Source organism: Aricia agestis, chromosome 5, assembly GCF_905147365.1.
Source record: "Aricia agestis chromosome 5, ilAriAges1.1, whole genome shotgun sequence".
NCBI classification, from domain to species: domain Eukaryota; kingdom Metazoa; phylum Arthropoda; class Insecta; order Lepidoptera; family Lycaenidae; genus Aricia; species Aricia agestis.
Window position 1 is genome coordinate 1,760,826 of NC_056410.1, and position 53,260 is coordinate 1,814,085.

The following is a 53,260-nucleotide window of genomic DNA, read 5'->3' on the forward strand; positions in this document are numbered from 1 at the left end:
AACGTGTGTTTTAAACGTAGGGCATGGAAAAAACTCTAACCGTACTTCAGTTAGAATTACTCGCGATAACATCCCCAAAATTGTTTTCATTTAACTAAGTATATGATTATTTGCGTTATTAGGGCCCTGCGGTCAATTAACCTTATTATATTACTTACTAAAATGTTTTGACTGAATATAAGATCAATAGTTATTTCCTTATTGCAAAATAAGTCGTTATTGATTAGGAATAATCTTTATAGATCTGTGGTAAATGCCATTCTATAATATTACTAGCTGTCCCGGCAAACGTTGTTTTACCATATAAAGTGATATTATTTTATTGAAGTGACTAAATAAGTATGTCACCATGGCAACGTCCATCGCTATCCCGTTACACAAACAATGGTCGCTTACAAAAGTGAAAAAAAAAATTTGGTCTTTCAGCGCTGCTACTTTCACAGTGAACTCTCTACAAGGAACACGTACACACCCTAAAGTATTATCACTTATTTTTGTTACACCCTGTATAAGAAGATAAGGCAAATAAGCTCAGAAAACACTGGATCGGTTTTGATGTGGCACACATAACATTGAGCAATATTGGACCTCAGGCTACTTTTTATCTCGGAAAATGTACCTACGCTTGTGTTAACAGACTTAGATTCTGGTGTCCGGTACGTAAAACTAATAAAACCTTTTTTACATGGGGAAATGCTTTCCGCATTTCCGGATGATAGGGGCAAGGGCCGGGGTTGCGTGCCTAACTGGGGCTCATACGCCAATTTCCTACTGATCATGATCCTACTACTGGTCCTAAACCCCATGGTGCTAAACTCCCCCCTTAAAGTAAAGTTACGGGAACGATAAACCGCTCCTCACTCAATCCTGGTCCTACTGGTCCTAACCCCCATGGTGCTCCCCTCCCCGCTTAAAGTAAAGAAACGGGAATTAACGGTAAAACCTGGGTAAAACCTGGGTAAAACCTATCGCTACTCTGTCAGAACAAATAGTTACGTTTTCTTCGATTCAAGAAAATTATTATAACAGTATACTTTAAATACTAAATCAAAAGATTCGGAGCTCTATTACGAGTGAATTAGAAGCTATTTTAAATACTTCATACAAAAGTAATTAGCCGTATTGCGTAAAACCTTAATGGAAATCCACTTATTTGGGGCATGGAAAATATTTCTTCGTGATTCATATCACATTAATATCGTAGAATATTAATTAATTTGTATATTTACATACGTAATGTAACGTTGAACTAAAAAAACATCGCCTCGTCGAGTACGACTTGGACGTCTTTGTAAATTGTAACTATCGACATTCGACTGGGTGATCACGGATTACCCATTGCGACAGCTTTGCAACAGGCATGAGGCAGCAGATATATCACAATATTGGCTGTCCATCACAATTTTTTATACGTTGATGCTGTTAAATGTCTGTTGCATGGCTTTCGCAAGACAATCATCCTGCGGTCCCATGGAGCTAATGCAAAGTGCGGTCCTATTAAAATTCGTCACCTTAAAACTCAACAAACTTTTAGCAAAACTCCTTAGGAACATCTACTTTGCCCTTTCTCTACTTACTTTTGCAAATCGGATCAGTAGTTTAGACGCTATGGTGGAAAAGACGTAAACTTTGACTACCAAAATTAAATATTATTTATGACCCTTTCCTATGCATTTCTAGGAGTCAGGTCTCAGGTAGAAATAAGAGGCATAGGCTGGCAGAAAAAGGCTTTCATGTCTATATCTCTGCGAATACTTAAGTAGTCGGAGCCTACATTCAAGAGTATAATATCTACTATATGGCGCCCGCAACTATATTGCGTCAAAATTCGTTTATAGCCTGGGAACCGTACAATTTTCGGGATAAAAAGTATGCTGTGTCCTCTCCCGGGACTCAAGGTATCTCCAAACCAAATTTCAGCAAAATCAGTTCAGCGGTTTGGGCGTGATGAGGTAACAGACATGGACACGCAGACATATTCACTTATGCATATATAATGGAAGTATGGATTCAACAGCGTCATTGATTGGTTAATGTTTTGACGCTATTCAATCAAAAGAGATCGTTTATAGTGAATCATAGACTTAATATATACTAGTGAATAGAAAAACCCAATACCTATCGACAAACCTTAGAACCCGCGCATCAAATTTGCTCAAAATGAAGACGCTTCGATTTATTGGATTCGATTAGATGGAGTGATTTTATATTAGGCATTATTCCGACCAAAATCTGACATGCGTCAGAGCCTGCGCAGGTTGTTGAGTGGGGGGGGGGGGGGGGGGGGGGGGGCGGTTGTATTGTTGTTTGTTAACATTGTACTCGCGATAAAGGGAAGCGATAAGGGATACAATGCCGTGTAAATGTTTATAAAAATAATTATTATTCATTCAAATAATTATGCGTTGTTGTCTCCTTGACTGTTGTAGTACCTCGACGAAGTTGGTTCCGTTCTCGATGGTTCTTAATTGTAGAAGATAGAGACATTTTAATAAATCGTTTAAGAACAACATATATACGCAGCAAATATAATGTTAACATACATACATATTCAGTGGCAGCGTTAGAGGGGGGCGTCGCTAGGCGATCGCCCAGGGCGCCGGACAAAAAGGGGGTGAAAGCAGACAAAAAGAAGCGTCACACACAGGCAACCCCTTTTTACCTCTACCAGCACCCTGGGTGCCCGAGAAATCTCGCACAGGGCTAAAACCAATTTAAAAAAAACAGCATTATGGCAAAGTACTGCAAATTGTTCCACAGAAATCGTCATAATCTACAGCTTGAAGTACCTACCTATATTGAAATCTATTTTTTTTTAATTATTTATTTATTTAAATCAGGCTACGTACGTCAAATTATATCATAGGATATCAGTTGTTGGTAAATAGCTGGATATCCTCTGAAAAACTGTACCTCGGTGCTTGTAATATTTTGCAGTGAATCTTTGTACAGGAACCTAGGTAATAACTATCTTAAGCTGAATAATAATTCAAATATGGTAAGTAAATATTCTCGTATGGGAAATGATCTTGGTATTACGTTTGTATGAGAATTTCTATGGCACCCGGACTCTTAAGAGTCGCCAGCCTGTTTTATGCCTTTGCATTGGCATAAAGTCTTACTAGCTGTTTGACCGAGCTTAGCTCGGTATTCGATAAAACACGAATATTACATTTTCTAAAAATGATTCCTAGCTAGATCGATTTATCGCCCCCGAAACCCCCTATATACAAAATCGTTGGAGTCGATTCCGAGATTCCAATTATATATATATATATATATATATATATATATATATATATATATATATATATATATATATATATATATATATATATGTATATATAATTGGAATCTCGGAATTATATATATATATATTATATATATATATATATATATATATATATATATATATATATACAAGAATTGCTCGTTAAGATTAGGGGTAACACATGTCTAAACGGTAAACCGCGCAAGTAGTGACAAGTGAGTGTGCTGGCTGATTGCACTTCCGTCTGCTGTTTTGGCACTCGCTTGCCTTCTGATTTTAATACAATAATTAATTTGTATTATTTTTAATGTTTTCCGCAAAAAAACAAGTTTGTTGATCGAAAATAGCACTTTTAACTGTTTAATTGTTAGATGTAGAATAAACCGACAATCGGCATGTTATAAATTATAATACTAAAGGTTTCCGTACCAAAAAAAGGAAGGAAGGAAAGGAAAACATCGGTGACTTTAGCACGCTATAAAACAAGTTCAAACGTACGTACTGAACCAACCAAAGAACGTGAGAAAAAAATATTTGGATAAAGCAAGTCTAAGCATTTTTATTTATTCTTACAGATACTTAGATAATAATGCTCGGATTGTTGCTGGAGTAAAATGCTGCTGCATTTATCACCTGAGTGGCAAGTGCAAACATATTGCTGATTTAATATATAAATGTTTTTTTTAAAAAGGCAGGTCGCTGTAGCCCTGACGTCACTGCGACCCACGAGGATCTATTGTGACTCCTTCGCACTAGAGTATCATCCCCAACAACCCAATACTGCTCATAAATTTAACGATATGGTTGGGGCTGGTGCCACGAATTTCCCCTGTGGAAGAGTATTCGTGGCGGCCAAGGTGCCTGTTCCTGCTCTGTAGTAGAGCAGGGCAGTCGAGGAGAAGGTGAATAGGTGTCTCATCCTCTTTCTCACAGAATCTGCAAGTCGTTATGCTACAAATACCCATTCTGTTTAGGTGTTTCTTGAGCTTGCAGTGCCCAGTTAGGCTTCTGGTAAGGATTCTTAATTGGTTCCTAGTTCCTACCCAAGGTGAGCACTAATTGTGATCGTTTCTTGTTGAAGTCAGGAATTAGTGCCTTGGAGTGTTCAAGGCCAGGGGTCTCAGCCCATTGCTTCCTGCATAGTCTGTGACCCCATTCCTTGAGCACTTGCTTTGTGGTACTGGCAGTTATACCAGAGACTGGTTCTTGGCCCCAAGCCTAATTAGTTCGTCAGCGATTTCATTGCCGGGGACGTTACTGTGGCCCGGGACCCATACTAGGCGGATGTTGTTGTTCTTTCCCAGCATGTTTAACGTCTCAACGCATTCCAGAACTAATTTGGACGAGACTTCTGCGGCAGTCAGTGCTTTAAGTGCAGCTTGACTGTCGGAGAAGATAAAAACGTTTTTATTAACTAGGACCATATCCAGGCTTTCTAGTGAACAAGCGAGGATAGCGAAGACTTTAGCCTCAAACACGGTTGCAAACTCCCCCAAACAGGCGTATTTGCCTTTTGGTGGCCTGCCTCCGTAGAATCCGGCTCCCGCACTGTTGTCTTTCCTTGATCTACCCGTGAACCAAACTATGTCGCTAGGGCGGACATCGTTTGGGATTTTTCTTTCCCAGTCCTCCCTGGAAGGTATAAAAACCTGGTATTACTTCGAAAAGCTATACACCTTGATCATGTCATCTGATGGCATGGCCATGACAGGTGATTCACTGAGAGACTGTTCCAGCTGTCGAAATGGGATGGAGACCCAATTCGTCCTGCCCGCCGTCCTGGCCCTGAGAGCCACCTTTTTGGCCTCCATCTGTACAAGCAGAGGAAGCGGAGTTAAGTTGATCAGGGCCTCGAGGGAAGCGGTGGGTGTTGACGAGAGTGCACCCGTGATTATTAGACATGCCAGTCTCTCTACGCTGTTTAGTCTTTTATTACAGTTTACTTGTTCAGCCTTTTTATGCCACACTACGCAGCCAATAAAGCCATATGTGGTAATCGGTCTCACTACGGCTGTATAAAGCCATAGCATTGCCTTCGGCCGAATACCCCATTTAGAGCGGACAAGCTTCATATAGGAACCCAGAGCACATCTAGCATTTTTGGTTTTTTTTTTTAATGAAATAAGGGGGCAAACGAGCAAACGGGTCACCTGATGGAAAGCAACTTCCGTCGCCCATGGACACTCGCAGCGTCAGAAGTGCTGCAGGTGCGTTGCCGGCCTTTTAAGAGGGAATAGGGTAGGTAATAGGGGAGGGTAGGGATGGGAAGGGAAGGGAAAATGGGAGAGTAGGGAAGTAATTAGGGTAGGGGATTGGGCCTCCGGTAAACTCACTCACTCGGCGAAACACAGCGCAAGCGCTGTTTCACGCCGGTTTTCTGTGAGAACGTGGTATTTCTCCGGTCGAGCCGGCCCATTCGTGCCGAAGCATGGCTCTCCCACATTCCAAGTGAGTCCTTTGTCTAGGATTACTCCTAGATATTTGACGTCACCCGCAAACTTAATAGTTTTCCCGAAGAGTGTTGGGGGTCTTAGTCCCTCCAACTTCCTCTTTTTAATCGACTTCCAAAAACGAGGAGGTTATAGTACGTTCGGCTGTGGATATTTTTTTTATGTATGTTCAACGATTACTCCGCCGTTTGTGAACCGATTTTCAAAATTTTTGTTTTGTTGTATAGGGTATTACTCCAATTTAGTACCATGTTCAGAAAAGTGGTGCCTTGATGATGGGATCCACGAGTAATCGAGGGAACTCCTCAAAATTCAAATGGAAACATATGATTTTTTTTGTTTCATATGAAGTATTCTAGGCATATGTTACTAAAAAGTAAGATTTTGCACCAGGATATACCATGGTTCGAAGGTGGTGAACAGAACTCCTTACTCCTTATAGATAATTGTTTGGGGGTTTCGGCGTTGTCTTAAGAACTGAAAGCATATATACTACTATGCAAATTTCATTAATCATCATCATCATCACCACCATTCCACCATACATCCATGAGTAATCGAGGGAACTCCTTAAAATTTATATGGAAACATATAGTGACTTCAATTTTTTAAGAAGTATCTTACTCGTAGGATACTTCTTAAAAAATTGAAGTCACTATATGTTTCCATTCCATTCCATATGCTACCAAAAAGCAAGATTTTGCAATAAGATATACCATGGTTCCGAAGGTGCTAAGAGAACTCCGGATTCCTTATAAATACAATTTTGGGGGTTTCGGAGTTGGTTTAAGAACTGAAAGCATATGCTACTATGCAAGTTACATTCATCATCATTATTATCACTACCACCAGTCACCACACCATGAATTATCTCATTATAATAACCCTTATTATTGGTACTTTTAATCGTCTCTAGGAACGAAACCCGAATTTGTCGAACGATTTACAATATTATAATGTTATTTCAATGTAAATGATTCGATCTCTGGTCACGTGTGCAAAACAGTCCCAACAGACTCCTGAATGTATTAGGACGTAGCAGGTGGGATTCCATGTTGTTGAAGCATTATTCGGTGCAGCTCCATGTTCCGATACCTCGATTCTCATATATACATAATTACAATTAAATTAATTAATAATGTCATTCCAATTTATTTTATATTTTTACTAACACTAAAATAAGAACCTATTGTTACTAACGTTATGAATGAAAATCTGAAATAATTGAATTGAATTGATGTAATCTCCTTCACATAAAATATTTATCTATAAAGACCCGTTAGGTATAAGCTCGAGTTTTAAGTACATAAAGATGTGTTAGTAGGTAAACTTAGGATCGATATTATTAATTAATAGTCCAATACTTTCGACATCCTTGGACTTTTTTTAGGATCTTATAGGGTAAAGTAGGGAATCAAAACATAGTGATACTAGTCTTATATCTTTAAACGAGCAATTCTTGTATATATATATAATTGGAATCTCGGAATCGGCTCCAACAATTTGCATGAAATTTAGTATATAAGTAGGGGGTTTCGGGGGCGACAAATCGATCTAGCTAGGAATCATTTTTAGAAAATGTCTTTTTATTCGTGTTTTATCGATAATCGATAAACTGAAAAATATGACTCTTCCTGACATCTATTGGCGAATAATAAATACTATTTTGTGAGCAACTAATTGCTTTAACGACACAACAACAGCTAAAGCTATTCCAGCAGATGGCGTTGTTAAGTAACACGAAGTCAATCAGTATTTGCTATACCGAGCAAGGTCATCCAGGTACTTACTACTTATAGGTGTATATGTGTTACATATTGTGTCCCTTAATAGAGTTCACTGTGACAGTAGCAGCGTTGAATGAGCAACATTTTTTAAGTGATTGCATATAGCTTTTATCGCGGGCTTTGAGCGTGGCGACCGAATCAAGATATTCCGTAACGAAAACCTAAACCTAACACCCCACACTCCGACCGGCACAGCGCGGCGGTGCGGCGTTGAAAGCCATCGTCTCAGTTCGGCAGACTTCGGCACGGTGTCTGTGTGCGTGCTACTAGACGTATGCGTGTAGACTTAACTAGCTGCTAACTGCATTAGCTTTACCGCGGCAGTCCCCGAGTGCCATACGTAATTGGAACGAAGTTCTTTATCACGCGTTCGGCGTAAATCTGAAGGCTAGACAGAACGATATTTGACCTCGTCACTTTTTTATCAGTACCTGCATGTTATTTTTTTTTTATTTGTATGGGCAAGCGCCCCAGCGTCATGAGTTCGTCCATACAAAAATTTAGAAAAAGTTACTATATTACGACGCTTATACTTCTTTCACAGTGACCTCATACACACCCTAAACTTTTATCACTTTGTTTTGTTATATTTCAATTTTCAATTTCAATTTCAAATTTTATTTGCAACCAAGTACTTACATATATAAATCAACATACATTGACGAAATATACAACTTATGCCTTGTTCGGGCGCTTGCAAAACAATTACAAAATTATAATTTTAATAATTATTATTCAAGTATATTCTTATTTTTATGGTATTCTAAATTATTAAACTAAATTATCTTGTACATTAGTATTATTACAGCGGTATTATATTATCATAAAATATTAATAATACCTACTTAATATATTTTATGAACTTAACTTTAAATACTCAAATCGATACTAAAATATTCTTCTAATGAGTAGAAGCAGTGTTTTATTAGATATGTGTTTAGTTTTCTTTTAAACGAGGGTAATTTATTTTCTTTTTTTAGGAAATCTGGTAATTTATTGTAAATTTTGACGGACATATAATAGGGACTTTCGTTAAGCATTTTTATTCTAGAGTAGGGTAGGTGTAATTTGTTTTTGTGTCTAGTATTGTATTGTAGTGTGCTAGTATTGATGTTGTGAGTCTCTTCTATTTTTGTGAAATGATCTTTATTTTTAAAAACAAATAAACAAATATCCTGGATGTATATTGAAGGGAGTGTTAGAAGGTTATATTTTATAAAATATGGTCTGCAACTGTCTCGTTTTTTTATTTGGGCTATTATTCGGATGCATTTTTTTTGTAATATAAATAGTTCGTTGCTATTGACACTATTGCCCCACAAAATAACTCCGTATCTCAACCAAGAATATGCGTATGCATAATATGCTGAAAGAGCTGTTTTTGTATCCGTACTGTGTTTTAGATGATATAGTGCGTAGGTAAATTTTGATAGTTTTATTTTAGTTTTTTCTATGTGAGATTTCCAGTTTATGTGTGTATCAATGTTTATTCCGAGTAAATTAAATGTTTCTACTGTTTCTAGGTTTGTATTTTGGAAGGTGGTATTTATATTGAGAGGGGGTTTTTTGTATGATCTAAATTGAATAGTTTTAGTTTTGCTATAGTTTATTTCTAAGTTGTGATCCTGAAGCCAATCATTAATTTTTTTTAGCGTATCTTGAAGTATAGTTCTCAATTTACTATTATTTTCGTATGTCATAAGTATGGATATGTCGTCTGCAAATAAGTAAAATTGGTAAAGCTATCTTTCTGTTCAAAATTTTAGGTAGGTCATTTATATATAGTAGAAATAATATGCATCCTAGCACACTGCCCTGTGGGATGGAACATTTTATTTTCTGTTTTCGCGATCTTATTATTGTGATTTCGTTAGTTTTATCGTTGTAATGCTCTATTTGTACTATTTGAACTCTATTTTCGAGGTATGATTTAAACCAGGAGTATGCCGGTCCCCTTATTCCAGAGCCTTGTAATTTTTTAAGGAGAATATCATATTGGACTTTATCGTAAGCTTTTGTCATGTCCAATAGGACACCTATGACATGTTTTTGGTCATTAACATGTTGGAGTGCCATTTGTACATATTTATATACAGCTAAAGTCGTGGACCTAGCTTTCCTGAAACCATTTTGACTGTCATCCAATATGTTATTTTTCTCTAAGAATTTATATAATCTATTGCACATAGCTTTTTCAAAGATTTTTGAGAAGGTCGGTAAAATTGCTATAGGTCTGTAGTTACTTGGAGTGTGGGTGTCGCCTTTTTTATGGATGGGTTTTATTAAAGATATTTTTAATGGATCGGGGAATTTAGCTTCTAGGAAGCTTTGGTTAATAAGGTAAGTTAATGGTATCGAGAGATTTTCAGCACAGTGTTTCAGCAGGATGGGAGGTATGTCATCCACACCGCAACTATTTTTGTTCTTAATAGAGCGAATTATGTTTGTAACTTCTTTGTGGTTTACAGGATTCAAGTACATTGAACACATCGGAGAGTCAACTACTGGTCGGCCTTCCGCAATATTTTTGTTGTTCTTGTTTAACCCGACTGTTGCGAAATAATCATTAAAAGTGTTTGCAATATTTAATGGGCAGTCTATAGTTACATCTTTGATTTTGAGTGCTATATTTTTATGTATGTTTGTTTTTGTTTTAGTTTTACCAGTTTTTTGGTTTATAATACGCCACATTGTTTTCGTTTTATTGTCGGATTTTTCCATTTGTTTTATATAGTTTAGTTTTTTTGATGTTTTTATACTTCGTTGGAGTACTTTAGTGTATTTCTTGTAATATTTCTGAATCACATCATTTTTTGACTCATTGACCATTTTTTTTAATATTCTTTTTTGTGTACAGGACTTTTTTAGACCTGTTGTTAGCCAAGTTTTAGCTGTTACATTATTTTTTTACTTAGATTTTAAATTAATTAAAAAATAAGAAAACTTTTTCGTAGATTTTAAATAAAATAAAAAAATAAGAAAAATTAAGTATATTTTCAATCACAGTAACTTAGTACAAAAATTTTAGAATAATAATGCCGGCTCCGCCACTAATCACGCCATTTTATATCATCCCCTCTCCTCTCCTCGCCTCTCCCGCCAGTCTCCTCTGTTGCACCCTTCACCCCTCCTCCGATTATCGCACCACTCCACTCCGCCCGTTACAGTCGGCCATCCTGTAACAATTGCGCCGCAATTGGCACAAAAAAACATCATTAGCTCTCCAATAAATCAATCAAATCATCTCTATCAACTATTTCTTCATCACTGCTGGTATCACTACACTGTGGGGCACTGCGATATGGTCTTATAGAGTCTGCGGCTACAACCCCTGTAAACTTTTTATATCCTCGCATGCCTTTAATACTTCGAATTTCATATCGCCCGTTAGGTAATACCTTTTGCACAATATAAGGCCCCGAATAAAGTGCTTGTAACTTTGTATTTACATTTTTTACTTCCCCACCAGTAGGCGCCTGCTTCCATAAGACCAAATCGCCCTTAGCAAACTTTCTTTCAGGCTTATGACGTTTATCAAAATTTCTTTTCATAACTTCGCTACGATGTTTTAACCTACGAGAAACAATTTCTCGTTTTTCTTGAATAGATGTACTACTACTAGCTTCATTGTGTTCGTTTGTCAAGTTTGGCATTAGTCTACTACGATAGCTAAATAAAACTTCAAAAGGATGGTAACCCAAGCTCTCATTTATCGTATTGTTTATTCCCCACACGACATCTGGTAAACATTCAGTCCACATATTTGGATCTCTAACTCGCGTACGCATAGCATCAAGTAGAGTTCTGTTGTATCTCTCCACTTGGCCATTAGCACGCGGGCACGCTATAGCGTTAACTGTGTGACGAAAGTTATATTCTACGGAGAATTCTTTAAACACTCTACTTGTGAAAGCTAAGTTCCTATCCGATATGATTCTTTTTGGGTATCCGAATAAACTAAACATGTCTTTGAGTACCCTGACAGTCTCCACAGAGTTTATGGTTCTAGTGGGGCGTGCAATCAAAAACTTTGTAAAAGAATCGACAATCATAAGTATATACTGATAACCTTTTGGTGACCTACTGAAGGGACCTAAATGGTCGATATGTACTGTGTCCATTGGTGATGACGGTTTAGGAATTGGATGTAACTCTCCGGCGGGCTTACCATAATCACCCTTCCCATACGCGCACTCTAAACATGAATTTATGTACTTTTTAATAAAACGTGTCATTTTCGGGAACCAATAATCAGCTTTAATCAACTCATCGCACCTCTTAATACCTACGTGACCTATTTGATCATGCAATTTCTGCATCAATTTCCAACGAGCAAAAGAAGGAACTACGAGTTTTTCCCCTTTAAAAGTTTTTCTATATAAACGATCATTTTTAATTTTGTAATTATTAATCACGTCATTACACGCATTACCCTCTTTTAGTTGCTTAATAATATTGTTTAATTTTTCATCTTGTAATTGTACTGTTAAATACCAATCTTCATTTGAAATTCGTAGCAAATGAAACTGATCATAATCATCAACAGGTACACTAATAGGGTTCCGACTGAGAGCATCGACATGTTTCATTCTATCGCCTGGCCTATATTCTATTTCAATATCGTATTCCTGAATTATTAACCACCATCGTGCTATTCTAGGTATTAATTCTTTTTTCTGTAACGTATATCTGACTGCAGAACAATCTGTAACAATTTTAACTGGCTTGCCTAAAACGTAAACACGAAAACGCTTTAGTGACGCCACCACGGCTAACGTCTCCAATTCATAGCTATGATACAAGGATTCTTCTCGAGTGGTTACTCGACTAAAATAAAAAACTGGCTTTAAATTCCCATCTTCCTGTTTTTGTAACAAAATTCCTGCTAACCCACTTTTACAAGCGTCCGTATGAATTTCGCACGACAATTTTTCATCGTACAAAGCTAAAACAGGACGAGAAATTAGCCTTGATTTAAGTAAATCAAAACTTTGCATCTGTTCATGACCCCATTGCCACACATTATTCTTTTTTGTCAAATCACTAAGAGGCTTAGCTAAAATAGCAAAATTTTTAACGAACTTTCTAAAATAACTACACAACCCCAAGAATTGCCTCAATTCATGTAAATTATTTGGTTGTCTAAATTTTGAAACGGCCGCAATTTTATGATCTCCTGGTTTAATTCCTTCACTACTAATTTCGTGTCCTAAAAATGAAACACTAGACTTTAAAAATGAACACTTACGCACATTCAGTTTCATGTGACTCTGTCGTAATTTACAAAATACTTTTTCTAATAACTCTAAACCCGCAGAAACGTCAACTGTTGACAATAAAATGTCATCCATGAAGCAAATAATTTCATCACTACCCACCATTCGTACTAATTTTTGAATGACACGCATAAAAACCGACGGTGCATTTGCCAAACCAAAGGGTACCCTCAAAAATTCGTATAACCCGTCCGGTGTTATGAAAGCAGTTTTATTTATAGAATCTGGATGAATTTTAATATGATGGTAACCAGAAAATAAGTCTAGATTTGTAAATATTTTCTTATTCGCTAGCTTTGACAACTGGTCATCTATATGTGGGAGAGGAAAACATTCCTTAACGGTTATAGAGTTTAATGACCTATAATCGACACACAAACGATAATCGCCATTTTTCTTGCGAACTAAAATAATTGGCGAAGCATATTCAGATGATGATTCCCTAATAATATGGCCCTCTAACATCTCGTTAATTTTTCTAGCTACTACTTCTCTCTCCATATGAGCTAAGCGGTAAGGTTTTCTTTTTATAGGGATATCACTTGTAAGTTTTATTTCCATTTGCCCTAAATCCGTAACGCCTAACTCTTTGACAGTACTAGCAAAACAATCCGAATACTTAAACAAAAGTCGATATAATTTATTTTTATCTCCGTCACACAAATTATTGCCCATGTCGATATCATCAAGTTTTACACCACCTATATTACTCTCCTCGCCACTACTCACTAAAAAAATATTTGCACTCACCTCTGGCACAATGTCGCACCTCTCCGCTCTCGTGATAGTCTCATCCTTTTTCCACATTATCGGCTGAGCCCCGATGTTACAGACTTTGATGTAGCCCTTGCCTTCCCGTAAAATTCCACGTCCAAGAGCATACACGACTCCACTTAAGCTGTATTGTCTCGGTTTTGTGCTCAAATATCCAGGAGGTGGATTGGCTACGTACACACTCACGAGGCTGCTTCCGATCGGGACTTCAGTATCTTCGGCTACTAAAACTCTAAAACATAACGCTTCTTCAATTGTGTCGATAAGATTTAAATTAGTAACCGTTACCTTTTTGAAAAATGCACCATCTTTTGATACACTCAAAACAACTTTTTCATTATTTATGACTGGCTGTCCAATTAATAATGCTATGTCTCCTAAATTTTCTCGTGTGACAACTGCAGTCGTACGTAATTGGATGTCATCAACATTCAAATCAAAATGTACTAAGCCGTCAGCTTTAACGGCCGAACCTGCAAATCCTTTTAACATGGTATTGGATGGTTCCATTTGTAAATTGATTGCATCTGCAGCAGTCTTCGTAATCACATTTAATTCACTTCCGGTGTCGATAAAAGATTTAACAAGAACTCCATTTACTTTTACCCTCTTCTTATAATTGTCGTTTAGATTCAACAAAACTTGCACCTTCTTTTCGTGACTTTTATTGCTTGCATTTGGCACAGGTTCCTGTTTACAATTCGTGGCAACATGGCCTTGCTTCCCACATCTATAACACTTACGTTTATCCGGTGCGCTACACTCAGGAGCAATGTGTCCAACTTCATTGCATCGATAGCATATAGGTTGACGAGAATTTTTACTACCAGATGCTTCCATCGGCCGAGATGTTATGTTCCTGTTACTCACTAAACTCTTGGTTACCTGCGTCATTTGGTAGTTATCGACGGCTGACAAAAATCCCTCGTACAACTCATCGGGACTCGAGCACTGGTATGCCTGAGCGTTAGCATGCAACTCGTGTGGTAGCCCTCTAATAATACACGAAACAGCAGCCTTATCACTTAGCTGGCATCTGTAACACATGGCTAACTTTTCTTGAAAATACTTCGTCATAGATTCGTTAGGTAATTTCTTACGGTTCATTAATTCCTCCAATAGAGTTGCATAATCGTGGTGACGGGGAAAAGCTCTTGTGAGTAGGTTTTTCCACTCGTCCCATGAATAGTTATAGGAATCCAAGCGGTTAAACCACACCCGTGCTTGACCTTGTAATTTAGATTGAAGGTGAAATGATTTAACTTCTTCGGACCAATCGTAAATATTTCCTAATTGATCAATTTTCTTTAACCAATTCTGCACATTCATATCACGATTTTCAGGATCAAATTCAGGAATTAATTTATCCGTATGGAGTAATTTATCTACCCTCCAATTATTGTTATTTTGAAAGTTACTGATTACTTCACTAACCTTTTGCGATATTATGGTATCAACACTTTCGGTTAAGGAGTTATTATCTTCATTGTTACTCACGTGTTCATTACTTCTTATTTTCTTGGATTTTGTATTATTACCAGAATAATGACGCCGGAAACGCTTCATCTTCTTAGCACGTGGTAAAAATGCCACTTCTGAACTTTTACTTAGATTTTAAATTAATTAAAAAATAAGAAAACTTTTTCGTAGATTTTAAATAAAATAAAAAAATAAGAAAAATTAAGTATATTTTCAATCACAGTAACTTAGTACAAAAATTTTAGAATAATAATGCCGGCTCCGCCACTAATCACGCCATTTTATATCATCCCCTCTCCTCTCCTCGCCTCTCCCGCCAGTCTCCTCTGTTGCACCCTTCACCCCTCCTCCGATTATCGCACCACTCCACTCCGCCCGTTACAGTTTACTTTTATTTTTTGTATTGGTATACATTTATCGAGGGTTACGTTTATGATAGAGCTGAAAGAATTGTAATTTTGATTTAAATCTAATGTTTCTTTAATCACTTCACTCCATTCTATTTTACTTAGTGCATTTTTAAATTCGTTCATTTTCTTTATCGTAAATATCCTTTTTTTTATATGTATTGGCTTTTTATTTTTAGATTGTAACTCAAGGTTATTTATTTTGATATCTAATGCTTTGTGGTCAGAGAGGCCATAATCTTTGACACATGACTTTTTTATAAGTGGTTCGTAGTTAGTGAACAATAAATCTATGCACGTAGAACTGTTATGTGTTACTCTTACATACCCTGTATAAGAACCTAAAAATATTGTAAAATTGTTAACTCTTGTCTTCTCGCATAATATTGTAATAGAAAATAGAACTCTTTACTACTTTCAAAGGTTTATCTTTACTACTTTCAAAAGTTTATATAGGCGCCTACCTAAAATACGAGGCAAGTCTAAAATTTGTATTGCAGATCTAAAACTGAAGGCAGTTAATGTTTTGTTTAAAAAGTTACACGCCTTTAGTTTTTATACTTGCAATTTATACTGGCTGTCCGTTCTTATTTTAAAGGCTTATTTAAATAAAAAAAAACAAAACACATCGCATCACTTCATCGCAATATGATAGATTAGTAACCTTAAGTGATTAACTGATTAGTCTATGGTCTATTGCACAGTATAGCAATATGACATAATACAATGATATTCTATGTTACTAAATAATATGTCTATTGCATTGTTTTTCAACCCGTTTTTCGAATTGAAATTGTATCATAAAACAACCGAGTAATTGATTTTTTATTACTGTACTAAAGTTTTACTGTCGCAATAGTTAATCAAGCGCCATTCAATTAAATAACTGCTCAATATTTTTTTCAACTGATAACATGATATTTGATAATATCTCGAATATAGTTCTCGACCTCTGGTGACCCTTCTACTGAAGTTTCGCGATCCCCCAGGGCATCAGGTCGAAAAACACTGGTCTATAATAATTGTGAGGACTCGAGAAATGGGTTCGGTATTTAATCAATCATTAAATACGAACCCACTTCTCGAGTCCTGATGACCTATTAAATTATAGCTTTGTGACAGTTTTCATCAGTCCCAAATTATTTTTAGGGTTCCGTACCCAAAGGGTAAAAACGGGACCCTTTAAATTACTAAGACTTCGTTGTCTGTCCGTCTGTCCGTCCGTTCCTCCGTGTGTCTGTCTCCAGGCTGTATCTCTAAAACTGCTATAGCTAAACTTCTGAAATTTTCACAGATTGTGTATATATCTGTTGCCGCTATAACAACCAATACTAAAAACAAAACAAATTTAATATTTAAGATGGGCTTGTTCGCTCGCTCGAGATACAACAAACGTGATTTTTTTGGCCTTTTTTATTCGTTATCAATAATGACAACAGGTAGGCACTTGAAATTTTCACAAAGACCGCAATTAATAAGTTTACTTTAATAATAATTAATGTATTAAAATAAAATAAAAAATTAAGGGTAATCCCATACAAAAAACACAATTTTTGGGCTATTTTTGCTCTTTAACGGTACGGAACCCTTAGTGCGCGAGTCCGACTCGCACTTGGTCGATTATTTTGAAATTCGGTTCAAAACGGTACCGGATGCCGCGACAAGTTATGAATGAATGACGATCAGATGATGAAGTAATGTGAACAATCGGCGGGTTAACAAATACACCAAACTAGGAAACACTAACGCAGGGCGGTGAAAGCGGTCTTGCTTCATTACTCGCTCGTTCCTCGGCCAGTGACGCGGCATGGCCAACTCGATAACTAATTAAAGCTATCGATAATTAAATATCGATAAAGTCAGCGGTGAGAAGGATTTTGTTGTACCGCACATTTTAACTAGAATATTTTTAAGCGAAATTAAATCAACCGACTTAGATGTTTGTTATTAACTTTCTATGGTTTCTTGGAAAGGCCATAATATTAGGATGTAGCAAATTATGTGGTTACTATGATATATGCTATAATACACAGGAATAAACTAACTCCTGACTCCTGAGTAAACGTAATTGCGACCTATATCTAGCATTAGCATCTATATATTAATACGTGAGCCAAAAACTTTGTATCCCTTTTGACGAAAAATGGGGAAACGTAGGTGAATGAAATTTTGCACAGTTATAGTTTATATGGTGAAGGAGTACATCGAGCTAATATTATTTTGAAATTATGCTTTTATCATACATTTTTTTAACAAATAAAACATTACACACACTACAACACACACACCAGGAAAAATGACAGATTTTTGAGTGACAAGCCTATACATACGAATTATACTCTTTTATTTATGGTTGAAGTCTGTTGACAACAAGGTGACAAATTGAAAATGGATTATAGTTTTTTTATTGAATCTTAGATACTATTAGACAATGCTTACACGGCCAGTCCGAGATCAGCTGAGTCCCAGAGACAAGAGTTGAAAAAAATATGATAAAGTCAATATTTTATTTACAAAATGTAGGTAGGTAGTCCTTATCCCTATTTTTTTTTTATGAAATAAGGGGGCAAGCGAGCAAACGGGTCACCTGATGGAAAGCAACTTCCGTCGCCCATGGACACTCGCAGCATCAGAAGAGCTGCAGGTGCGTTGCCGGCCTTTTAAGAGGGAATAGGGTAATAGGGGAAGGTAGGGATGGAAAGGGAACGGAATAAGGGAGGGTAGGGAAGGGAATAGGGTAGGGGATTGGGCCTCCGGTAAACTCACTCACTCGGCGAAACGCAGCGCAAGCGCTGTTTCACGCCGGTTTTCTGTGAGGACGTGGTATTTCTCCGGTCGAGCCGGCCCATTCGTGCCGAAGCATGGCTCTCCCACGTCTCCCCTAATCCTAAAGTCGTTGAAACTAAGGTCGAATTTCGACCATTGGGCGATCTCTAATTAGTATTAATTCCTTGTTACAAGCACTCAGTTGGACATTTTACAACTGACGTCTTAGCACTCAATCTCATGAGTTCATATCCTCCTACCTTTCTGAATAGGTCTTCTGCCGGGCTAGCACGGCTACCAGTAGAAATGCGAAAGTATGGACAAACTGTGGACATAAAGTTAAGGTCCGTTCCTATCTTTACCGCGGTTAATCGCAACCGACAAAAATTCAATTAAAATGCCACTTTATGACAAACTATAATATTTAAAGTATGTCATAAAGTAGGATATTATTTGAATTTTTAAGACTATATTCTGTCATAAAGTGGCATTTTAATTGAATTTTTCGGAACGAAAAAAATCGGAACTTCACCTTAAGTTTATCTCCACAGTTTGTCTATGCTTTCGCATTTATTAATTTATTTCTAATTTATGTTCATAATATAATTTATAATTGTTTTTAAATACTATTTAATGCAGCGACGACATAACCCTATGTGGTGTAATTTTGCGTGTTGTTGTTAACACTATACTAATGAATGTTGTGTTGCCTATAAAGGTGTGTGCATCAGGTATTGAAGACTCTAGTACTACACTATCAACTGTAATTTTTTAAATGCATATGCTGTTGGTAACCATAATAAATAAATAAATAAATAAATTTCTACTGGTGGTGTGCTAGCCCGGCTGGTGGTTCATATGACCCATGAATTTTCAACACGGGCCTGCGATATTATCCCATCAAGCAGTGTGCATCCTCTATTTCGGTGTATGGGCCTCCGCGACCTCCGCGCACGTACCAGTTTACTTGTCTGACTTCCTTTTTAGTTATCCACGTGCGTCAATTCTATGCCAAATATTGTTATTTACATAAGTTTTGTACCTGATTAATTACATTGTGTGTCATGAATGTTAAACAGTAAGCCGCAATATAATGCTACTTGCTTCTTATATACAGCTGATAAAATACGATACAAGATGACAATAGTAATCGAATTACGCAAAGTTTATCTTACATATTATTATTGTCATGCAAAATTATATTATTTCAGCAATAAGTCAATTTAAATCAAAAATATATCCTCGGCCCTCGCTCTCAAGGCCTTTCATTTAAATTATTTTGAAACAAAAAATATATATAAAATAAAAATATATTTATAATACCTAACTACCTTACTGGGTAGTTAGGTATTTTAAATTTAAAATTTTATATTTAATCTACCTATAGATTGCCAACTCATAAAAATCAAATTGACAACATAGTAATTAACTAATTAGATTAAATTTATCGACAAGCAGCCCATCCCTAGAGAACAGAACCGGTCGGGTGTTATAACGAATATGTAGGTAATATTACGTCAGGTGGAAACCGTGCCATCGTCGACCACTCCTGACCACCGTGGCTTCTGGGGAAACCCACCGCACAACAGGATAATCAAATATTCGCAGGTATCCCTGAAACTGGACTGAGGCTGCTGTCAAAACCTGAGTGATCCTGATCACCTTTTCGTTTTTCGTGGCAATGCACCATTTTTGTACTTATTATATTACATTCTTTTTTCCACAACACAATATGTTTTGTTTCTTTTAGAATATTTTATTTTTTATTCCTAAGTTTTTTTTTATTATTTTTTATTCTTCTGAATATTTTAATGGTGGTATTTTTGTTACGTAAAATTGAATAAATTCATATGATTCTTATTCTAAAATACCAGCTGGTGTCAAGGGCAAGGGGTGGACCGTAGAACACCTTTTCTCGGTAGAAAAAGTGGCACTACGTAAGCCGGTGCTTAACTAAGGCCAGGTTCACACGGCACAATCCTGCAAGTTTCCTGCACGTTGTTTTGCAGTATACGTCTTAACGAATAAACAGTGGCGCATACAATGTATATAGATTACGAGCTTTTGCCCGCGGCGGATTCTTAGCGGATGCCTACGTCATAATATATACCTGCATGCCAAATTTCAGCCCGATCGGTCCAGTGGTTTGGGCTGTGCGTTGATAGATCACCATGTCAGTCAGTCACCTCTGAGTCTTATATACAGGGTGTAACAGAAATAAGTATTAATACTTTAGGGTGTGTACGTGTTCCTTGTAGAGAGTTCAATGTGAAAGTAGCAGCGTTGAAAGACCAAAATTTTTTTTCACTTTTGTATGGGGAAACTCGTAACGCTCGGGCCCTTGCCCATACAAAAGTGAAAAAAAAAATTCGTAGCATAATATGCTTAGAATACTTTTCACGAAACCCAAGTCACAACATGTTTCCCTATAAATTTTGAGGAGTTCCCTCGATTACTTATGGATTCTTCATCAGATCACCACTTTTGTGAATAGAATACCAAATTGGGATGATACCCTACATACCAAAAGAAAAATTTTGAAAATCGGTTAACAAACGGCGGAGTAATCGTTGAACACAATCGTATAACAAGCCTATAGGCTTCACCTCTGAATATTCAGTGAATTGAAAGGAAGTAGGGGCTGTCCCCTTTTTTAACCCGGCCGTACATTATCCGAAATTTCGGATCAGAAAAATTCGGACAGACAATTCGGTAGCATATGATCATAATACATCCCATATAACCAAAATAACCATATTATGTTCCCATTTGATTTTCAAGAAGTCCACTGGATCCTCATGGTTCCCATCATCAGACCACCACTTTTGTGAACATGGTACCAACTCGGAACCGGATCAATCGGAATAAATACTCTATACAATAAAAGAAATTTTTTGAAAATCGGTTTACAAACGGCGGAGTAATCGTTGAACACACATAAAGAAATATTCACAGCCGAACGTTGAACCTCCTCCTTTTTAGAAGTCGGTTAAAAAAACTTAACAACGAACTTCTTTAAATTTATCTACGAACGTATAATTTACATCGGAAACCCAGATCTATTTAATATAAGTACTCATTTTTCTAACTTTGGAACCTACAAAAGGTTTGCAACATCTGAATAAAAAAATCGCTTGCCTGCCATTTTCAGGTTAATACTTAGTAAAACTACTCGAAATCAACTCAAAACTACGTAACCTTCCGTTAACATCAATGGTTTTGATTCAACTAAATAAAACAAGTTAAAAAACGCCTAAAAACCAAGAAAAACAATAAACCTTTTTGAACGTGGCGGGTGACACGGTAGCCGTGTCACCTACTTCTATGGCGTATGATACGGCTCACGTATCACGAGAAAATTGTATGCCGCCACGACTGAAAGTCTTCAAAAATGTGCGCCGCATTGAATCGGTTAAAATGAACTAGATGTGAAAAGAAAAATTAAGTAAAAACTTTAAATTGCCCAATACATCCTTACATCCATTCATTTTTACAATCTTGCGCATTTGTATTTTTTTTTTGTATACTTAACGAAATGCCACTAGATCAACCGTTATGATAAAACAATTCACCGATATGGTAAAATTATCAACCGATATGATAAAGCAATCCACCGATGTGACAAAACTGTGCGTTGGTCATGATTCCAAACACCGATATTAGATTTAAGACACCGATTCGTTTTTTCTTATCATTTCGGAGTAAATTATCATATCGGAGGTTAAAATGACCACCTACACACAAAACTACACCGATATGAGAGCAGCGATGTGAGAAAAAACGCACTTTTTAGGAAATTATAAAAAATGCATTATATCTAAGATAAATTTGGTTACAGCGAATGAAGCTTAATCACTTACTACATTCATTAGAACCAAACAACAATTTTGAAACTATTAATTACTTACATTTAAAAAATTCAATTACCGATATTAGAAAATAATTGACTGAGAGCATTTTAATGGCATACTTATGTTGTTCACGAGAATATGCAGCATTTTGACACAAATCCGTCTTGACTGCGTGGAAGCACACACTAACTACTAAGGAGTAAATTAAAATTGGGGTGGGGGGACTGTCCGACTCGTCGATGAAAAGTAATGCTTAAATTTCTTTTATCCAGCGATATGAGAAAAATTCTCAGGACAAGTACATTTGTGCCTGTAAGTAACTATAATCGTTAATTAAATAATAAAATATGGTTTATAATAATAGATAAACTAATATTTTATGAAACAATATAAGTTATACCCTTAAATTATTCATATTTGCTAGTATGTAAGCGTTTTTGTTTGTAAAAAAAAGTAGAGGGACAGCACCGATTTGATAAAAATAGATATTTTAGTTATTTATTTCTACCTTTGTAATAGTCCTAGGCATATTATATTTTTGCCACAATCCTATAGCTACCCATTGAATAGTAAAACAAATAATTTACAACAATATTCCCTTTTTTTAATAGTAATTTCAACGAAGACAAAAAAAAGCCGTTTGGGAAATTCACCCCTATCCAAGATCCTACGGCTACGGCTTCCGCTATCGACAATATCAAGAGTTTCATGACAGATCATAAGGAGCAGTCCTTACCATTATAACTGTTATAGCTACCGCTGTATGAGCCTGTACCAATTTCTTATAACAAGGCTACTAGATAACGCCCACGCAACTCAGTTACGCCAAATTTCTTTTATCGCGCGGAAACCGCATATTTTTCCGGGATAAAAAGTATCCTATGTCCTTTCCCGGGACTCAAAGTATCTGCATTCTGCATGCCAGGTTTCAGCAAGATCGGTTCCGAGGTTTGAGCGTGAAGAATTGAAGATGTAACACACTTTTTTTAATGAAATAAGGGGGCAAACGAGCAAACGGGTCACCTGATAGAAAGCATCTTCCGTCGTCCATGGACACTCGCAGCATCAGAAGAGCTGCAGGTGCGTTGCCGGCCTTTTAAGAGGGAATAGGGTAATAGGGGAGGGTAGGGAAGGAAAGGGAATAGGGGAGGGTAGGGAAGGGAAAAGGGTAGGGGATTGGGCCTCTGGTAAACTCACTCACTCGGCGAAACACAGCGCAAGCGCTGTTTCACGCCGGTTCTCTGTGAGCCCGTGGTATTTCTCCGGTCAAGCCGGCCCATTCGTGCCGAAGCATGGCTCTCCCACGTTATGAAGACATACGGACACACTTTCACATTTATAATATTAGTAACTAGTAAGTATGGATTAGTATAGATATAATAGAATTGGATATTATGGATAGGGGGCCAACAAAGTGTGTATAAAAACATCTCAGCTAAAGCGAAAACCTTAAAAACAGTAGACTACTGAAGATTTAAGTGACATAATATCAGCTGATCACTAGATCTACATAACTATCCTACATTGTGAGCCGTTGTAACTTTTGTTGATATTTGCTACTTATGTTCTCTTTATAAAAAATTACAATACACCTCGAATTTTAATCCTTATTAAGTTATTAAAGATTAATGTGCCAAATATCAACATGCAACCTTCAGCCTTCAGCTAAAGCATTTTCGCAACAGCCACGTGAAAGTAAATTTCTTTCTTCGAAACGAGAAATACGAGTATTGCATCAGTCAAGGACACAATAATACGTTCTATAAATAATATAATAATTGTGAAATTGCGAATTACAAAATACCTCGGTCCTGTTCGACTCTCACGAAAACTCATAACGGAAGCTCGAGATATGGACTCAATACATCGATATTAATATATCCCACCAAAACATGAAATGTAACCTTTTACATTTCATTACACTGACGGCACGCGTAAAGTGTTTTAATATGTAACGACGCATGTGGCCGATGCTACCCAATAAATCCAATTAGTCGCTGATTATTTATCTTGTGCTCATTGCCAAGCCACTATAATAATTATAAAATAAAGAAATCTATTGATACATTTACTGAATGTTGATTTAAATTACAAAATAAGTTGAAGGCTTGGCTTGAATGTGATCTGAAAACTTTTTACGACAGAAGTATTGAATAGCTATGCAATATTTTGCTTGGCTCCTTTTACATTTCATGTTTTGGTGGGATTTCATTTCTTTTTGAAGGTTTTTTTTCTTTTCTTTTCAGTTATAACTTTTCTATACTTAGCTTAGCATCCATTCCCTATCTCCTTTATATTTTTTCTTTGAGGCTTCGTTAGTTCTATAGGTGGACAACGTAACGTAAATATACTTCTGAGTTCTGAGTCGATTATTATGATTTATGTTCATATATAATTGACTCTGAAGCTAATACTTGAAGGTACTTAGTCATTTTTAGCATTGCCGTTGAATACATAGCAGCACTGATGTAAGCGTCTCGACGTTCCTCGCAGGAAAGGAGCACACCTTATTTCATAATAATATGATAACTTAAAACTCCCTTATATATCGAGCGAGTAAGGAGTGTATATCGCAGTACGGATCACATTTATATTTACATCGAATTTAATTATTGTTTCATTGTTAACGTTGTTATTACTATTTTTTATTTAATTAATACCATTTCATTAAGTACATAAGTACATAACTAACTTGCAGCCTTTTGTACGTCAAACAAATAATATGCAGTCGAAACTCATAAGTAGTACTGTTCTTGCAAAGTTACAAACATAAAAAAAATTTATTTTATTTAATATAGTTATTTTTCAATTTCAGTTTTTAGGTTTCCCTGCCCAAAGGATGAAAACGGGACTCTATTATTAATAAGTCTTCGCTGTCTGTCGTCGTACATCCGTATGTCACCACTCATCAAGCTGGTTCTCGAAGACCGCAATAGCTAGATAGTTGCAATTTTCACAAATTATGTATTTCTGGTGTCGTTATAAAAGCTAATAGTCCAATCAAAATAAAATAAATTTTTGCTCTATATCCATAATGGTAACACTAAGGTTTTTGAAATTTTCAGAAAATGTTCAATTGTGTTTTAAATTTAATAATTAATAATAAAAATTAAATAAACTTATTATTTAAGGGGAGCTCCCATTTACGGTACGGAACCCTATGTACGCCAGTCCGACTCGCACTTGGTCGGTTTCATAATATTTCCTTTCATTGTGAATAAAGACCTATCCGGGTACCAAATTTCAAGGTTCTAGGTCTGCTAGAAGTACCTTAGAATTTTGATGATCTGTCAGTCAGTGAGTGACAAAACGTAGTAACTTTGACCATCCGTAACTATTAAACTATTTATCGAAATTTCATATAATTTGGAGGTTAAGCTAGTTTTAATACTTGCTCCTAGTGACCGAAATTCTAAATCCCTAGCTTTGTTAACATCGAAGATAGAGGGGGTATGAAATAGCCGCGAACCGCTTCGAGAAAAGTATGGTACGGCCGTGCCTTTGCTAAAAAGCTTGGCTGGGGCACTGCCGTGCCCCCAGATGACATAATCGCCACATAAATTTACTAAAATAGCGGTCAATGAGGCTGATGAGGTTTCACTAATATTGGCTGCTCATGACTAGCCATAATATTAATGAAGGCAGCTGAGCCTATTGGAAAGTAGCCCCGCGTTCCACTTATCGTTAAAAACGATCAAAATTCAAAACGCTCAAATGCCTCCTATTTTGAGCGTTTTGATCGTTTTGACGCTAACTGGAACGCGGGGATGGAAATATAGAGGACTGCGAGGACTTACATTATAGGCACTACTGTATATTTTGTCAAAAACGTTTTAACGCCTCCGTGGTCTAGTGGTATAGAGCGCGGTTCTTGACTCGGAGGTCGTGGGTTCGATTCTCGCGTTGGAAACATGTTATTTCCAAGTTTGGTTAGGACAATGCAGGCTGATCACCTGATTGTCTACAAGTAAGATGATCCATGCGTCGCGCGTCGGATGGGCATGTAAAAAGTCGGTCCTGCGCCTGATCTCTCGCCGTGGTGTCGGTCTTCCGTCCCACTGGGTTACGAGAGTAAAGGAATAGAGAGTGCTCTTGTGTACTGCGCACACACTTGGGCGCTATAAAATTACTCCTGCGTAGCTGGCCTGGTTTCAATGAAACCGGCCACCGTCACCGAAACCGGTGTGGGGAGTATTATTATTGTTTTAACCACAGCATACATACAGCTACTTTTGTAAACACAAACTCAAGACGACATTTATATAAATGTTCCTCGTTTCATGGTATTGACCATAGTTATAAATGAACTCAGCAACATTTGAAATATAGCGATTAGCGAACGAGGGCTCCTGCGTGATTTGGCAAGAGCTCGCATGACTTAGCACTGCAATATGCTTTCATATATCTGGGTAAGTAGATCGAGTGAGGAGTTCTTACAGTTTTCCCCAATTAGTATTACTTGCCTTATTTTGTAACTGTGCTCTAACTTACGGCGAAACAAAACAAGACTAAGGAGTAAGGGCCTATTTCACCACTTCCTGATAATGTTCCGGATAGGCTATCCACAACTTATTTGACAGATTCTCCATACTTTATCTGTCAAGTTAAGTTGTAGATAGACTACCCGGCACCATAGCTGGGCACCGTTAATCAAATAGTTAACTTCGTTAATCGTTAATCCGTTAAATAAAAAGTTAGCTTCGTTAAACGTTAAAGCGTTGCATTTCGGACGAATTAACGCAAGTTAACGTTAATCGTTAATCCGTTAATATGTGTAATATGACCTTGTAATGACTTATTTTTGTATGAACACTAACACAATGATATTATCATTGTTTTAGTGTACATACAAAACCTGTTGGTTTAGGTTCTGGAAAAAAAAATTTGTTTGTTATTATTTTTAGCAATATTCCGCGAAAACAACTTCCACCTTTAAGTAAATGAGTGAGTGTACGCATAGGCATGCGTACAGCATGTTGGCAAATCCGTGCAAGGCCCCTCACCACCATGCAGGTTGAAAACCTCGACGCGCGTTTCGCCCTAACACCGGAGCATCCTCAGGATGTGGACTCTACGAACAACGTCCGTTAAGTGAACTTAACTTGACTTAACGGACGTTGTTCGTAGAGTCCACATCCTGAGGATGCTCCGGTTTTGCCAACATTATTGCTTGTGTGGTGGTGGTGTTTGCAAGTTCTTGCATGCGAGTGTACGCATAGGCAGTGTGGGAGGAGGGAGGTGCTGTACGCATGCCTATGCGTACACTCACTCATTTACTTAAAGGTGGAAGTTGTTTTCGCGGAATATTGCTAAAAATAATAACAAACTAAATTTAAACTATGGATTTCCGCAAAGTAACGCCTGATTCCATTAACTAGGTTCTGGAAGTTAACAGGTTAGGGACAACACAAAATACTTTTATAATTATTGTATTCTACCTAACTAAATTACACTACACTCTTCTTTGTCAACATGCAAATGATTTATAATAACAATAAACAAATCACTATTCATTCCATTAGCACCGGCGCTGAGTAATGAAATGATAAAACGCAAACACTGTTTTTCCATACAAACGTACTCGGTACTCCCTGGACAATGCGTCTAGAGTCTAGACAAATGATTTTTTACACAATATTGGGACCTGTTAAAGCTATGCCTCTATGTTCGATTTTTTGTAAGTTTACTAATAAATAAAAAATAATAGGTTGGGGAAAAAGTCTTTTCGCATTATAACTAGTATGTATGAACATGTCATAACATCTCTTGGGATTTTGGTATCATTAAAAAGTTTTCATTTTGCAGAAGAAAATTTCAAATTAGGTAAATGTTAGATTTTCGTTTGTTTTTCTTATCGTTAAAATTTGTGATTCTAATGAAGAAATTAGATACATTTTAAAATTTTATTACAAAAAAGAAAAATGCAACACAAACCACGAAAAAAATTTGTGATGTTTATGGACCTAATGCAATAGGTAAGTATCTGTGAGAGTAGCACAAATTTGGTTTAAACGTTTTCAACGCAGCTACATCGTTACTACTTATACTAATTACTTTTTCAAAAATAGCATCAGTTTTGTCCGTAACGTGCATCTTTGATATCAAAGATGCACGTCGTCGCTCTGGTCGCCCTGTTACGGACAAAACTGATGCCATGTTTTAAAAAGTAATTAGTAGGTAGTTACGATGTAGCTGAAGAACTGGGGATTGACCACAAAATGCTTTTGGCGCATTTGAAAAAAGCTAGGTACACAAAAAAGCTCAATATTTGGGTGCCTCATGGGCTCACTGAAAGAAACCTAATGAACCGTGTACCTACTCATTTGTAATTCTTTATTACGACGTAACGAAACCGAAGCATTTTTGAAGAAGCTGATAACTGGTGATGAAAATTGGATTACGTACGACAAGAACGTGCGAAAAAGATCGTTGTCAAAGGCCGGACAAACTTTACTGCGAACAACTGATGTTTTATAAGGCTGGTACCGCCGAGATTTTGTTGTGTGCCGTACGTGGCGACGCATTGATACTATGGCGCACACATACAAGCCGCGCGCGGTGCCTTTGTATGAAGATAACTTACTTCCCCTCCTTTTACTATGCTACCACCCTGACTAACGAGCATTCGCGTGTAATGTATCATTATAGATTCGACTTTGAGCATTACATAGCAAGTTGACTTCACTATCACCGGTCACGTAGCATTGATGTTACAAGTGTATCAAGATATTACACATTGTATCATTGGTGACACAAGGTGGTAATGCTCGGTTCTCCTCCCTCACTGATGTGATGCTCGACTCTGTACATTACATTACAAGCGAATTCTCCCGGTGCGGGAGCACCATAAGATAAATTCGTTTAATTTTCTACCATCCGATTAAAAAGCGTCTGTACCAACTGTAGGACTCAGCATCACGATGACTCGGCAGAATACAAAGAAGAAAAATATTATATAGTGTTGTAATATTGTAACATCATGTTTGTAATACACATATTATTATTAAAGCGAAATTACAACATTTCATTTACGAAATTTCAGACTTAAAATCCTTGTACTAAATCTTTGAGATTTTTGAAAACCTGATATTGTTACAATAATTTCAAGACATTTATTATATATTTTATTGTTTGCTTTTACAGATTACAGGGTGTAACAAAACTGAGCGCAGGCGAGAGACGGAGGCGATCGATCCTCGGAGAAGGCCGAGGCGGAGACCAGAGCCAGTCATTCACGACGTCCCGCCTTAGGAGGGGAGCTCGGGGCGTCGGCATGGGGTTGCCGTCGCCCTTGACATCGAGTCCCGGGTAGGCCACGATGCGCTAGGTGTTCCAGCGCATCGTCGTGGAATGGTGTCCACGAGTTGAGCCTGAAGAGGCAGAGGTGGTGGGGCTGCGGTAGTGTATCACGCATTTCCCGTAGTCCCACCTTCAGGAGCAGGAACCCGTAGTCCTGGGTGCGTCTTACGTCCGCACCGGGGAGTCCCACATACCTCGGTGGTCCTCCCCAGGCCCCGGGGATGCGTAAACGCAATCCCCCAACGAAAAAAAAAACGGTGTAACAAAACCTATACTTTAAGGTGTGTATCTGTTTCTTGTAGAGAGTTCACTTTAAAAGTATCAGCGCTGAAAGACCAATTTTTTTTCACTTTTGTACGGGCAAGGGCCCACGGGTCACGACTCACGAGTTTCCACATACAATAGTGAAAAAAAAAAAGTCTTTCAGCGCTGCTTATTTCACAGTGAACTCTCTACAAGTAGCACGTACACACCCTAAAGTATTATCACTTAGTTTTGTAACATTCTGTATAAAAGCATTTTTTATTTTATTGGTGTAAATATAATTTGCCACTTTGTATTAATAATTAAATCAAATGTTTTAAGATGCTGAAATTTATCTTTACATATTAATTAGAATCCTTTAAAATATTAAGAATACCGCAACAACGTTTATAAGGTAACCGCAACTACTATGGACGCAAGTACGTAACTGAACATAACGTATGTACACTAACGACCGCACTCAGACTCATTTAGATTAAGATTTTGACATGAAAACTCCATACTTTTTTTGGCAAACTCTTCATCGATTTTTTTTTTAATGAAATAAGGGGCAAACGGGTCACCTGATGGAAAACAACTACCGTTGCCCATGGACACTCGCAGCATCAGAAGAGCTGCAGGTGCGTTGCCGGCCTTTTAAGGGGGAATAGAATAATAGGGTAGGGGGGGTAGGGACGAGAATAAGGGAGGGTAGGGAAGAGAAAAGAGTAGGGGATTATGCCTCCGGTAAACTCACTCACTCGGCAAAACACTGCGCAAGCGCTGTTTCACGCCGGTTTTCATTGAATTAACTATAGTTCATTAAACGCTTAAATGTCTCCGAGTGTAACCGCAGTGCCGGTTTTAGCAAACCAGCGCCCCGGGCGCAATTTCTTCGGCGCCCAGGGTGCTGGTAGTGCCAAAAAAAGAGGCGCTTACGGCGCCCCTTTTCGAATACCTTCGGCGCAATCTAGTCAACCCAGTCCAGTCAGGGCGCAACCCACCCGTCATAAGTGTGTATTCTGTGCGTGCGCCCGATTCAACGGCGCTGCTGCTTTTCACCGGCAAATTCATACATCCGCTGGACATCCGGGTCGCCCATCTCGTCGGTCGTAACTGAACTTGATGTAGGCCGCGCGTCTCCGGCTGTTATGCAACGTCGCCACACCACGCTAAAGGTCAACCACCGTGGGATACTTATACATTTGTATGTATCAGATAAAGACTGAAACAAGACAACAAACTAGTCGTGAGACTTTCAGAGTAGGTCTATGTACACTTATAACTAGTTAGTATATTCAAGTGCAGGGTAAAAGTTTAAAATAAGTCTGACTTAGGGCGCGTTTAGACATGCGCTTTTATTGCGCGTACGCGGTTTGGGGAAATTTATGAAAAAAAAATTATTTAATTTTGCATAATACCCCAAACGCAATGTGCGCTGAGTACGCCCGCGCAGAAAACGAATAAAAACACGATATCTTAAAATTTTCTTAATAGAAAAAAATCACATAGATGCATCTAATTTTACGAATTTTTCATATTATATTGCCATAACCGTGCATTAAACTAAGTTAATATCTAACACATTGTATAAAATTCTATCACTAAGACACTGACCTGGCGGATTTTTAAAATGTTGTATATTTATCGAGCTAATAAGAAAAAACTAAGGGTGGGTGGGCACCACGAGGCGTGGTTAAAGTTAAAGTTATGGCCAAAGTTATGGTTATAGTTAAGGCTAATTCAACTTTAACCTTAACTTTGACCACTATTCGGGGATTATTTTCAAGTATAAAAATGAGAGGCCGGGCCCGCCTCTCATAGAAAACAAGAAATGGAACAGCAAGAAATGGAAAGGGCGTAAGCGACAAAATGGTTTTTGTCGCGTAATTTAAAAACCATAAATATATTTCATATAGCTATGGGTTTGGTGGTATGGTTATTGTGTATGCTTGAACTAATCTATGTACAAATTTTGGAAGCTTAAAAGCACTCTCCTCTGTTGGCACAATTAGAATCCCTGTTATTATAGAGGTATTTTTGATTAATTATTCTGTGTCATAAAAGTTGACCAATAGTGTTATGCTTATGGGTAATTCAAATACATGATGAATACTCACAATGAACTTTAATTTCTTAGCTTTAGTCATTGTTGAGAAAAATCGATATCGCTGCAGCCAAATTATCAAGACGACGCCTTAATTTAAGGACACATACAGGACACATCAAATTAAGGCTACTACTGACTACACGCTACTGACTGCACTATTTACTAAGGCACAAACGGCATAAAGACTTATAGAATATAGAGACACAAAACTCATGTAATCTTAAAATGACAATTTAATTGCATGAAGCTGTGCCTCATTATTTTGATTAGTCTATTTATTATGCAGTTCAAGATCATCTAGTCTAGACAATCGTCTCTTACGACCGTGTTTACAATATTACATAATGTATATTTACTTTAACTAAACGGAGATTAAGTAGTACAAGCTTATTGACTCAGTGCGAAATGTTTTGTAACTTGAAACTCACTTGGCAATGCAAAAAATTAATAAAGAAACTTAGAAACTGTTCTAATTTCAAACTGATATTTAACATTCTTCTGACCACACAATCTAACTGAGTAATTAACAGACTAACCTAACCTAATCATTAGTAAGCCTAAAGGCTGAAATATAAATCTCAGGGGTGTCAGTGGCCTTAAGAGCCTGTCCACATCTCCACTTTACGACGTCGTCAACGTGGAACGTTGCGGTAACGTGGCACGGTACGTTGACGTGATGTTATGACGTGCACGTTAACGTAACGTAAAATGAACGTCACTATAGCAACATTTATGTTTCCATAACCTTGTAAAACTGCTACATTCTTCACTACTTATCTAGATCGATATCTAGATAAGTAGTGAAGAATGTAGCAGTTATTAGATATTAAGAAAAAATGTAGAGAGAGATATTAAGAAAAAATACGTACGATGTTGCTATTTTTTCTAAGTACGTCGTAACGTGGAGATGTGGACAAGCCCTATGGGTACAGAAAAAAGGTGGTAATGTGGCCCCTGCATATATATTGCCCCCTTCAATATTTTAATGTTTTAACAACGCTATCCAGTATAATTTTGGTGGAACAGGATGCTCGTGGCATGCTATAATTTAGCACCACACAAATCCAACAGAGGCTGTCAAGTTTGACTGTCATTTGATCGAGTTTAAACTTGCGACCGGTGAAACTTTTAATTATGTGTGATTTTATTTTGTTAGTTGTAGAGCCATGGGTACAGTATCAAATTTTTGACTAATGGGCTATGTAGACTGTCGAGGCTCCAAAGGTGACTATTACATTTGTGATTTTTGCCGTTAAGTTTCACTTGTGCAATACATTTAATGTGACATCCCCGGGGGTCACGTTACCATCACTTGATCTCAAAATACCAAATTAAAACTTTCGATTATCCTGCACGAGTTTTATTTATTCCCTAATAATACATGACAGTTATTATACTCAGAAATAAATGTATTTTTTTAATTCTAGTTTTATTTCTCACTAAAAAATATAATTGAAACGTTTTAAGCTAATCTGTAATAATATATTGGGAAAGGCACCACATGCCTCTTATTAAATAAACATTAGCTGTGAATTATGTAGTGATTATCTACAGAATACCGCGTGAATTGTTAAGTTACAAACTATTTTAACTGCTTCAACAACAACTACGTAACTTGTAATTTTGAACTTGTGAAGTACAACGTTATATGTATAGCGTTTTCGGGATCGGAACTGCCCCGTGCAGGGTGGGCTGACAGGATGTACGGAAACATCCGAAGTTTAAATTATTAAGGGGGCGTCTAACTCTAAAGTGTCGATTTTATAATTCATTTTTATACTTGAAAATAAGCCCCGAATTGTTTCATATTCTAAAATTAGATACTACATAATATTTCCGACAATTCGATCTGAGCAAAAATACGATATCTTAAAATTTTCTCGATAGAAAAAAATCACGAAAATGCATCTAATATTCACGCATTTTTCATTTATTGCCATAACTATGCATTGAACTAAGTTAATATTTTAACACATTGTATAAAATTCTATCATTGAGCGATCGACCTAGCGGATTTTTTAAATGTTGTATATTTATCGAGTTATTGAGAAAAAACTGATTTGCCGAGAAATCCGCGTCGTCCTTTTTCACCTGGCATATGAAAGACGGGCGTGAGTGTGAAGAGAGAAGGATGATGTTTCATTTTTTTGGGTTAGTCGCCCTCTTAAGAACATAAACTACGTATTGCACTAGCAACCGGGGCATATTCAGATGCCGAAAACGATATTAGATATAACTGATACAGGTAGTACTGTACGCTTCATGAAAGAATCATTACTGTTAGTCTTACCTATTTTATAAATCCTATAGAAAAACGTAATGTTCCCAAAACGCTACTTCTACATTATCATAAGAGCTTTTTATTACTTACATAATATATTTACTTCTCTCAAATTTCTTACAACTTACATTTTGTATTTTGTACTCAGTTTTATGTGCTAATACCATAAACAATGATGTAAACATAATGGAGGTAATTAATAATCTAGACTCCAGCGTCTTTTAAATCCAGTTCATATGTTTAATGACATAGTTAACAGCGTGTCTGCTGCGTCTGGTCACGTGTATGACAACAAGCCGGACCCACTTATAAAACATCGCATTAGTGAAAAATTTACGTTCATATTTAGTAATATACGGTTTATCGTAACGTTATGCGTAACTTGCGTAAACACACGGACGGAGAGTGTGCGCTAAAACGCCGCGTGTTGGACAAAACTCGATTTCCTTATTAACAAATTTTAATGATTTTACCTAGGAATAATAAAAACTATATTATTCGTAGGATTTTACGTTGCTTCTATGTGTTATATTATGTTACTGTTATACAAAAATTATATTTGTGATTCCATAAACGTTGAACAAAAGTAGAGTACACTCATTTCGGACGCTTACATTCATGAACCAGAGAACTTATCATGAATTCGTGACCTTCTCAACATTTCTCGATCTTAACACCAATAATTTTTAGTAACAAAGGCCACACGTTCTCAAAAACGATGTCCAATAAAACAGTAGGTTGGGGTGTGGTCGTGTCCAGTCACCCAGTGCACCTGCGATCAGCTGCGGGTCCGCTCGTTATGTAAGCGCGTGTGTTGTCGCCGGTTACAGAGCGTTACGTGAGGCGCGCTCGCCAGTAGTGAAAGCCTGCCGTTGGTGCCCGCCGGGCTGTGCACGGAAGGAAAAGAAAAAAAATGATATAATTTTTTTATTCGTCCAACAGTTTTGTGCGACAATCGCGTTTCCCAATATTTACGGTGAGTTTTTTGTAATTTTTTGGTGTTAAAGATTATGAGGAAAAATAATTGGTTTGTTATTTTTATTAAGAAAATTGTCGTAAATAACTCATCTCAGACTCAAAAATTATTATTTTGTGTGATAAGACTAGACTCAATAAAACATCTAGACCTAAATCGTTTATTAGTGTAAAAAAAAATTAAAAATTTCCTGGTGGTATGGTTTCAACTTATTCCCGAAAAATATTTTCTAGACTTATCGATGATTGTCTTATTGTTGCTGTAATAAATCATTTTAATCTAAATATATAAAACTCAAAGGTGACTGACTGACATGGTAATCTATCAACACACAGCCCAAACCACTGGACGGATCGGGCTGAAATTTGGCATGCAGGTAGCTGTTATAACGTAGGCATCCGCTAAAAATGATTTTGATCAATTCTACCCACAACTAAAATAGGGGATGAAAGTTTGTATATGATAATACTTCTTAACGCGAGCGAAGCCGCGGGAAAAAGCTCGTTTGTTTATAAATCATCCATAAGTTAATAAAGTTAGCTACTTATATTTCCGTGCGTAAATTTTTAAATCGTGCGTGCTGAGGTAAATTCGAGTTTTCAGGACAAAGGTACTGTAATGTGTATTTTAAAAGCCTTGAAAAAAAGACCTTTCCCCTCTCCCCCACCGCCGGCTCGTGTCCCTCCCTCGGGGACTTTTAATATATTCATCTGGACACCTTTAGGAACAACTGTACCAACTTTCAAAACTACATGAATTATTTGGTCTGAATTCCTTAATTTTCCCAGGCTAGTAGGTTCTTGAATACAAGACACAAAAAATTAAAAATTCTTTTAAAACATTTTTGAACTTCAAAATAAGAACAGGTTATAAATAAAAAAATTGGGTCCGTTGTCAGCAAGTTGTCAGCGTTCAGAAGATTGTTTGACAGCTGTTCCTAGAAATTAGCGGTCGCGAACGTTATTTTTTTATTTACTTTCCGTTTAAATAAATAATTGATTATTATTTAAAGGCACTTAATATAGTTTAACTGATGGTGCTTAGATAGATGTGGGTATTGGTCAATTCTGGTAACTTTCATTTAACTTTTCTAATCGCGTATCATGTTACTCATGAAGAGCCAGCAGAAGATGTATACTGATGAAAAGCTAATAATTTGCTAATAATATAATAATAAAAAGTCTTGAAATGCTTCTATATAATAGTACGGTCTATCACGATACTGCAGCTGCTTGTGCTATTTGATTCTGAAATGAAAATAAAAATTAGTAAACTTTAACAAATGTGATCTAATATCAGAATTCTGCTTTTAGCAACATTCATATTTACATTTTAACCGACTCCAAAAAAAGAAGAGGTTCTATGTTCGGCTGTTTGATTTTATTTTGTGTATCTCACGAACTGTATACCGAGTTTGTTTCGCCAGCAAGAGTTAAACCGATGTTAGTTTTTTGTTGCCGGTGTGAGAAAAGCTAGTTAAGTTAAATTTTAAATTAGAAGAGTTTCTCTTTCTATTTTCTCACTGCTAAGGCAACAGTCCTACCCTCTATTGTAAGCTAGGCTTACTTATTAGAAATAAGTACCTATCACCACCATCCACCATGTGACCTTGTAACAAAAATTGATCACAATCTGTGCTTACATCAATAAAATTACATCGCGTTCAAACAACTTTCTGCAAACAACACTTATGCATAACGACTCAGCTGAATTTAGGTTAGATCGAGATTTAAGATAGTAAAATGACGAAATTGTTGTAAAATAATGGTATTTTATGTTAATTTCATCGTTACAAACCATTGCAATACGATCGCCGACCTGGATGATATAACAGAACATAAAGAATACCACCGAGACTACGGAGTGGAACGGTTCTCGCGTGCGCAGCGCGTTACATTGATGCTAATACAAACATTACCACCTCATCATCGCTTAATTAGACCAGCAGTAAAAGTGTTTTGTCCGAAGAAAATGGGTTATTGGTGCTCTTCTCGTGGAAAGTGAATTTAATGCTTGTTTCAGTTATCAATATTGTGGAAACCCAATTTTCGCCACAATCGAACAAGGAATGCAAGAGATCATGTCGGACAAAATGGATTTAGAGTAAGTTATTAAAAAGCATCCGTACCCAAAGGGTAAAAACGGACCCTATTACGAGGACTTCGTTGTCTGTCCATCTGTCTGTCTTTCTAACTCCAGGCTGTATCTCAAGTTATAGCTTCTGAAATTTTCTATAGTAAGAGAAGCATAATTGTCTATACCTGCATCCAAATTTAAGTGTTTTCGTGCAAAAAATGAAAATTTGGGTAATGATAAAGACGGGAACGATAAAAATGATGCCAATGATGCCTATGCTAACAACAATGACGGTCCACAGCAAAAGCATGAACGGCAACGACCCTCAGTTCGCGAACCTCAACTACTCCGACATGGAGGGCGAGAGCATCGCGGACCATTACCGCGGCGCCGTGGTGCTGGTGACCGGCGGCACCGGCTTCGTGGGCAAGGCGCTGCTGGAGAAGCTGCTGCGGAGCTGCCCCGGCATCGACACCATATACGTCCTCATGCGGCCCAAGCGCGGCCTCTCGGTAGAACAGAGGTATAAAGAGCTGCTGAAGAACCAGGTACGTACGAGATTGTCGCATCTGTGTTTTAATTTTAAGGCTTGAATATGTATGTAAGGATTATCGCGGTAACTGTACAATTTTTAGGTACGTCGTTTAAGTCGTTATATAATATAACGTAACGTAACGGTATCATGGTATGTCGTTTCTATACTCGAAGAATCTCTACAACAAATTTCGTCAAAATCGGTTCAGTAATTTAACCGTGTAGAGATAGTATATAGACGTTTATCACATTGGTGTGGATTCCTATTCCTAGCAATTTGCTCTCCAACTATTGTAACAAAATTTTTGTATTATTTTTTATATCACTACACTTTTCATCCTTCGCTACTTAGCATGATTACCTAGTTGAAGCAAATTTAAAACTACGCAAAGTTTTAACTAAGTACTACAATACTCATAATACAAATATTTATTAACACAACGTTGCAACTTGCATACCAGAGTAATTTGTAGTGTAAAATCGTTAAATATTATGTTGTCCTATAATTCTATAGATATCATATACAAAGTATCTATTAGTCTGTAATAAAGTCATAACAATTTTAAATGAAAAATGTGAAAATGCTTCGCCTGGTTTTATCTGAACCGGTCTGAGTAAGGTTAGGAAACTGGCCGAGAAAGCGCCACCAGGCAGATTTTGTCGTCACGTTTCTGCCAATATTAGTCTTACGCAATATTTTGCTACGACTATTTCGTAGTAGCTCAGCCTGAATTCTAAACTATGACTTGTATTCTTTGTCTTGTATAAACAATAATAATGGAAGGCTATTATATCCACACCTCTCAATCCTAAAAATAATTTAACGAGAAAAAGCATCTTAATAAATCTCGACTTTACTTAATTAACATTATTTAATTAATGATTATTATTTTAATGACGAACAACACTTCTTATTACGTGGTTGTAAACAACACAAGCCAATCTTTTCACGTACTTCTCCAGTCTCAAGTTTGGTTTGCTAAATTTTGGCATTTCTAGTATTAGGATTACTCTACCTATGACACTAGCATCTTAAAGTTTAGATAACTTTAATGGGTCCATCCATCCAAAACCACGCATCTCAACCACCCTTTTTTTCTGTGAAGACGGCAGACAACGTATAAGAAACTTTTGCCGTCTAGCTCTACATTAGTCAGCGTCTTCACCAACCAATATCTTTCAGGTATTCGACCGCATACGCTCGCGTTGGCCGGAACGGCTGAACAAGCTGTACCCGATCACGGGCGACGTGTCGGCCCCCAACCTCGGCGTCAGCGAGCAACAGCAGAAGTTGCTAAGGCGGGTGCACACGGTGTTCCACTCCGCCGCAACGGTGAAGTTCACTGAGCCGCTGCATGCGGCAGCACAACTCAACGTCCAGGGCACGGCGTTTATGCTCGAGCTCGCTGGGACCATGCCGCTGCTGAAGGTAAAGTTTGAGCGTCACTTAATTAATAATGTTGTCTTAAAATAGAATGTGAATTTTGTAGGCTAAATTAGAGTCTTCTTAAAGCAAATGTTGATAGACTTTTGCGCATCATTGCGATAATATAATATATTCAGTGAAATTACAAATATTTTTGAACTATGTGAGTAAATAATTTACCTTATTACACATGTTATTATAATATAAAGTTTTTCTTTTATACTTAGGCGCTGGTGCATGTGTCGACGGCGTACAGCAACGCGCCGCGCGGCAGCATCGACGAGCGTGTGTACCCGCCGGCCTACGACCCCGACAGCATCGTGCGCTGCACCAAGATGCTGCCCGCCGAGACGGTCGAGATGATCGCCGCCACGCTGCTGGTGAGTCATGTCATTACCGCCGCCGACATCCACGACGACGTTTTGACGACCACTTTGTATAGTATAAAAGAATTAAATTATATATTTCCGTTGTCTGGTACCCGTGACACAAGTCCTTCAGGTACTTAGCACGGGACCAGACTGACGTGGTGTGAAGCGGTGTCATCGTGGTTCATCGACATCGTGACTAAAATATGTATCCTCAATATCGTTGCTGTAAGCCGTAAGGTATTGTTTATATTGGGCAGATAAATCATTAATACCATAATCTTGTACGTCATCAACTCATCACTATCGCCACGGCCCATGAACCACATTAAAGCTTAAGAGATTTTATCAAGTTCAGTTTGTGACTCTAACCTTGATATTGCAGGGAGACCACCCCAACCCGTACACGCTGACGAAGTCGCTGGCTGAGTCCATCGTGTACAGCCACACCGAGCTGCCAGTCTGCATCATCAGACCCTCCATTGGTAAGTTAGATTGATTGCTTATATAGGTATTAGTTACTAAGTCTTAAGTTTATTCCACTGACCTAAGAATACAATGCTCTAGGTGCATAATGTGACTCAATGGCTTATTGACACTAGGAGGAGTCACCAACGCCAAATTTCAGAAGTAGTCACTTCTGCGCTTATAAGGTCCCTTTTCATAACATGAATAAAATTGGATATTACGTCCATGACGCTCCCAGAAGGTTTAATGATATTATCTTTGACGTCATAATATTATAGGCTACTTAGTGCCTAGCCATCGGAATATCTATTTTTAGAGATCCTTTGTCTTTAACCTCAGTGAGTCCTTGTGCGATCATTAAAAAGTCAACGTTATCGATTGCACAAGTGGTGTCGGTCGCACGACCACCCTCATCTATAATTCCGCGGCAATCAATAGCACCGTCATAACAGCCTAATTGATATCACTTGTCAGCTTTCTTTGGCTGATTAGTGATTATAGCATCGTGCTGACCGTTGGCACCGAAATGTATGATATAATATCAGCCCTAGTAGACAAGTGGCAAGCGATTATCGTAAACGCTAACAAAATGTATGCGATTTGACTTCGCTTCGCTAGCGAATACTAATGTCAAATCCCATACATTATGTGGCGTTGGCGTTTACGATAATCACTTGCCGCTTGTCTAGGCCCCTTAGTGCAGACTGCTATGCGTTATTCAAAAACGCTTCCTCAAATTTCATACATGGTCATCAGCACCGACGGCTAATTGATATCCCTTGTCAGCGGGATACGGGATTACGGAACCCTAAAATCAGCCTAAGAGAGGCTGATTTTAGGATTCCGTACCATAAGGAAAAAAACGGGACCCTATTACTAAGACTTCGATGTCAGTCCGTCTGTCCATCTGTCTATCTCCAGGCTGTATCTCAACTTGAGATTCTCAAGAAAAGCTATAGCTAGAGTTCTGAAATTTTCACAGATAGTGTATATCTGTTGCCACTATAACATAATTAGGGGGGGGCTCCCATACAAATAACACAATATTTAGCCTATTTTTGCTCTACAGTGGTACGAAACTCTACGTGCACGAGTTCAACTTGCACTTAGCATTATGCTAAGTACTCACATACGGTTTTGCTCGATAGTTTTACTCCGAATCAAAGGAAATGACTATTTGACATATTTAATTCCACTATCAGTTTTGTGGTCCACACGGTGGTTATTGCTCGATTTGGAGTAAAACTATCGAGCAAACCCGTATGTGAGTACCTACTTAGCATTACGCTAACCGTCGGCCCTGATGTATAAAATATCAGCGCGCTTATTAGAATTCTTACATCTTGGACTATCAGCGCAGACACTGCGTAAATTCGGCGTAAGATTAAGCGTCCGTATACGAAATTTTGCCGATTTCGCTGATTTAACAGACGTGATTTAACAGTTAAAATACAGTATTTCCATAAGTTTTAATGCCCAACATGTAAGATCATTTCAATTATAATCTAATGTTGGAGCTAGATTTTTGTTTAAGTATTTTTAAATAATCCAACTCAAACCCGCGACAGTTTTGTGATTTTTGCTGTAAAAGGTTTAGAATATTACCTGTTTATGGATTGTATTGACGTCTTAACGGTATGAAAAAAATACAATGTACTGTTGAGAAAGTCGTCTATACGTGGGAGAGCCATGCTTCGGCACGAATGGGCCGGCTCGACCGGAGAAATACCACGTTCTCACAGAAAACCGGCGTGAAACAGCGCTTGTGCTGTGTTTCGCCGAGTGAGTGAGTTTACCGGAGGCCCAATCCCCTACCCTATTCCCTTTCCTACCCTCCCCTATTCCCTTCCGTTCCCATCCCTACACTCCCCTATTACCCTATTCCCTCTAAAAGGCCGGCAACGCACCTGCAGCTCTTCTGGTGCTGCGAGTGTCCATGGGCAACGGAAGTTGCTTTCCATCAGGTGACCCGTTTGCTCGTTTGCCCCTTATTTCATAAAAAAAAAACAATGTTGGAATTACTTTTTACCACTTTAATATGAAATAGTTGAGTAAAAAAATATGTAACTCAGCAAAATTTTAGAGAAAATGGGCAAAGAATTGCTGTTAATTTCGGCAACTTGGAGCTGTAATTCATAAAAAGAAAACGACAGAAATAATCTATCGATAAAATTCTATCCAATTCGAGAAAAAAGAAAAAAAAACAAATTGTGCCAAAAACACGATTCATAACAACCTTAATCTCACATTATATTACTCGCCGTAAGGCAGCCCTGATCACGTCTGTTAAATCAGCGAATACGGCAAAATTTCGTATACGGACTCTTAACATCAAACTTACCGGTTTCTCATGAACAATCGAAGACATCTTTCTTGCCTTTGGGAGTGATGTCCAGTATTAGAAGTACCCAGGATACGACGGACCCCACTATCAATCTTGTTTCTTATTTATAAAACAAGAATTCAAAAAATGTTTCAACCGACTTTATGGTTATTGTTAATTAGAGTTTTCTCAATAAAATTGTAATTTGAATAATTTATTAATAAATAAATGACGCGGATGAATTTGATTTATTTTAAGTACCTCCTCGCTCAGGTACTAGATAGAGGATGATTATATTTTATTTATACTCATGTTTTGTTTATTTATTTGTTTTTTTTTTGTTCAGTGACCGCTGCTCACCAGGAGCCGTATCCTGGTTGGATAGACAACATATACGGCGTCACAGGTATATTCAGAGTTCAGCATATTATGCCCGCTGCCCCCCTACAAAATACATTTACTCATAGCCGACCAATAATTTTGTTTAGTTATGTCTTATAATTTAAGCGAGATTGGCTTGAAATAATCTGTTATCTGACCAAATAATATGAGTCCAATTTGTGCTAATCTAAATTGTTTTTTTGCACACAGATATTATACTTAACATCTGTAACTGGCATGACTATTACTTATTAGAAATTATTATCGTGAAAAAAAAGTCCTCCTTTATCCTGTTATCTCTTCTTACCGTTTTTTTATAATAATTGAACGTGAAACTCTTAGGAATCGGGAAAAATTCCCTCATATCATAATATTATTTCTTCTTGAAATTTTGGAAGGGAAGGACTAAAGCGTCTATAGTTCTATAGTCTATAGTCGATACTCTCTAACTCAGTGCCGGTTTTAACACTACCAGCCCCCTGGCCCCTGGGCGAAATTACTTCGGTACCCAGGGTGCTGCTAGTGCTTTTTTGTTTGCCTTCGGCGCCCCCTTTTCGGGCATCCTGGGCGTTCGCCTATCGTCGCTCCCCCTAACGCCTCCCCCCACTGTTCTACCTTATAAGAAACATATTTCCAGGTATAATAATGGAGATATCCCGCGGCACGTACCGATCAGGGTACTGCCGGGAGCGCTACGTGGTGGACCTGGTGCCGGTGGACCTGGTCGTCAACAGCTGCATCCTCGCCGCCTGGAGGCAGGCTTGCAAGAAGTAAGACCTGGTTCTGCATGTTTTTCAGTCTTATGTACCTATACTGTAGGTTTAAGGGCATGTTTCACCTCTTCCTGATAAGTGCTGGATATGGCTATTGGCTAACCATAACTTTTTTGACGGATAGTCCATTCTTCATATCTGTCAGATAAGTTATGAATGATAGCCTATCCGCATCCTATCAGGGAGTGGTGAAATAGTCCCTTAGAATCCTAAAAAGATACTTCAGGCGTGAATCTTGGAACGAATGTTCCCAATTTGTGAAGTGTCATTTAAAATTCATTTTTTCACATCGTATCTCGTGAATAACTTGCTTAGTTTACTTAAATTCAATATAGACGCTGAAAAATCTAAAAGCTAAGAAATTATTCTTAGGGCCTGTTTCACCATTTCCTGATAAGTGTCGGACAGACTTTCCACAACTTATCTGACAGATAAAGTATGAAGTATCTGCCAGATAAGTTGTGGATAGCCTATTCGGAACTTATCTATTGTTAGTTGTATAAGGTCACTGGTGGTTCTTCTGGTAGTTGACAATGTGACGTTGTTTCAGGCCGGGGCGGTGTCCTGTGTACAACGTGACGTCGGGGTCCATCAACCCCATACCCTGGGGACACTTCACCTCGCTCTGCGTCAAGTGGGCCCGCGAGAACCCCACCAAGTTAGTAATGAATTACTGATGGATGATAAACAGAATATAATAATTAATAATATACTACGGATCAGAAATGTGATTAACTTTAACAACCTAGTAGCTAATATTAAGGTCTTACTACATGTAACCTACAGCCAGTCCACACGGCTCGTTGCGTCGACGTAGCGGTTACGTTTGACGCATAGCCGGCCATACGGGTGCTGCGTCATCGCAGCGTTATTACGAAGCAGTCTTAACGTCAACACTCAACACCCCCTCCAGCTTTGTCTCGGAGGCTGCTGTCCATCATGTGTGCGTTGCGACGACGCAGCGCGCCGTGTGAACACCTTGGTTATTTGTATGTAAAACAACGCAACGGCAGCGCTGCGTCGACGCAACGCTGACGCAACAAACCGTGTGGACTGGCTCTTAGTTGTACATACGTATTGGTCGGGTTATATCAGGCCCAGCGGAAAGGTCATGGCTAAGACTGGGTTGCACCAACTAACTTTGACTTTAACCTTAACTATAACCGGAAAAATTGACAGATGTCGTATGAGAATATGGGGTGTTTGGACGCCATATTTAACTTTAACCATAACCTCGCCTCTGGTGCAACCCAACCTAACATTGACTGTTAATTGTCAATACCCGATCAAATAACATTGTGTAGGTACGTGATGTGGTACCCGAACTTCGGTTTCACGGAGTCTCGCCTGGTGAACACGTTCTGGGAGATGACCTGCCACTTCCTGCCCGCCTTCCTCTACGACCTGCTGCTGCGCACGCAGGGGAGGAAAGCCATGTGAGTAGCCTTCTATTCGTATACAATATACCTAGAGACTCAAATCACTTCCTCGAACCACGGTTAGTGGTGCATTTTTATTAAGCGATGACTACCTATGTTGCCCGTCAGCGTGCAACCATAAACAAACAGCCATAAACTTGAAACAGAACAGAATCGCTTTAAAATTGAACGTCATCAAACTCCTGCTATGATTAACATTCTAGACTTACTACTTACTTTAAATGAATACTTTACTTTATGCCTCTCTGATATGCATTATAGTGCAACAAAATATTCATACAAATGCTAAAGACCTATTCTGATTTTGCCATCCTCCTATAAATCTCCCCCCCACTTCCAGCATGATGAAGCTAGCGCGGCGATTCAAGATGGCGGCGGCGACGGGGGAGTACTTCGCGAACCACGAGTGGCAGTTCGGCGTGTCGGAGCTGGCGGCGCTGCGGGGGGAGGCAGAGGGCGCGCGCGACGCCGCCACCTTCCCCCACTGGCCGGACGAGTTCGACTGGGACACCTACATCGGCGCCTACATGCTCGGCATCCGACGGTATATACTGAAGGACGGCATCGAGAGCCTGCCACAAGCTAGGACTAAGTTAAAAAGGTAAGTTTTGAATTTCGAAGTACACTGCAAACCTTCAAGAAGAGAGCGCATTCCCTCCGGCAGCAGCAGCTCTCTTAATGTTGCGAGTATCCATGGACGACGGTAGTTACTTTAATCAGGTGACCCGTTTGCTTGTTTCCCCCTTATTTAATTTTATTGTATCCCTCAATAAAAAAGCAAGCCTTTCGCCTATATAAATAAGCAGTAAGACAGACAGCAATCAGCATACGAAATGTATTTCCATTACCAGCGCTAGTTCTTTTCTGAGGAGAATTCTTCCAAACCGCTTATTTAGCACCTTCTTTTTTCCAGGCTGTACTGGGTGCATCGCCTGTTCCAGGCCGCGACCGGCTACTACCTGTTCCGGTTCCTCGCCGGCCGCCTGCGGTAGACCCACCACCTCCGTACCCCTAAGTGTTAGTTCAGACAAAGCGAAAACCGCGCGTTTTCTACTGTACGTTCACACGCTCGGTTTCTGTACTCAGAAAACGAGCGAACGTGTGAACGTTAAAACGTAACGCCTTTGTTAAATAAGCTGCGAGCGGTTAAAACGCACAAGTGTAAACAGCGCGGTTCCCGCTGTGTCTGAGCCGAGTCTAAGTGATAAGCCCGCGCGTCCACCCTGTAAATATTGTACTTCAGACCATCAATACTTTGTACTCCGTTCAGATCATGCAAAGAGATAATATAATGCTCAATTTAAATGGAACTTAAGACTAGCTACAATTAATAGACAAATGGTCAAACTTCTTATTATGTCTCTATCTATCTCGATCTTCTTATTAAAAAGTGAAGGCATGGTATTATGACCGATCCGAAACCGATTAACTCGAGTCGTTAGTAAACGGACGTAATCTTTTTATTATATTAAACTAAATGTGAACAGACTATATTTTATGAGCAAAAACTACTGCTGTATTCATATAAGGTACCTAATCAATGTTTATATAAGAATACTTACGCAAGTAAGTACGCTCAGTTTAATGTGGTTATGCTCTTTTACACTCCATATAATATTGTATTCTTAAAGACATACATGGACAATAGAAAAGTAATTAGTAAAGTATTCAAAATCTGCCATCGCTAATATTTAACACTCCAAAAGTAGACAACTGTATTCTGATACGCTATTTTTTAATTAAAATATCTGTATATTAGAAAATGTTATGATAAGAAGTTATGATAGAGTTTGAAAAGACAATATTTTTTATAAAAATGTGTGTTTTCAATGAGATGAAAGTTAGGTACGAGATTATGGGAGAAGATAAGTCAAAAACCTTTATCGACTTGTATAATGTTTGCTCTGTAATAGTCAATGTATGTAAGTTAAGTTGCAAAAGGAAAACATGACATAAGTTTATTGTTGTAAGTAGAAATTATTGTATCTATAAAGTCATGTTACGGTGACGATATTTACTTTGTCACTTTTTCTCTGTTTATTGTAAAATAACTACTTAGAATATATTAATTTTATGTTTTAAATGCGTCGTTTCTATTTTTGTATATCTGTAATAAAAGTGGTCCCAGCCTTGATCCCTGTGGTATCCTATTTAAATAGGTATTATACATTCAATTGCAAGCATTTATAAAATACAGTACATTCACCATTTCGTATAATTGTTTTTTAATTGCCATAGGTATTTTTTGTTTATTGCAGAATTAATCTATTATGATGAAATACATGAACGTGTAGTAAAATGCTTCATCCAGTCGTCCAGTTCTGATCACCTATTTTATTATTATCAAAATATAATTTGTTAAACTAAAACTAAGTATTTATTTTCTTAATATACTAAATGGCATTAATCTATGTCTACATTCGACAAATCTTCTGTTATTCGTCTGACTTCGTCCTTACTTCTCTTCTGTTCCATTACTTTTCGCGCTTCCTCCTTTTTCTTGCCGTACAACATTTTTAAATTGTCTAATACTTCTTGGGGTATGTGGTCTGGTTTTGGCTGGTGTATTTCATACTCGCCCTTCTCATTTTTGACTAGCTCCACCAGGGAATCCTCCAAGTTCATGATCTCATCTTTGATTGGAGGTGGCGTGGTCTGAGGATGCTTCATCTTCTCCGCCCATCTTTGTAAGTAATTGCCGGCGTCGGAATGTAGGAACTGGAATCGTTGAAAAAGTTTTATAATAAGCTTCTTAACTAAATACAGTTTATAAAAATGAAATTGCCGGAACAAAGGTTTTGAAAACATTTAAAGAGATAAAATCGAAATATACAGGTAATGCATTCGTCGTCATATGCGATCCCAGATCGGCTGCATAAGTTAAATCCCCAAAATATAGATTTTGGGGATTTAACTCACATAGGATAACATAGGTGACACCTTCGAAATGACATACTGAGCCTGCTTGCTTTAATGCTGTTACTAACCTTTTCTTTGTTTTTGTTTATCTTGACATTGGGAGCCTGCCGCTTAGCGTTGCTGCTGCCGCTGGTGGCACCGAAAGGCGTACCGTCTGAAAAATTAAAATAAGAGAGTGTTAACCAATTAACCATTCTTCACATCACAAAGCATCTTCAACTCGAAAATTGTAATGCTTCTCTAACTATAATTTGTTGAACACAATTTTTTCAAACGAGATCATGTTGTCATGTTATCAACAAAATATGTATGTTACCGAACCCGATCTTACGCGGTAGACGTCGCCTGTTTTGTGGTAAGTGGCGGTAAGACTTACCGAGTGGCTTGGTGTTGGTCTGCGGGCCCAGCTCCAGTAGCACCTGCAGGTCGGCGTGGTTGCCGAACGCGAACCCGAAACCCACGCGGTGGTCGTTGCCTGAAATATAATGTTTCGAAAGTTAACAAAGTGTTAGGGCCAACCAATGAGTTTCTAAAATACTAGAGTAGCAATGTCTTACAAAAGATTCTCAGAAATGCGTAACCACTTTTTTGTTCAAAAGACAATGTTAAGTCATATATTCGTTATGTCATTATGTATGTGAGATATGCCTGCAGGCATCTTCGAAGTGGCAACGCGTTGCTACCGTAAACTTCCAATCTAGTTACGTTAGTAACATAGAATATCATTGGGGCCAACCCACACGTTACCACAACCAGACCACGTCGTAACGACAAAATGCCGTCAAGCAGTGGTTACGTGTGAATGGTGTCGCTGAAGCTTTTTGTAGTTGCGTTGTGGTACCGACAAAATGTCGACGTGGTTGCGTTGTCGCCAGTAGTACGAAAGTCAATGAAACGGAGGGGGGAAGAGCGCGGGCGGTGTGGGCATAATCATTGCATCGACGCAACGTCGCGTCGTGGTTACGATGTGGTCGGTATCACACAAGTGGTCGACAACGACTGCAAAATGTGGTACGTGTGAATAGTCCAGTTCATTTACAATACGAAACATACGCCTGACCACGTGGTGTGGTTGTGGTTGTCGTGTGGTTGTGTGGTACTTGTAGGTTGGCCCTTAAAAAGTAAGTGTATATTTTCGGCAACTTTGTTGGGTCATTTCATTTATCGCCGTACATATTAATTTGAGCCTCTCTTTTCTAGGACAGTGACACATTATAACATCTGGGTAGTACCTATCCTGATAACAAACACCAAAAATCAAATAGTGGTTAATGAGTGAAAAGTTAACAGGTAGACAAAGAGATAAGCAGACCGAGAGCCTCATTTATTACTTTTCAATCTTATTTATCTATATCTATATATATAAAAATGGATTTTCAATTGTGTTAGTAACGCTAAAACTCGAAAACGGCTGAACGAATTGGGCTAATTTTAGTCTTAAAATATTCGTAGAAGTCCAGGGAAGGTTTTAAAGTGACACGATGTTCACTGGGACAGCTAGTCATACATAAAAACAAAAAAAACTAATACTTACTTATATTTCTAAAACTACTTATCTATATTTTCGATATTATAACTAAATTCTACCACCGTGTGCTTTACTGTGTCGTGTCAAGGCAAGCAACGCGCAACAATATTACAAAATAACACAATTGTTGTAGCAGTATTTCTTATTCTTTTAGTTTTTGTTCAAACTTGTATAAATTAGTTTTTCCGTATTGCTGTGGCCCTCAGAGAGCTCAAAATCTGACCTCTAGGCTTTAATAACAATAAATATTATGTTTTGGAAGTTACGTCTATAATTGTAGGTAAGCTTAGCAACAAAAATACAATGTCGAAAACTTTATGTTTGTATTGTCGAAAATTTAATATAATTTAAAATATTTTCTACACATTATCCTAGCTACCAAACCACCTTAAGCCTAAAGCAAGAAAGGGCAGACATTATGTAATAGGCGGTAGTCGTTAATTTTTATAAATGCCGCTCTCCATACTGGGCAGTGGGCCATGATGGATATTGGATATAAGTAATCATGACGGCCACCATTTTGCTTATTGTTGATCATTACCCGTAGATCAATTACCAGTACCCCATAACGTGAGGAAGCCGAAAAAAAGGTATTAAGTGCAGAGTACACAGTGAGGTTAGAATTACCTTTTTTAATCGGCGGAATATTTGAATACCCCACTGACAGCAGCGAGGGCAGCTCCTCCGGGATGATGATGCCGCAGGACCCTGTAACGTTAACAATGACATGATTAGTTTAACAGTCAACACATCAGTATGTAAATCCATAATAATATTATGAATGCGAAAGACTGTTTATCTATTACCTTTTGGGCATGAAGGCCCAAATCACTGAACCAATTTTGCTGAAATTTGGTATAGAGATACTTTGAGTCCCAAGAAAGGACATAGGATAATATTTATCCCGGAAAAATGTACGGTTCCCGCGCGATAAACTAATTTTGGCGCAACGGAGTTACGGGCGCCACCTACTTAGTAATTACTAATTAGTATACATTAAAGTGTAAAGAGCAGCCATTCTTTAGAAGTTTACGTAGTACAGGTTATTCTAAATTGATAAAAAATAAAATTAGGGGCCCGAGTCTCTTACTTTGAATGTTCGAAACCTACTCGTCCATAAAACAGCATGAGCGCTGGCGAGAGAAACAGCCTGCGAATTGCGATCATTCTGTTTCCAAGTTTTGGAAATCGGGCCCCTGAATGATTTCTCTTTCGAGTACATATTTGGAGTGGCGCCACATATAAAGATGGCCATTTATCTTCAAACAAGTTATAAAAGTAAAAAAAACAGTTATCCGTACTTAGCCGTGCTTAACCTTACTTTACTGACTAAAGTAAGTGGCACGAATTGCATCCGCGCGGCCCGCGGGTCGCTTATGTAATCAATTATTATCATAATACACGCCAGCGATGTGCTAGTCTAGATACAGCAAGTAATAAAATCGATTATTAGAAAATATTAATCGATTCATTCTCGGAAACGTTTTGTAAGGAATAAAATTAATTTTAAATTAAATGTGGATTAGGAAATAATGTAAGTCAATGCCAAACCGGCCAATTGCGAATTATTAGCGCGTTCCGTACAAAATAGCTAAAACGTATTCGTTATTCATAGGAATAATTTAAAAAATAGTATATGGAAGACTGATAAGATAAATCGTACTATTTTTTTATGAAACGATGGGGCAAACGAGCAAACGGGTCACCTGATGGAAAGCAACTTCCGTCGCCCATGGACATTCGCAGCATCAGAAGAGCTGCAGGTGCGTTGCCGGCCTTTTAAGAGGGAATAGGGTAATAGGGGAGGGTAGGGAAGGTAATAGTGGATGGTAGGGAAGGAAATAGGAGAGGGTAGGGAAGGGAAAAGTGTAGGGGATTCGGCCTCCGGTAAACTTACTGACTCGGCGAAACACAGCGCAAGCGCTGTTTCATGCCGGTTTTCTGTGAGCCCGTGGTATTTCTCCGGTCGAGCCGGCCCATTCGTGCCGAAGCGTGGCTCCCTCACGTCAAAAAATACGGGAGAAAGAAAAAAAAGTTGCGAGATCGATTCTCATAAAAACTAAAATTGCATTATTAGATATACTTAATCTAATATTGCAATTTTAGTTTTTATATAAATATCACGGGCTCACAGAAAACCGGCGTGAAACAGCGCTTGCGCTGTGTTTCGCCGAGTGAGTAAGTTTACCGGAGGCCCAATCCCCTACCCTTTTCCCTTCCCTACCCTCTCCTATAATTTCCGCTAGTCGAGAATCAGACCAACTTATATTGGAAATAGAAACACACCCAGCCTTTTTATACTAGGTACAAGATATAACCACAGTATACAGAACTAACCTGTCTACTCTGATACTGTGTTACAAAAGAGGAACAGATTGTGTTGTTATTTTGGAATTTGGAAGCATCGTCCGTGAAATCAGGTAAAACCAGCAATGAAAATTATTGTGCAATTGTTAAAATATTTAAATGGTATGCAAACACGCTAATTGAAGTTAAGTAAGGTCAAACATGTAAATTATAATGTGTTGTATTTATTTTCATTAAATATTATATTTATCGCGTCTATTTTTATTCATATTTGTAGATTAAATTACAATTGTAATATTAGATTGCACTAAACGTTTTATCAATGATGGAACTATAAAAATAAATATTTTCTATCAAGCATGAATTACAAGCATAATATTTTAATATTTTTTTTATTTAAAACTAAACAAAATTAGATTGGGACTCTGACTATCATTAGGCGCAAGGATCTAAGCTATAACATGCTGTGAGCCTTGCAACTGGAGTAGACCTTGACTTGCTCACTCTACGTAATAGCTTACGCGATAGAGTCTAGCGATCTCAGCTCTACAACACAAAGACTCATTTATCGATCATTACATCGAGATTACAGGCTTTATCCTCTAGTTTTAAGTAAACTTTAAATAAGCTTGTTATATTCCAATTTATGTTACGCTAAAACCTTTTATATTTACGGAATTGAAGAACTCTGAATAATCTCATTCGAGATTTAAATATAGCAGAGAGAAGAAGAATATGATTGCATATTTGGAGCTAATTTTAAGAGTAAGTAGTTTTTTTTGTAGGACCCAAGGAATACAAGAAGACAATCACATCACGTTTGTAAGTGTTGGCAACAGGAAATGTAAATATATCTCCTTATGTACTAAATTGCTTTTATTTGTGTATGAGATCATGCTAGTTATTATAGATTTTTATGGTCTAGCCACAGTGACTAGCTCACCCTGAACTAAATCTAAGAAATCTCTAGACTCTTATAGATTCTAGTGCAAGTAGACAGCAGATAATGTGAAAGAAAATATTGAATAATTGAATAACTATTACTGTTCATGACCCATGTCTTTTATTCAGATTAATTGAACATCTAGACTCAGCGTTTTTTGGTTGTGTTATTTTCATACAAAAAAGAGCTCGAAAGAGTTAGGAAAACATTTTTAAATGTCGTCAACCACTTAATTAAAGAAAGTGTTAACAACGAAGGTAACACTTCTGGTACACTCACCAAACGAAAGTAGGAACAAGGAAAGGAATACAGTCGCACACATTTTACAGTACATCGTCGTTTTCATTCAGCTAATGAGGAGTCAGGACAGTAGCGAACTCATTTCAAACACTCCACATTAAAAACACAATCTGTCATCTCGGCGCTTGCCGCCAAACTGCGCGCGCGCCGAAATGACAGCTGACACTTTCACTATTGCGACAAGGTCCGCGGCTATTAGCGCCTCAAATATTTTGAAACTCAATAATTAAACGCGGGTGACTCACGGATCCCGTGCTCCGGGAATGAGTCTTTTCAAGACTCGTGCACTTTACTTTTGCATAGTTTAAATGATAATGAGTTTTATCTCTTAAAAGATAAAGCTAGTTTTCGCACGACGAATCCTATTATAATTTACGTGTGTGTCCATTCACTGCCCATATTATGCGACACCAGCACGCGGACGGTTTGCAGGACTCAATCAAATTCGGATCCTATCGCGACGTCCTAAAGTTTAAAATCAGTTTCCCCAGGACTTGCACTTAGG

General features: G+C 37.9%; 3 protein-coding genes across 3 annotated transcripts; 1 reads left to right on the forward strand and 2 right to left on the reverse strand.

The window, feature by feature from the left end:
• Window positions 1-10,565: 10,565 nt before the first annotated feature.
• Window positions 10,566-14,069, reverse strand: LOC121727316. The gene is made up of 2 exons (XM_042115076.1): window positions 13,535-14,069; window positions 10,566-10,684 (listed from the first exon to the last, which is right to left on the reverse strand). The coding sequence occupies exons 1-2, from the start codon at window positions 14,066-14,068 to the stop codon at window positions 10,670-10,672; spliced, it is 549 nt and encodes a 182-aa protein (XP_041971010.1). The 5' UTR covers window position 14,069; the 3' UTR covers window positions 10,566-10,669.
• Window positions 14,070-34,880: 20,811 nt separating this feature from the next.
• Window positions 34,881-45,803, forward strand: LOC121727296 (putative fatty acyl-CoA reductase CG5065). Its single transcript, XM_042115033.1, has 12 exons — window positions 34,881-34,970; window positions 36,993-37,073; window positions 37,348-37,594; window positions 38,764-39,009; window positions 39,234-39,386; window positions 39,760-39,859; window positions 42,512-42,571; window positions 43,184-43,316; window positions 43,870-43,977; window positions 44,624-44,755; window positions 45,099-45,359; window positions 45,672-45,803. Exons 2-12 carry the CDS (start codon window positions 37,039-37,041, stop codon window positions 45,748-45,750), a joined length of 1,554 nt encoding a protein of 517 aa, XP_041970967.1. The 5' UTR covers window positions 34,881-34,970; window positions 36,993-37,038; the 3' UTR covers window positions 45,751-45,803.
• Window positions 45,804-47,120: 1,317 nt separating this feature from the next.
• LOC121727297 lies at window positions 47,121-52,969 on the reverse strand. Its single transcript, XM_042115034.1, has 5 exons — window positions 52,735-52,969; window positions 49,833-49,913; window positions 48,054-48,152; window positions 47,746-47,831; window positions 47,121-47,476 (listed from the first exon to the last, which is right to left on the reverse strand). The coding sequence occupies exons 1-5, from the start codon at window positions 52,799-52,801 to the stop codon at window positions 47,162-47,164; spliced, it is 648 nt and encodes a 215-aa protein (XP_041970968.1). The 5' UTR covers window positions 52,802-52,969; the 3' UTR covers window positions 47,121-47,161.
• Between the last annotated feature and the right edge of the window lie 291 nt (window positions 52,970-53,260).

Bases quoted from the DNA above. Each gene is read 5' to 3' on its own strand.
- LOC121727316 (XM_042115076.1), bottom strand. From the start codon at position 14,068: ATGGAACCATCCAATACCATGTTAAAAGGATTTGCAGGTTCGGCCGTT.
- LOC121727297 (XM_042115034.1), bottom strand. From the start codon at position 52,801: ATGAAAACGACGATGTACTGTAAAATGTGTGCGACTGTATTCCTTTCC. The intron at 47,832-48,053 runs GTAAGTCTTACC...TTAATTTTTCAG, and splicing joins GACCAACACCAAGCCACTCG to ACGGTACGCCTTTCGGTGCC. The intron at 47,477-47,745 runs GTTAGTAACAGC...CAACGATTCCAG, and splicing joins TAAACAAAAACAAAGAAAAG to TTCCTACATTCCGACGCCGG.
- LOC121727296 (XM_042115033.1), top strand. From the start codon at position 37,039: ATGCAAGAGATCATGTCGGACAAAATGGATTTAGA. The intron at 37,595-38,763 runs GTACGTACGAGA...AATATCTTTCAG, and splicing joins AAGAGCTGCTGAAGAACCAG to GTATTCGACCGCATACGCTC. The intron at 43,317-43,869 runs GTAAGACCTGGT...ACGTTGTTTCAG, and splicing joins TGGAGGCAGGCTTGCAAGAA to GCCGGGGCGGTGTCCTGTGT.